Below are 72089 nucleotides of genomic sequence, written 5' to 3'. Positions count from 1 at the left end.
CTGCTGCACAGGAGGGCAAGAAAAAGAGTGGGAGAGCAATAGTGATAGGGGATTCAATTGTGAGGGGAATAGATAGGCGTTTCTGCGGCCGCAACCGAGACTCCAGGATGGTATGTTGCCTCCCTGGTGCAAGGGTCAAGGATGTCTCGGAGCGGGTGCAGGACATTCTGAAATGGGAGGGAGAACAGCCAGTTGTCGTGGTGCACATTGGTACCAACGACATAGGCAAAAAAAGGGATGAGGTCCTACGAAACGAATTTAAGGAGCTAGGAGCTAAATTAAAAAGTAGGACCTCAAAAGTAGTAATCTCGGGATTGCTACCAGTGCCACGTGATAGTCAGAGTAGGAATCGCAGGATAGCGCAGATGAATACGTGGCTTGAGCAGTGGTGCAGCAGGGAGGGATTCAAATTCCTGGGGCATTGGGACCGGTTCTGGGGGAGGTGGGACCAGTACAAACCGGACGGTCTGCACCTGGGCAGGACTGGAACCAATGTCCTAGGGGGAGTGTTTGCTAGTGCTGTTGGGGAGGATTTAAACTAATATGGCAGGGGGATGGGAACCAATGCAGGGAGACAGAGGGAAACAAAAAGGAGACAAAAGCAAAAGACAGAAAGGAGATGAGGAAAAGTGGAGGGCAGAGAAACCCAAGGCAAAAAACAAAAAGGGCCACTGTACAGCAAAATTCTAAAAGGACAAAGGGTGTTAATAAAACAAGCCTGAAGGCTTTGTGTCTTAATGCAAGGAGTATCCGCAATAAGGTGGATGAATTAATTGTGCAAATAGATGTTAACAAATATGATGTGATTGGGATTACGGAGACGTGGCTCCAGGATGATCAGGGCTGGGAACTCAACATTCAGGGGTATTCAACATTCAGGAAGGATAGAATAAAAGGAAAAGGAGGTGGGGTAGCATTGCTGGTTAAAGAGGAGATTAATGCAATAGTTAGGAAAGACATTAGCTTGGATGATGTGGAATCTATATGGGTAGAGCTGCAGAACACCAAAGGGCAAAAAACGTTAGTAGGAGTTGTGTACAGACCTCCAAACAGTAATAGGGATGTTGGGGAGGGCATTAAACAGGAAATTAGGGGTGCATGCAATAAAGGTGTAGCAGTTATAATGGGTGACTTTAATATGCACATAGATTGGGCTAGCCAAACTGGAAGCAATACGGTGGAGGAGGATTTCCTGGAGTGCATAAGGGATGGTTTTCTAGACCAATATGTTGAGGAACCAACTAGGGGGGAGGCCATCTTAGACTGGGTGTTGTGTAATGAGAGAGGATTAATTAGCAATCTCATTGTGCGAGGCCCCTTGGGGAAGAGTGACCATAATATGGTGGAATTCTGCATTAGGATGGAGAATGAAACAGTAATTTCAGAGACCATGGTCCAGAACTTAAAGAAGGGTAACTTTGAAGGTATGAGGCGTGAATTGGCTAGGATAGATTGGCGAATGATACTTAGGGGGTTGACTGTGGATGGGCAATGGCAGACATTTAGAGACCGCATGGATGAAGTACAACAATTGTACATTCCTGTCTGGCGTAAAAATAAAAAGGGAAAGGTGGCTCAACCGTGGCTATCTAGGGAAATCAGGGATAGTATTAAAGCCAAGGAAGTGGCATACAAATTGGCCAGAAATAGCAGCGAACCTGGGGACTGGGAGAAATTTAGAACTCAGCAGAGGAGGACAAAGGGTTTGATTAGGACAGGGAAAATGGAGTACGAGAAGAAGCTTGCAGGGAACATTAAGGCGGATTGCAAAAGTTTCTATAGGTATGTAAAGAGAAAAAGGTTGGTGAAGACAAACGTAGGTCCACTGCAGTCAGAATCAGGGGAAGTCATAACGGGGAACAAAGAAATGGCGGACCAATTGAACAAGTACTTTGGTTCGGTATTCACTAAGGAGGATACAAACAACCTTCCGGATACAAAAGGGGTCAGAGGGTCTAGTAAGGAGGGGGAACTGAGGGAAATCTTTATTAGTCGGGAAATTGTGTTGGGGAAATTGATGGGATTGAAGGCCGATAAATCCCCAGGGCCTGATGGATTGCATCCTAGAGTACTTAAGGAGGTGGCCTTGGAAATAGCGGATGCATTGACAGTCATTTTCCAACATTCCATTGACTCTGGATCAGTTCCTATGGAGTGGAGGGTAGCCAATGTAACCCCACTTTTTAAAAAAGGAGGGAGAGAGAAAACAGGGAATTATAGACCGGTCAGCCTGACCTCAGTAGTGGGTAAAATGATGGAATCAATTATTAAGGATGTCATAGCAGTGCATCTGGAAAATGGTGACATGATAGGTCCAAGTCAGCATGGATTTGTGAAAGGGAAATCATGCTTGACAAATCTTCTGGAATTTTTTGAGGATGTTTCCAGTAAAGTGGACAAAGGAGAACCAGTTGATGTGGTATATTTGGACTTTCAGAAGGCTTTCGACAAGGTCCCACACAAGAGATTAATGTGCAAAGTTAAAGCACATGGGATTGGGGGTAGTGTGCTGATGTGGATTGAGAACTGGTTGTCAGACAGGAAGCAAAGAGTAGGAGTAAACGGGTACTTTTCAGAATGGCAGGCAGTGACTAGTGGAGTGCCGCAAGGTTCTGTGCTGGGGCCCCAGCTGTTTACATTGTACATTAATGATTTAGACGAGGGGATTAAATGCAGTATCTCCAAATTTGCAGATGATACTAAGTTGGGTGGCAGTGTGAGCTGCGAGGAGGATGCTATTAGGCTGCAGAGTGACTTGGATAGGTTAGGTGAGTGGGCAAATGCATGGCAGATGAAGTATAATGTGGATAAATGTGAGGTTATCCACTTTGGTGGTAAAAACAGAGAGACAGACTATTATCTGAATGGTGACAGATTAGGAAAAGGGAAGGTGCAACGAGACCTGGGTGTCATGGTACATCAGTCATTGAAGGTTGGCATGCAGGTACAGCAGGCGGTTAAGAAAGCAAATGGCATGTTGGCCTTCATAGCGAGGGGATTTGAATACAGGGGCAGGGAGGTGTTGCTACAGTTGTACAGGGCCTTGGTGAGGCCACACCTGGAGTATTGTGTACAGTTTTGGTCTCCTAACTTGAGGAAGGACATTCTTGCTATTGAGGGAGTGCAGCGAAGGTTCACCAGACTGATTCCCGGGATGGCGGGACTGACCTATCAAGAAAGATTGGATCAACTGGGCTTGTATTCACTGGAGTTCAGAAGAATGAGAGGGGATCTCATAGAAACGTTTAAAATTCTGACGGGTTTAGACAGGTTAGATGCAGAAAGAATGTTCCCAATGTTGGGGAAGTCCAGAACCAGGGGTCACAGTCTGAGGATAAGGGGTAAGCCATTTAGGACCGAGATGAGGAGAAACTTCTTCACCCAGAGAGTGGTGAACCTGTGGAATTCTCTACCACAGAAAGTAGTTGAGGCCAATTCACTAAATATATTCAAAAGGGAGTTAGATGAAGTCCTTACTACTCGGGGGATCAAGGGGTATGGCGAGAAAGCAGGAAGGGGGTACTGAAGTTTCATGTTCAGCCATGAACTCATTGAATGGCGGTGCAGGCTAGAAGGGCCGAATGGCCTACTCCTGCACCTATTTTCTATGTTTCTATGTTTCTATGTTACTTCCTCACTCTCAATCTGTATTACAAATTCAACCATACTGTGATCACTCATTCCGAGAGGATCTTTTACTAGGAGAATGTTTATTATTCCTGTCTCATTACATAGGACCAGATCTAAGATAGCTTGCTCCCTTGTAGGTTCTGTAACATACTGTTCTAAGAAACAATCCCGTATGCATTCTATGAATTCCTCCTCAAGGCTACCCCGTGCGATTTGATTTGACGAATCGATATGTAGGTTAAATTCCCCCATGATTACTGCTGTTCCTTTTTCACATGCCTCCATTATTCCCTTGATTATTGTCCGCCCCACCGTGAAGTTATTATTTGGGGGCCTATAAACTACGCCCACCAGTGACTTTTTCCCCTTGCTATCTCTAATCGCCACCCACAATGATTCAACATTTTGTTCATTAGAGCCAATATCGTCTCTCACAACTGCCCTGATATCATCCTTTATTAACAGAGCTACCCCACCTCCTTTCCCTTCTTGTCTATCCTTCCGAATTGTCAGATACCCCTGTATGTTTAATTCCCAGTCTTGGTCATCCTGCAAACACGTTTCTGTAATGGCCACCAAATCATAGTCATTTGTAATGATTTGTGCCGTCAACTCATTTACTTTATTTCGAATGCTGCGTGCATTTAGGTAGAGTGTTTTAATACTATTTTTTAAACCATGATTTTTAGTTTTGACCCCTCCTGCAGCCCCTTTATATTCATACATATTGTCCCTTCCTATCACCTTGTGGCGTACACTTACCCCAATGCTACTCTGCTCCGTTGCCTCCAGCCTTTTGCTTTCTTTTTTGGGGTCCTGTTCATTTGAGCTCTCACCCACTCTAACTAGCTCAGAGCCCTCTCCTGGGTTCCGAATACTGCTCGCATTGAGGCACAGAGGTTTCAGGCTTGCCTTTTTATTACACTTTGGCCCTTTAGAAATTTGCTGTACTTTTTGTTTTTTGCCTTGGGTTTCTCTGCCCTCCACTTTTACTCATCTCCTTTCTGTCTTTTGCTTCTGTCTCCATTTTGTTTCCCTCTGTCTCCCTGCATTGGTTCCCATCCCCCTGCCATATTAGTTTAACTCCTCCTCAACAGCACAAGAAAACACTCCCCCTCGGACATTGGTTCTGGTCCTGCCTAGGTGCAGACCGTCCAGTTTGTACTGGTCCCACCTCCCCCAAAACTGGTTCCAATGCCCCAGGAATTTAATTCCCTCCTTGCTGCACCACTGCTCAAGCCACGTATTCATCTGATCTATCCTGCGATTCCTACTCTGACTTGCACATGGCACTGGTAGCAATCCCGAGATTACTATTTTTGAGGTCCTACTTTTTAATGTAGCTCCTTAAATTCGTCTCATAGGACCTCATCCCTTTTTTTTACCTATGTCGTTGGTACCAATGTGCACCACAACAACTGGCTGTTCACCCTCCCTTTTAAGAATGTCCTGCACCCACTCCGAGACATCCTTGACCCTGGTACTGCACTCACGGAGGCACCTGTGTCAATTTTCATTGGTATCTTGAATCCCGCAACATCTATGTGGATTTTGCTGCTTTCAGAATCGCTGTCCGTTAACCTCGTGCTACTGATGACATGTAACTCTAACATCTCCTCGTCATGTTGTTGTTCTTCCAAGCTAAGTAGTCTCTTTCGATTGCTACTCATAGCTTTGAACACTGGACTCATAGCTTTAAAAACTGGTTTACCCCTCAGTCGGCATGCCTTCACAAGATGCCCAGTCTTTCTGCAGAAGAAACACTCTGCTTTCCTGTATGGACAACTTTTAGCAATGTGTTGTCCTAAACACCTATAGCATGACTTCGACGCTCTGGTAGAATTTCCAGTTTCTGTGACTTTCGGCCATGGCCGTCTTTTACTTTGAACCTGCAGGTGATTTACTTTGGTTGACTGACGACCGTAATCATTATTTAATTCTCGGGAATATTGTTCATCGGCCTCGCTGTCTGACAAGCAATCTCAAAAGTTAACTCATCTGTCGTCAATAACTTCTTTTTGATCGCATCATTTTTCACCCCACAAACAAAACGACCCTGTAATGCTCGGTTTTGAAAGTTTCCAAAATTACAGTGCATCAATAGCTTTTTTAATGCTATGATGTAATCAGCGATACTTTCACCGCCTTTTGATTCCGAATCCCGAAACTATAGTTTTCAGCAATTTCTAACAGTTTGGGGTTATAATGCTGCTCCAGCTTCGTTAAAATCTCTTTAAGCATTGTGTCCTTTGGCTCGTCAGGCACAAGCAGATTTACTGCCGGACCTGCCACTGATAAGAAGATTGCTTTCTTATGTTCCAACACAGCCTGGAACTGCATTGTCTGGAACTTCGATTATGTTATTTGCAATGAAATACATTTCTAACCGATCCACATATGCTTTAAAACATTCCTGGTTGTGTTTATCTTCACCCAAATATCCGATTGCACCTGCCATTTTTAATCTCTAGCTGTTCACACCGTGTGCTGTATTTTTACCTCGGATTTTGTAGCTTTTTCCAAAGACAGAAACTTCCAAAGTCTTCTGTCGGCTGGCTGAATCCTTCACCAACAAAATTTAAGCTTTAAATATCCGAAAAATCTTATCCTCAGAGGCAAATGTGATATCTTCACAGAGCACAGCACACACAGCTTCGTAAAGTGGCAGGCTGCTCTCTCGGAACTCTCCGGAAAGCTGCCTGTTGTTTAATGATTAACTATGCAGCTGCAGTACACAATATGTCCACATCCACAGTGTGGTGCTACAAGCATTACAAGCTTACAGACATTAAAGTTACAGACAAACTTTAGCATTTCAGAAATAATACCTTGTTCTGGGTATTATGCTCAATACATTCAAATGTAGCCTGGGAGCCACATTGAAATTCCTGTGCTCTTTTTCTCTAAACCTTGATAATTACTGTGCTACATTACCATTTATTTAATTTATTACATCTTAGATCTTCTTTTCTAATGAGCATATAGGAGCATGGTGAGGAACACGATTAACCTTGTCCTTCCCAGGAGGAGGTGTTCCTTCCCTGAGTAACTTTGCTACACCAAACCAACTTACAAATCATCAGGAGGTACAAGCTAACTAAGCATGTCGTGCTGGACTTACATTTAATCAGAGCGTGTAGGGACCATTTTGGAGACAATAATACTAAAAGCCATGCTTTAGACTGTTCATGTCAAGGTCACAGCATTACTATCTTGTTTTCTGTTTCAAGATGTCAGCCTTGGCTCAGTGGTAGCTCTCTCACCTCAGAAACAGAAGGCTTATGTCCTACTCCAGATACTTGAGCATACTTGGTGAGGCCACACCTTGAATATTGTGTACCGTTTTAGTCTCCTAATCTGAGGAAGAACATTCGTGCTATTGAGGGAGTGCAGCGAAGGTTCACCAGATTGATTCCCGGGATGGCAGGACTGACATATGAAGAAAGACTGGATCGACTAGGCTTATATTCACTGGAATTTAGAAGGATGAGAGGGGATCTCCTGGAAACATATAAAATTCTGACGGGATTGGACAGGTTAGATGCAGGAAGAATTTTCCCGATGTTGGGGAAGTCTAGAACCAGGGGTCACAGTCTAAGGATAAGGGGTAAGCCATTTAGGACCGAGATAAGGAGAAACTTCTTCCCTCAGAGAATTGTGAACCTGTAGAATTCGCTACCAAAGAAAATTGTTGAGGCCAGTTCATTAGATATATTCAAAAGGGAGTTAGATGTGGCCCTTACGGCTAAAAGGATCAAGGGGTATGGAGAGAAAGCAGGAATGGGGTACTGAAGTTGCATGATCAGCCATGATCATATTGAATGGTGGTGCAGGCTCGAAAGACCGAATGGCCTGCTCCTGCACCTATTTTCTATGTTTCTATGTTTCAATAAGTTAGGCTGATACTTTGGTGCACTACTGCGGGAGTGCTGCACTGTCAGAGATGCCATCTTTTGGATGTGATGGTGAACTCTTGGGGTATAAAGCATCTCGTACCACTAAATGAAGCAGAGTAGGGTAGTTTTCCTGGTGTCATCGCCATTATTTATCCCTCAACCAACTTCACTAAAACAGATTGGCCCGGACTTTGTGTTTGCTGTTATTACCCCTTTGAAACTGATCGCAACTTCAGGATGTAGCGTATGCGCATCCGAACACGGAAATTCGGAAGTTGCGGACAGTGCCCCGACATTGGCTGCACTGTGTTCTGCTCCACCCCCACAGCCGGCAATCCATGTATTCTGTGAATTCAGGGACCCGGCGAAAACCTCTGCTCTTCTATGGTAATTATGGTAATTAAATACCCTATTAAAAGGTAAACTCTTTTGGATTAGGTGTAACTGGGGTTTTAACAGTGTATTAACTTTGAAACAAACATTATGGCCCTGAAAATTTTAATTTTGGGAAATGTCAAATGGATCCATTTTAATAAAAACAACATTTTTAAGAAACTTTGCAACATTTTTGTACTTTTTAAAATGTTTTCAGATTTGCCTTTTTCCCTTTTCTCCAATCTTTGTTTTGCTTTCAATAACATTTTTAAAAAGATAGAATCAAAAGAGCCTCTTGGTTCTTGAGAATTTTACACTGTGATTGGCTGCTTAGACTTGTGACTTGTTGAGGTCACAGCAGCTCACACTATGGGATTCCCACTAAACGACACTGATCTCAACTGCACGTCGGAAATGCCAAACTTCTCGCCACAGAAATCACGAGATCTTTGTGGGGGAGCTTACTTTGGAGCCAGAGGCAAATTGCTTCATTGCTGACTGCAAATTCCGAACCATTATTTGATCATTTATCCCATTGCTGTTGGTGGAACCTTGCTATGTGCAAGTTGGCTACTGCGATCCCCTACATTACAACAGTGACGACACTTGCTGTTTTTGCACAATGCTATTTTTCATATTTACTAAATGTTTTCACTTCCTTCTGCATTGTTGTTCAGCATTGGGTGTGATGGATTTCGGAGTCAGTTGAAATACCAGCTCCCTGCAGGAGGCAAGGCTTTGTTGGGCTTTGTTAAAGAAAGGCGCAGGATTGTGAGGCTCCTGAGGAGGGCTTGGAAATCTTCATCAGATAAGGCAGTTTTGCCTCGTCTGCCCGTTGCCCTAGCATGGTGCCTAGTAGGCACAGCTGGCACCTAAGTGGGCATGTGAGTGCCAATATGGACTGATGCAGTGATTGAGAGATGCCGTTAAGTCAATTGGGGGAAATTGCCAGTGAAACCACTCGTCAGCTGATTACCTCTCTGTCGAACAATGTTCTGCTATTGGGAGTCTGTAGAGTGTTTTTAAAGAGTTGAGCTGTTACTGCACCGGAGTTTCCAGGAGGGGGTCAACTGCTTACAGTTTCGACACTCAAGTTTCACCAGTGTTGCAGCAAGAATATTTAAATGAACTTACCCCAACATTACCAAGGGAATAATAATGGAAAATGCACCTGCCAGTATTTTCTGGACAAGACACTGGAAAGTGTGTTGTGTGGAAGAATGGCTGACCTAATGGGGCCCTAAACCACTTGCCTCAGTGCTGCTAGAAAAGCAGTGTAAAACAAGAATCGATTCAGTGTCAGCTGTGGCTCAGTGGGTAGCACTCTTGCCTCTGTGTCAGAAGGTTGTGGGTTCAAGTCCCACTCCAGGGACTTCAATTCAAAAAAAATCTAGACTGTCACTCCTAGTGCAGTGCTGAGAGAATGCTGCACTGTCGGAGTTGCCGTCTTTCATTGAGACGTTAAACTGAGGCCCTGTCTGCTCTCTCAAGGGAATGTAAAAGTTCCCTTGGCACTATTTCGAAGAAGAGCAGGGGAGTTATCACCAATATTTATCCCTCGATCAAAAAAAACAGATTATCTGGTCATTATCACATTCGCCCTCTCCAGGCCAGGTCTAAGACCACTCCAACCTATGTTGTCAAGCTACAGTAAGCGGAAGACACCTGTGTCTGTGCACACACAGAGGTTGAACTCCAGAACATAGTCAACCTATTTACCGAGGCGTATGAAAGTACGGGCCTTATGCTAAACATTAGTAAGACAAAGGTCCTACACCAGCCTGTCCTCGCCGCACAGCGCTGCCCCCCCCAAACATCAAGATCCACGGCTTGGCCCTGGACAACATGGACCACTTCCCCTATCTTAGGAGCCTCCTATCAACAAGGGCAGGCATTGATGATGAGATCCAACACCTGCGCCAGTGCAGCCTTCGGCCATCAGAGGAAAAGAGTGTTTGAAGATCAGTCCCTCAAACTGTCACCAAGCTCATAGTCTACAGGGCCATTGTAATACCCGCCCTCCTGTATGGCCCAGAGATGTGGACCATGTACAGTAGACACCTCAAATCGCTGGAGAAATACCACCAGTGATGTCTCCGCAAGATCCTGCAAATCCCCTGGGAGGACAGACGCACAAACATTAGCGCCAACGTCCCCAGCATTGAAGCACTGACCACACTTGATCAGCTCCGCTGAACAGGCCACATGGTTCGTATGCCAGACATGAGAATCCCAAAGCAAGCGCTCGACTCGGAACTCGTCCACGGCAAACGAGCCAAAGGTGGGCAGAGGAAACGTTATAAGGACATCCTCAAAGCCTCCCTGATAAAGTGTGACATCCCCACTGACATCTGGGAGTCCTTGGCCATAGACCGCCCTAAGTGGAGGAAGTGCATTCAGGAGGGCGCTGAGCTCCTCGAGTATCGTCGTCGAGAGCATGCAGAAATCAAGTGTAGGCAATGGAAGGAGTGTGCAACAACCAGGCTCACTGCCCGCCTTTTCCCTTAACAACTATCTGTCCCACCCGTGACAGAAACTGTGGTTCTCGTATTGGACTGTGCAGCCACCTAAGAGCTCATGCTAAGATTGGAAACATGTCTTCCTCGATACTGAGGGACTGCCTATGATGATGATGTTTGTGAGAGCTTGCTTATATGCAAATTGGCTGCTGCATTTCCCACATTACAACAGTAACTACACTTCAAACATACTTCATTAGCTGTAAAGCGTGTTGAGATGTCTGATGAAAGGCGCTATATAAATGCAAGTCTTTCTTTTTCAAATACCTATTTCAATTACTTTGGTAATTCCTCTTCACCATGATGATAGGTATGCACCATATCCAGTTATTGTTAGTTCCTGTTGGTGTTTATTTTTGGATTTAGCCAAAGCTGTATCTACATATATGGTAATTTGTGTGCGTATGGATGCTGGATTTCTATATGGTTAAAAGCTATCTATTATAATATCTAGCAGCTGATTTGACTTTATTCTTTATTGGGGTGATTCCATGATTCTGTGCTCCCAAGAAGCTGCACTCAGGGGGAGCACATTGCTGGGAATTGTAGGGGTGCAGCGTATCATTAAAGTGAATGATCAGACAATCCTGGGCTGCATACCTACACCGAGATACCTACTGAGAGTATCAGATCGTGGGATCAACCCGGATAAAGTTAAAACTCGTTTAATATAATGAAATCGAAACTCTAAACCACTCGGGAACACTTCCAATTCACTGGGGAAGAATTCCTCTGGTTGCAGTGTTATTGATATTTTAATTGTAATTGGGAGATTTCCTCTGCGATTTCCAAGACCGTAAAAACAATCCAAAAGGACAGGTTTACAATAGTAATCAGAACACATTTCCACACTATCTTACAATGTTTCTAACACAAGAGAAATCTTCTTCCATTAAATGCACCCGATATGAGCACACACCAATGAAAGTGGTAAGTCCGAACATGACATTGCTTCAAAGTGCAGCTTATTCTTACAGCATATATCACTGTGCTCCAGTTATATCCAATGGATAGTCTAAGCTTAAGTAAAGGCATATCTTTCAGATTGGATCATTCAACAGTGGACAGTAATGGGGTTTTTCCCTGAGAGCTTTGAATTTTTTGGTTGTCAGTATGATTGTGACACAATAATAATTGCCACTGTTCTCACCGCCTGGCACCCTTATGCTACTAAATCGAAGACTAACAGAAGAAACAAAATTCTCCAGCAAGATTGTTAGAGAAGGTACAATAGATTTTCCAATCGGGTGTAAGCTCGACCAGAAACGGGGCACAGTGGGAGGAGCAATTGCGCAACTTCTAATGAAGGGCCAGCCTCATTATCATCATATGGGTGAACTTCCAGCGTGGAAAGCGCCTGTATTATGAGCTTGCCCATTGAAATCAAATGCGTTTATAGGATTTAAAGGCCAACAGTGGCTTAAAAGAAACAGGCATGGTAATTGGCACATTTAGAAGTCAGAAAGCTTATTTGGAAAAAATATCTGCGAGGAGTTTGAGAGGACAGAGAGTGATCCATTTCTTGGATGAGGCCATTGTTATGTATGTAAACATTGTAACCGTGTAAGACTTGCTACCAGACTTACCAATTGTTGGAGGCCCAAGGGTCACCTGCACACCGCGTGGAAGGGAGTAAGGTTGTCTGTAATGCTGCTTAGGCACTCTGGAGTTGTATTAAAGAGACTAAGGTCACATCAGTTTTAGCTCACAGTACTCAGTCTTGTGGAGTTCTTTCATACTTAACAATTGGCGACGAGTAACATTACGAACTTTCACGTGGTCATGGCTGCCTTTGGTATTTTAGAGATTTGTAGAGAGTTATGATTAGGAAGCCTTCATTGAGCATCTCGACCAGTGCTTTGTGGCCAACGAGCTGGATGGGGACGATAAAGCGATCAAGCGCAGGGTGATTCTCCTCACCGTGTGTGGGTCCACAATATACGCTTCATCAAGAATCTGCTAGCACCGGAGAAACCAGCGGACAAGACATATGCAGAGTTGTGTACGCTGGTTCGGAACCATCTCAAGCCAAAGGAGAGCTTCTTAATGGCCAGGTGTCGCTTCTACATGCACCACCGTTCCGAGGGCCAGGACGTGGCGAGTTATGTCGCCGACCTGAGACGCCTTGCGGAAACTTGTGAATTTGCTGGATTTTTTGGGGAAATGCTGCGGGACATTTTTGTGCTTGGCATTGAGGTCATTCTTCACAAGCTGCAGCCGCCAAATCCCGAGACCTGAGTAAGGCCATCACGATAGCCCAGGCATTCATATCCATGAGTGATAATACCAGACAGATACCTTCCCAGCATCGAAGCTCACCGGCATTATTGTGCATAAAATAATGTCACTCGCAGGCAGAACTGCATATGGCAGGGTTTATACACCAGCAGCTGCAAGACCTAGGATGACTCAAAATCCGCCATCGGGCGTGAATGAAAATCCATTAGCACCATGTTGGAGCTGCGGGGGTAATCATCGAGCCCATCAATGTCGATTCAAGCACTACGTGTGCAAAGGCTGCGAAACAATGGTGCACCTCCAGCGAATGTGCAAGAGTGCTGCGATTCAACATGTGGCAGAGTCGGCAGAGGATGATCGATCCGGCGCAGATCACGCAGAACAAAGAAGAGAGGCAACTCAACCCGAGGAAAAAGTGTATGGGGTGCACATCTTCATCACCAAGAGCCCTCTTACTATGCTGAAAGTCAAATTGAATGGTATCCGGTATCAATGGAGTTGGACACAGGGGCAAGTCAGTCAATTATGAGCCACAAGTCTTTTGAGAAACTGTGGGGCAACAAGACACAAAGGCCCAAACTGAGCCCCATTCAGACAAAGCTGTGTACCTACACCAAAGAGCTCATACCAGTCATTGGCAGTGCGGCAGTTAAGGTATCGTACGATGGAGCTGTGCATGATTTATCACTGTGGATTGTACCAGGCGATGGATCAACACTATTCGGCAGAAGCTGGCTGGGAAAGGTTTGATAGAACTGGGAAGACATCAAAGCACTATGGATGATGCCTCGTGTGCCCAAGTGCTGAGCAAGTTTCCGTCGCTATTTGAACCAGGCATCGGCAACTTCACAGGCGCCAAGGTGCAGATTCATCTCGTCCCCGATGAAGGGCCCATTCATCACAAGGCTCAAGCGGTTCCATATATGATGAGGGAGAAAGTCGAGATCGAACTGGACAGACTTCAACGAGAGGGAATCATATCGCCAGTTGAGTTCAACGAGTGGGCCAGCCCGATTGTTCCGGTGTTGAAAAGCGATGGCATGGTCAAAATCTGCGGCGACTACAAGGTAACGGTCAACAGAGTCTCGTTACAGGACTAGTAGCCGCTACCCAAAGCGGATGACCTGTTCGCAATGTTAGCAGGGGGCAAGTCGTTCACCAAGTTGGACCTAACCTCTGCCTACATGACACAGGAGTTGGCTGAATCTTCGAAAAGATTGACGTGCATCAACACACACAAAGTACTGTTTATATACCACAGGTGCCCTTTTGGGATTCGCTCAGCTGCTGCCATCTTCCAGAAAACATAAAGAGTCCGCTGAAATCGGTTCCGCGCACTGTTGTGTTTGAAGACGACATCCTGATCACCGGTCGTGACACCACCGAACACCTGCACAACATGGAAGAGGTTCTAGACAGAGTGGAACTCAGGCTGAAACACTTCAAGTGTGTTTTCCTGGCGCCAGAGGTCGAATTTTTGGGGAGAAAGATTGCGGCAGATGGCATCAGACCCACGGACTCAAAGACAGAGGCCATCAAGAATGTACCCAGACCACAGAATGTGACGGAGCTGCGTTCATTTCTGGGACTCCTCAACTATATTGGTAACTTTCTACCCGGGTTAAGCACTTTGCTGGAAACATAGAAACATAGAAAATAGGTGCAGGAGTAGGCCATTTGGCCCTTCTAGCCTGCACCGCCATTCAATGAGTTCATGGCTGAACATTCAACTTCAGTACCCCATTCCTGCTTTCTCGCCATACCCCTTGATCCCCCTAGTAGTAAGGACCTCATCTAACTCCTTTTTGAATATATTTAGTGAATTGGCCTCAACAACTTTCTGTGGTAGAGAATTCCACAGGTTCACCACTCTCTGGGTGAAGAAGTTCCTCCGCATCTCGGTCCTAAATGGCTTACCCCTTATCCTTAGACTGTGACCTCTGGTTCTGGACTTCCCCAACATTGGGAACATTCTTCCTGCATCTAACCTGTCTAACCCCGTCAGAATTTTAAATGTTTCTATGAGGTCCCCTCTCATTCTTCTGAACTCCAGTGAATACAAGCCCAGTTGATCCAATCTTTCTTGATAGGTCAGTCCCGCCATCCCGGGAATCAGTCTGGTGAACCTTCGCTGCACTCCCTCAATAGCAAGAATGTCCTTCCTCAGGTTAGGAGACCAAAATTGTACACAATACTCCAGGTGTGGCCTCACCAATGACCTGTACAACTGTAGCAATACCTCCCTGCCCCTGTACTCAAATCCCTTTGCTATGAAGGCCAACATGCCATTTGCTTTCTTAACCGCCTGCTGCACCTGCATGCCAACCTTCAATGACTGATGTACCACGACACCCAGGTCTCTTTGCACCTCCCCTTTGCCTAATCTGTCACCATTCAGATAATAGTCTGTCTCTCTGTTTTTACCACCAAAGTGGATAACCTCACATTTATCCACATTATACTTCATCTGCCATGCATTTGCCCACTCACCTAACCTATCCAAGTCGCTCTGCAGCCTCACAGCATATCTCCTCGCAGCTCACAACTTAGTGTCATCCGCAAATTTGGAGATACTACATTTAATCCCCTCATCTAAATCATTAATGTACAATGTAAACAGCTGGGGCCCCAGCACAGAACCTTGCGGTACCCCACTAGTCACTGCCTGCCATTCTGAAAAGTACCCATTTACTCCTACTCTTTGCTTCCTGTCTGACAACCAGTTCTCAATCCATGTCAGCACACTACCCCCAATCCCATGTGCTCTAACTTTGCACATTAATCTCTTGTGTGGGACCTTGTCGAACGCCTTCTGAAAGTCCAAATATACCACATCAACTGGTTCTCCCTTGTCCACTCTACTGGAAACATCCTCAAAAAATTGCAGAAGATTTGTCAAGCATGATTTCCCTTTCACAAATCCATGCTGACTTGGACCTATCATGTCACCTCTTTCCAAATGCACTGCTATGACACCGTTGCACATGTTGCTACATAAGGGTGACAACTGGGTTTGGGGTAATTCTCAAGATTTTAGAAGGCCAGAAACCTACTTTGTTCCAATAAGTTACTTGTACTGTATGACCCGTATAAACGGTTAGTGCTAGCTTGTGATGCATCTTCGTACAGGGTCGGCTGTGTGTTACAGCAAACCAATATATCGGGCAAACTTCAACTGGTTGCATTCGCATCTAGAAGTCTGTCTAAGCCTGAAAGAGCCTACAGTATGGTTGAGAAAGAGGTATTAGCATTAGTATATAGGGTTAAGAAATAGCACCAATACCTATTTGGACTTCGGTTTGAGCTTTGAAACTGACCACAAACCGCTCATTTCGCTGTTTTCAGAAAGCAAAGGTATAAACACCAATGCTTCGTCCCAAATCCAAAGTTGGGCACTAACATTGTCTGCCTATGACTATGTTATCTGCCACAGACCAGGCACGGAGAACTGTGCCGATGCCCTCAGTCGGCTACCATTGCCCACTACCGGGGTGGAAATGGCGCAGCCCGCAGACTTGCTTCTGGTCATGGATGCTTTTGAGAGCAAGGGATCACCCGTCACTGCTCACCAGATCAGGACCTGGACCAGCCAGGATCCTGTGCTATCACTTGTAAAAAGTTGCGTCCTCGATGGGAACTGATCGGCCGTTTCCGGGGAAATGCAAGATGAAATTAAGCCGTTTCACCGACGCAAAGATGAAATGTCCATCCAGTCGGATTGTCTCTTATGGGTTCATTGCATGGTTTTGCCAAAAAAAGGCAGGGAAACATTTATATGCGACCTACACAATACCCACCCAGGCATAGTCATGATGAAGGCTATAGCCAGGTCACATGTTTGGTGGCCCAGCATTGACTCAGACTTAGAGTCATGCAACATGTGCTCACAACTGAGCAATGCACCAAGGGAGGCTCCATTGAGTCTGTGGTCATGGCCCTCCAAATCGTGGTCCAGGATCCACGTAGATTTTGCTGGCCCCTTTCTCAGAAAGATGTTTTTAGTTGTAGTGGACGCTTACTCCAAATGGATTGAAAGCGTAATCATGTCATCCAGCACATCCACTGCCACCATTGAAAGCCTCCGGGCTATGTTCGCCACCCATGGCTTGCCCGGCGTCCTTCGCAGTGACAATGGACCGATTTTCACCAACTCGGAATTCAATGAGTTTCCCACAATGGCATCAAGCATTTCAGGTCTGCCCCATTTAAGCCCGCATCCAACGGTCAAGTGTAAGGTGCAGTCCCAACTATCAAGCAGAGCTTGAAATGCATGACGGAAGGCTCCTTGCAGACCTGCTTATCTCGGGTTCTGCTCAGCTACAGGACATGATTGCACTCGCTCATTGGGGTTCCCCCTGCAGAATTGTTAATGAAGAGAGCACTCAAAACCAGGCTCTCCCTAGTCCACCCGGATCTAAATCATCATGTGGAAACCCGGCGTAACCGGAAAAACATGTACCACGTTCGCGCGGTTGTATCGCGTGACATTGATGTTAACGACCCTGTGTTTGTCCTGAATTAAGGTCATGATCCTAAATGGGTTGTTGGCACTGTCTTGGCCAAGGAGTGGAATAGAGTGCTTATAGTCAAACTATTGAATGGACAAAGGTGCAGAAAGCATTTGGATCAGACCAAACTACGGTTCACCGACAACCAGGAACAACCTGAAGAGGACATCACCATCATCAATCCACCAACACACACCCAACTAACAATCGACCTCGCTGTCAATCAAAAGGATGAACCCACCATTCCCAACAGTCCTGTCAGACCAGCCACGCCGCAGTGCAGCAATGGTCCGACCAACTCACCCATGCCAGAGTTTGAACTTAGACAATCAACCAGGGAGCGTAGGGCCCCGGATCGTCTCAACTTGTAAATAATTTTTTTCAAAGACTTTGGGCAGGGAGTGATGTTATGTATGTAAAAATTGTAACTGTGTAAGACTTGTCACCAGTCGGCGCAACTGTTGAAGATCCAAGGGTCACCTGCACACCTCGTGCAAGGGAGTATAAAAGGTTGTCTGCCATGCTGCTTAGGCACTCTGGAGTTATATTAAAGAGACTAAGGTCACATCAGTTTTAGCTCACAGTACTCAGTCTTGTGGAGTTCTTTCATACTTAACAGCCATAAAGGTTTTCCTGCAGGAAGTAAGGAAGTGAAAACTGATATGTCATCTCTATCATACAGCACCCTTGGAAACAGTATTAATATGTTCTATAACTTTACCAGTGTGTCAAATTTGGGGAACGTTATTTCACTACTCTAAGCATGTGGCACTTACAAATACTACCCCCTCTACTGCCTTTAAGTTCTTTTGTACCTTACCATAAATTGCCATTATGCAGCTGGGTACAATTTTCACATCCAGGCTTCCCCTAGAAGTATTCAGATCATCACATTCATTTAGCTTAAAAGAATCTTCCCATCTAATGTAGCTGAATGCTACAGCTCATTTAATCCATTAGCACTCTCTCTGTGATTGGTATGTCATTGAAGCACTTTATCATATCAGTTTTTCCACTGAAAGCTTTTTGTGGAGATTGTTCCTAAGGGCACTATTGTAAGCTGTCTTTGCTTTCTCTAGGTGTATCATAAGAAGCTGAGCCAAGCCCCACTCCAGCCAAGCGTACCAACATTGTCACTCACTCTATTGTGCCCCAGCACCTACTCAGATACATTTTCTTTCAGGGGGATTGGGACAGTAAGCTAGAGGGAAATGCACTGGGGAGACCCACGCCACGATTAAGCATGAGCAGATGTTGGTGCTTGAGGTAGAGTAGGAACCTACCATCCAGAAGGTCACCTTGTGTCCTGCCATGGTTGATAAAACTGTGGTTCTAGAATTCTAAAGGGTAGCATTTGGGTCAGTTACTGGGGACTGTGCCAAGCAGTAATCATGTAGATGGCAGCTCAGGTAGAGAAGATTTATGGCACTTTAGGTGAAGGCAAATTTGTGCAGGGTGTGGAGAAGATTTTGACAGGACTGTTAATGCAGTAGGCACATTTCCAAGTGAAGCAGAGATCCTTCTGTATGAGACCTTTTGTGAATGGCTCTCACATCCAGAAATAGCTTCTCTTCAGCAGCCTCTTCAGGCTGTTCCTGCTGCTATAGTTGGTCTACTTATTATGTCTGGGAACGTCACCCTTCCAGAGTCTCCATGATGATGCTTTGATGCAGGGCATAGCTATGTAGCAGGTGACTGACTTCCATTACTCTTGAAACTTTAGCCACGATGTATTGCAGTACACCCCCAGATCTATCCAGACACCTGAAGTGTTGCTTTAACGTTCCAATGATGTACTTAAAGATAAAATCTCTGCTCATTTGATGTCCTTTGAATACTGCAGTGGTGCCACGAGCCTTGGCTACTAAGGAAAATCTTGATTGCCCAGAGGGCATGTGAAGACCTTCTGGGTCAAATATCGGCAGGACTGTGGATTGCCTTAAATGAAGGCATTGTGAGAGTTGACTGGACAGCGAGGATTGACTTGCGTAATCCTGTGCCAATGTTTGAAAATTAGCTCATCATTCACGAATGGAATCCTTTCCTACTCATGCAAGTAGTTACGTTATCTCAGGGAGCACGCAGGATCACATGGGTATAATCAATGTTTCCCCCACCCCTTTGGGAATCTTGCTAATCCATAAATTGCAAAGCCCTCTCCTGTTACTGTCAGTAGCTTTTGGGGAAGGGGATGAAGTTGCTTGAACAAATAAACAAGGGCATTAGCCACTTGTCACGTATTTATGTACAGCTATTTTATCCCCAGTTATAGCCTGGAATAAATCCGAGGCATAAAACTTAAAGGCAGGTGTGACCTTGACAGCCACTGGATGTGCCGTTAAAGGACTGTGGTTGCAAACCAGCTTGGAACATCTGGCACTACTCCTTGCAAATGAAAACCTGTGCAGACACTCTTCTGACAAAAGGAAGTGAGTGCCTGTAAAAAGACTTGAATTTATATAGCGCCTTTCACAACATCAGAATGTTAAAGTGCATCACAGTCAATTAAGTACATTTGAAATGTAGTCACAGTTATATTGCAGGAAAATGGGGCAGTCAATTTGCACACAGCAAGATCCAACAAATAGCAATGATATAATGACCAGATAATCTGTTTTAATGATGTTGGTTAAGGGATACATATAGGCCAGGACACTGTCCTTCTTCGAAATAGTGTCATGGGATCTTTTACGTCCATTTTTCTAGGGTTTCCTCATATAGGGTGCATTTAATGGAAGTAGGTTAAAAGGACAAGGGTAATAAATGTCTGGGAATACCATACCCGCTAAGTTCTCCTCCAGTGACACACTATCTTGACTTAAACATATATCATCATTCCTTCATCGTCACTAGGTCAAAATCCTGACACTCCCTATCAGCCAACAATGTGGGAGCACCTTCACCGTGTGGAATGCAGCAGTTCAAGAAGACGGCCCACCACCACCTTCTCAGGGCAACTAGGGATGGGTACATCCCGAGAATGAATACAAGCAAAGGTACGTGAAGTGAGACTGTACCAGCGTGAATGTTAAGAAGTTTGGTGCTCAAGGCTATGAGATCATTTTGACTTCATTTACATGGCTCTACCCATGAACTGGTAGGTATTTCTGGTGCCTTTCAAACTTGGTATCAGGAAATTGGACAAAGCGCTAACTGAGCGGAGATCTTGTGACATAGATCTCCAATCGGTTTTATCCACTTTACTCCTGTTTATCGGGAAAATGTAGACTGTTGAATCAGAAGATAAAGTAATTGCCTTGATTCAGATCTGTAAAAAATAATAGATTTTATTTGAGATAAAAGTTGGGGAAGGGCAGTGAAATAATGCAGCCCTTCTGGTGCACTCCCTCTATGAGTCTAGAAAGACTGTAGCAGAAGATCCAGGAATGGAGTGGGACCTGGACATGCCTGTTCCTGGCTTACTCTTCCAATTTCCACTGGGCCTTCTTTCAGGCAAAGCCTCTGCCTGTCTAAAATAAGGATACCAGCATCTACTTATATTACTAAAACATAAGGATATATTCAAAAATATTATTGAATATATTAAATGGGGCCTTGAGATGTTGACAACATTACTTAAGGATCTTGTGGAACTTAGTTCTTATACAAGTGATCTGCCCTAGGCCATACAAATGCATCTCAGTTAAGAAAAACTGCAAATGTCAGCAATATACATGTCATCCGACATCAGAAAAGGGAACAGACAGGTTAATGTTTTAGATAGGGGCCCTTAGTCAGAAATGTTAACGTATTGGAGCTATTGGATGTCACCTACATTTTCTGCTTTTATTTCAGTCACTAATCTGCACATGTTTAATATGCAGCAGGCCGATGCAACTGACTCACTGTACTGCAGTGTAAGGGTCAACTGCTCTGGGGGATAAAAAAGCTATGCAAAAAACTTGCGAACAATTGCTTACATATAACATTATTTGAACTAAAGCCCTGATACAGTTTGATTCATATTTTTTCTGTGAGCTACACCCTTCTTCGTTGAGCGGCTATGTCGTCAGGTACCTATTTCAAGAGCTACTTCCCTTTAGATCTAACGTTTCACCTGCATCTGGCGGAAGGCTGTTTTTTTAAATCTGTTCCCAGGATGTGGGTGACCACTTGCTTATTCCTAGTTGTGTTGGCGGGCTTTCTCTCACTGAAATTGTTTTACATCTGACCGGCTTGCTGGATCCCTCCAGAGGGGCATTAAGAGGCCAGGCCAGGTAAGGGTAGCAGCTTTAGTGAGCTTTTATGACAACCCAGTAGATTTGATATGCATTCTTCTGGAGCCAGCCCACAAATTAAAGAAAGAAGAAAGAAAGAACTTATATTTATATAGCGCCTTTCACGACCTCTGCACGTCCCAAAGTGTTTTACAGCCAATGAAGTAATTTTGAAGTGTAGTCATTGTTGTAATGTAAAATTATTGAATTAAGTTTCTCAATTTGCCTTGGTGAGATTATGATTTTGTGGTTGCTAGTGCAATATCACAACCAGAATACTAGCATATCCTGCTTTATTCACTAATTACCTAGCTGAAGGATTCTTTACTCCAGCAGGCAATGCTCTCTCATTCCTTTATCTGTGTAGGTCTCAGGCATCGGCACCAGCAGAGGGCACTGTTGGCCAATAGTATTTTATCTAATGACGCTTTTGAGCTCTGCTCTGTCATCTCTCCTCCATTGTTGCATTTGGGTTTAATCATATGTTATCTTGCTTACTTGCTAACTGTCGTTCTCACTGGCACTCACTGTATCACAAGCTTCCAGCAATGATTTGAAACAACCCACAACATATACCGGGGAAGTCTCTAAACAAATATTTCTTGTAACACTGATTTTATTTTTAATATACGAAATAAAGAGCTCCTATAGCTCAGCATTTTATGACTATTTATGTCTTGTAGCATATATCCACTAAATGCTTTTGGCAATGTGACCTGAACTCAACCAGCAGGAAGCACTAGGGACCAACAAAGCATTATTCTCTTCTCGGATTATCCCTCCCTCTGTAGGACGATGTTGCAACTTCTGTATGTCTCTCCTTCATCACATCTCAGACCACGGACTCAGCTGAGCAAGACTTGAACCTGATTCTGTCCCTAACCATGGTCCTGCACACTGGAATCTACAACAATGAGAACAACTTGCATTTATGTAGTATTTCATCCAAGACTGGATGATGGACAAGCAGTCTGGCAACACAGAGGCAGTAGCGAGAAAGCTGGCGACGAGGTACCTAAGGACTCATTTTAAGAGTGGAAGCAAGTCTTCCTCGATTCCGAGGGACTGCCTATGATGATGAGAGCTGCGTGCCTGCCGATGATGTCACCAAGGGGCAGCATGTGGATGAGGAAGAGGAGAGGGGTCAAAGATAGATCCTTGGGGGACTGGAGGTAACCTTGCAGGGGCAAGACGAGAAGCAACTGCAGGAGATGTTTTTGTTACAATTGGATAGCTAAGAGTGAAAGCAAGCGAGGATGTGGTTGACTGACATCCAGCTTTTTAATGTTTTCCAATATTATGCTCTGTGCTTTTAATGGATCGAATTCTGTTCAGAATATTACAAATTGTTTTTTACAGTGCGTGTTTTTGACAAAAGCTACACATGGATATCAGTCAGCCATCCAGTCATCTCATTACAGCCCTCTGAATTCTGATTGTTCTCCACTACATTTTAAATACTTATTTTCCTATGAAACTAAATACTATTGGTTTTATTTTTGTACCACTAAAACAGACAGAAGTGTGGAGTGGATGATCCATATCGGCCTCCTCCTGAGGTCCCCACCTTAACAGAAGCCAGTCTTCAGCCATTTCGATTCACTCCACGTGATATCAATAAAAGGCTGAACACACTAGGTGCAACAAAAGCTATGGACCCTGACAACATCCCGGCTGTTCTGCTGAACACTTGTGCTCCAGAACTAGCTGCGCCTCTAGCTAAGCTTTTCCAGTACAGCTACAACACTGGCATCTACCCGTAAATGTGGAAAACTGCCCAGATATGTCCTGTCCGCAAAAAGCAGGACAAAACCAATCCAGCCAATTACCACCCCATCAGTCTACTCTCAATCATCAGCAAAGTAATGGAAGGTTTCATTAACAGTGCTATAAAGGTGGCACTGACACATCAATAATCTGCTCACCGATGCCCAGTTTGGGTTCCACCAGGACCACTCGGCCCCAGACCTCATTACAACCTTGGTCCAAACATGGACAAAAGAGCTGAATTTTAGGGGTGAGGTGAGAGGCAACATTTGACTGAGTTTGGCACCAAGGAGCCCTAGTAAAACTGAAGTCAATGGGAATCAGGGGAAATTCTCCATTGGCTGGAGTCATACCTAGCACAAAGGAAGATGGTTGTGGTGGTTGGAGGTCAATCATCCCAACCCCAGGACATCAATGCAGAAGTTCCTCAGGGTAGTATCCTAGGCCCAACCATCTTCAGCTGCTTCATCAATGACCTTCCCACTATCATAAGGTCAGAAGTGGGGATGTTCGCTGATAACTGCACAATGTTCCGTGCCATTCGCAACTCCTCAGATCATGGAGCAATCCATGCTCACATGCAGCAAGACCTGGATGACATTCAGGCTTGGGCTGGTAAGAGGCAATCAAAATTTGCACCTCACAAGTGCCAGGCAATGACTATCTCCAACAAGCGAGAGTCTAACCACTGCCTCTTGACATTCAATGGCATTACTATCGGCGAATCCCCCACCATAAACATTCTGGGAGTCACCATTGACCAGCAACTTAACTGGACCAGCCATATAAATACTGTGGCAACAAGAACAGGTCAGAAACTAGTTATTTTGCGGCGAGTGTCTCACCTCCTGACTCCCCAAAGCCTTTCCACCATTTACAAGGCACAAGTCAGAAATGTGATGGAATACTCTCCATTTGCTTGGATGAGCGCAGCTCCATCAACACTCAAGAAGCTCGATACCATCCAGGACAAAACAGCCCACGTGATTGGCACCCCAACCACCACCTTAAACATTCACTCGCTCCATCACCGACGTACCGTGGCTGCAGTGTGTATCATCTACAAGATGCACTGCAGCAACTAGTCAAGGCTTCTTCAGCAGCAACTCCCAATCCCACGACCTCTAGGACACCTAGAAAGATAAGGACAGCAGATGCATAGGACCACCTCCACATTGCCCTCCAAGTCACGCACCATCCTGACTTGGAAGTATATCTGTGATATATTCTTTACGACATCACAAACACACACGTACACAATATGGCTCTACAAGAACTTGTCAGGTGACCTTGTCACATGATCCTTTTATTATGTACAGCATGCATTGCATTACCACAGCAGTCCACTGGGTGGAGCAGTAGTTACTAGGTGGAGCTCTATATTACACTTCTCACTCCTTAATAAAATGTAATCATAACAAAATAAGCATCATACATAATATATATGGTTATACACAACAAAAGATATGGACCTGTTTTGCCATATTTACAAATCAAATTTAATCACTGGTTTTCTGTTTTGAAGAGGATACCTTCGCTCTTAACAGAACTTTCCAAACATGTTGTCAATTTTAGACTCATTCTAGGCTGAGCCTGAGGAGAGTTTTTCTCCAAGCGATGCCCTTGATCTACAGTTGAACTCTCTACAACTTCAGATTGTTTGTCTGCCTGACGCAGACTCAAAGACTTAAATTCTGACTTTCTCTCGGACTTGCTGCTGGTACTCTACTTGCAACAAGACTATCTGACTCATCAGAAATAATTCAATCATTCCAACTTTCAATTTCTTTCACATCCGTAGGTAAAATATAATATATGTGAACAAATGTCAGACTGTTTGTTTCCCTGACTCGGACTCAGACTTAAATTCTGATTTTCTCTTGGACTTGCTTCTAGCACATTTGAAGTAGGATATGCTGCTGATACTGTACTTGTAATAAGACTAAATGATGAGTCAGAAATAATTGAATCATTCCAACTTTCAACTCCTTCCACATCTGAAGGTAAAATATGATCAATGTGAACAAATCTAACCTGTCCATCATCATCATCATCATAGGCAGTCCCTCGGAATAGAGGAAGACTTGCTTCCACTCTTAGAATGAGTCCTTAGGTGGCTGAACAGTCCAATATGGAGCCACAGTCCCTGCCACAGGTGGGACAGACAGTCGTTGAGGGTAAGGGAAGGTGGGACAGGTTTGCCGCGCCTTCCTTCCGCTGCCTGCGCTTGTTTTCTGCATGCACTCGGCAATGAGACTCGAGGCGCTCAGCGCCCTCCTGGATGCACTTCCTCCACTCAGGGCAATCTTTGGCCACAGACTTCCAAGTGTCGGTGGGGATATTGCACTTTATCAGGGAGGCTTTGAGGGTGTCCTTGTAACGCTTCCTCTGTCCACCCTTGGCTCGTTTGCCACGAAGGAGTTCCGAGTAGAGCGTTTGCTTTGGGAGTCTCGTGTCTGGCATGCAGACAATGTGGCCTGCCCAGCGGAGCTGATCAAGTGTGGTCAGTGCTTCAATGCTGGGGTTGTTGGCCTGGTCGAGGACGCTAATGTTGGTGCGTCTGTCCTCCCAGGGGATTTGTAGGATCTTGCGAAGGCATCGTTGATTGTATTTCGCCAACGACTTGAGCCATGATCAAACATCTTGATCAAATATGTAGAGGACCACATGTCTTTACTCTTCTTCCTGGTAACCACTTTAACCATTTATGTTGATGGTTCTTCACTCTAACGTTCTGAATCAATTTCACAATTTGGCTTTAACAAGAACCTGGTTCGTGGCTGTCGTTTGAGAAACAACTCTGCTTGTGTTCTACCTGTAGTTGTATGAGGAGTATTATGATAAGTAATTAGAAAATTTGCTCGTTGTGATCCAATGACAACTGCAGTTTCTTTGGAGTTAGATCCAACATTTGCTGGATGAGGGCACGTTTTACAATTTGTACTATGCGTTTTGCTGCATCATTTGAAGCATGGTGGTACGGTGCAACTTTGGTATGTTTCACACCATTTCTACTCGTGAACTGTGCAACTTCTTCTGAACAAAATTGCGGCCCATTATCAGACACAATTTCTTCTGGGAGGCCAGATGAAGAAAACAATCTTCGCAAATTGTCTAGTGTTTTACTTGTTGTTATTTTCCACATAAGAAATACCTCTACCCACTTGCAGTGGCTATCAATCACAACAAACAATTGTTTACTATATAACTCAACAAAGTCTATTTGTAACCTTTGCCACACACTGGGAGGCCATTCCCATGGTTGTAATCGTCCTGATGGTGGTTTCTTGCTTACTGATTGACATATTTTACACTGACTAATGATGTACTCAATGGTGCAGAAATCCCAGCTTACCCAGATCCATACGGAGTGTGTACGGACCCGGGAAGGCATCGCAAAAGCCGTTTTTCAGCGCATAATGCGCATGCGCTGAAAACCGGCTTTTCCGATCTGTCAAGCTGGAGCTTGACAGATCCAATGCATATCGGGAGCGAGGACATTTGCTTGGCCAAGATTGCGGTATTTACTCATATCTTGCCCAGCAATGTCCTCGAAGTTCTTCCGTCTGATGAAAGCAGCCATATAGCCTACTTTTACAGGCGTAAGAGTTTAAAAACATACAAAATATAATAAAATAAAATTAAAGAAACACATATTATTTTTAAAATCCCTGCCCACTACATTACATTTATTTTTAACAATAATTAAAAACATTTTTAAAAACTCGGAAATGTTTTTTTCCTCTAAGATATTTATTAACTTTAATTTTAATTATGTGAGGTATGTTTTTTATTTTTTATTATATGCGTTTAGTGTGTTTGTTTTTTTCTCTCATTAATATCAATGAGAACTCATAGATACGGAGTTCTCATTGCTATTAATGAGAAAGCTGTGGAATACAGTACCTGATTGGCTGAGCAGTCACACGTGACTGCACCTTCTGCGTAGGAACCAGAAGGATGGGAGCGCGCTTCGCAGTGCGGGAAGAGAAGACCTCCCCACCGGAATCCAACGCTCCTCCTGGACCACCAGGTAAATGAGTAGAAATGTTTCAGGTCGGAGGCAATTGCCCGCGGGAAGCCTCCAACCACAATTTCAGCCACAGTATCTTTATCTAGACCTGGCTACCATAAGTAACTGCATGTACAGCTCTTGGTCAAGCACATTCCCAGGTGCTGGTCATGAAGATCTCCTAATAATTTGGACCTGAAATTATTTGGCATAACTGCTCTTGCACATTCCCATGAATGAAGAATGGATGAATAACTTTCTCTGATACCTGGTTTGGCCAGCCATTTGCTATGTAATGATACACCTTTGACAAAACTGGATCACGTTTGGTTGCTCCACAAATCTCTTCAGCTGTGACTAGCAGTTCTGCAAAATAGGCACTGACCGTGTTTCAATGTGAAAAATCCCTTTCCAATTCAGCTTCAGTGATCCCAACCAATTTCTACCTATTAGGGCAGGCATGTCGCCTGCCACTACTGAGAGAGACAAGCTCTGAAATTGATGCTTGTATTTCACCGGTATGGCAATACTTCCCACCACAGGGATTTGCTCTCCTGAGTAACCTCGCAGCTCCATCTTCGATTTCTCCAGTGGAAAATCACTCAACTTGTCGAGATATAGCGATTCCGGTACTACACTCATGGATGTACCAGTGTCGATTTCCATGGGTATTCTGGTTCCTGCAACATCTACTTAGGTGCCGATACTTACTGAATTGTTGTTAGCTACCCTTGTGCTCCTGATGAGGTGTATCTCCAGAACCTCCTCGTCCTGTTGCTTCTCTTCAATGCAATGTAGTCACTGGTTTACAGACTGGCGGAGGACCTTTGTCTTATGGATGTTTAGTGTAAGGCCCATGCTTTCATATGCCTCAGTGAAGACGTTGACTATGACTTGGAGTTCAGACTCTGAATGTGCGCAGATGCATGCATCGTCCGCCTACTGTATTTCGATGGCAGAGGTTGCGACGGTCTTGGATCTGGTCTGGAGGCGACGAAGGTTGAACAGGTTCCCACTGGTTCGGTAGTTTAGTTCCAGTTCAGCAGGGAGCTTGTTGAGTGTGAGGTGGAGCATTGCAGTGAGGAAGGTTGAGAAGAGCATTGGCGTGATGCCACAGCCCTGCTTGATTCCGGTCCAGACGTGGATTGGGTCTGTGATGGATCCATTGGTCAGGATCATGGCTTGCATGTGGTCGTGGAGCAGGCAGTACATTGGCCAGTTGCTGAGGCCTTGGGGCCGAACTGCCTTTTACTTTTATCTTGCAGGTGATTCACCTCGATTGTCTGATGACTGGAAATGGTGCGAAATTCTCTGGAGTATTGGTCAGCTATATCCATTGACATAGCTATCTGACAAGCTAAATCAAAGTCAAGTTAGCCGTTGTCAACTACTTTCTTCTGATTTCTTCATTTTTCAAACAAAAAAAATCGTCACAAAATACTCGGTCCTGAAAGTTTCTGAAAGGACAGTTAATAGATAGCTTTTTTAAAGCTACAAATTACTCACTGATACTCTTGTTATTTAACTGATCTCATGTTCCAAAATGATAACTTTCTGCAATTTCCAGGGGATCAGGACTATAGTTCTGTTCTAACCTGGTTAGATTCTCCATCAGTGGTGTGTCCTTTGGCTTGACAGAAACAGCACTACATTTCTAGCCACTTCACATATGCTCCAAAAGTCTTTTGGTCATGGCGGAACTCACCCAAGCACCATATTATTCTCACAAGCGCGGCCATCAGGACTCTTCAGTTAAGGTAAATGTGCTTATAATTTACCTTGGATTTTAACTGTGTGAAAAACAAAGAACCTTTCAAAGTCACTCTGTTGGTTGGCAGTAACATTCACCAACAAAAATTCTGCTAGGGAATCCAGAAATCCTATCCGTCGCCAATGTGATAAATTCTTTACGACATCATAAACACACACATGCACGATATGGCTCTACAGGAACTTGTCATGTGCCCTTGTCACATGATTCTTTTATTATATACAGCATTAGTTGCATTACCACAGTGGTCCACTAGGTGGTGCAGTAGTCCATTACGGGGGGAGTCTCTATATTACAATATCGCCATTCCTTCATCATCGCTGGGTCAAAATCCTGGAACTCTCTTCCCTAACAGCACTGTGGGAGAACCTTCACCACACGGACTGCAGCGGTTCAAGAAGGCGGCTCACCACCACCTTCTCAAGGGCAATTAGGTATGTCCAATAAATGCTTGCCTTGTCAGTGGTGCCCACATCCCAGGAACAAATTTTAAAAAATATATAAATTCAGAGAATCACCACACTTGAATAATTTTAACTCTACAGACTTGGGTTAGCCTGCTCGTTATCAACAACAACAAGGTTGCCAATGGATCGAGGGCTGAGATCCCGTCTACACATAGATAGTGCCGTTCTCTCCCTGTTTTCTTGTCATGAGTCAAGAACATAACAAAGCTAGTTTGTCTTTGTCTAAGCTAGTTTAGCCATCCAGTAGAATAATGAAAAAAAATACTTGCATTCATATAGCGCCTTTCACAACACAAAGCACTTTATAGCCATTGAAGTATGTTTTGAAGTGTAGTCACTGTTGTAATGTAGGAAATTCAGCAGCCAATTTGTGCACAGCAAACAACCACAAACAGTAATGTGATAATAACCTGATAATCTATTTTAGTGATGTTGATTGAGGGATACATACAAGACAATAGGGATAACTCCCCTACTCTTCTTTGAAATAGTGCCATAAGATCTTTTAAGACCTGAGAAAGCAGATGAGGCCTCAGTTTAACGTCTCATCTGAAAGGCAGCACCTCCGACAGTGCAGCACTCTCGCAGTACTGCACTGGAGTGTCCGGCTAGATTTTTGTGCACAAGTCTCTGGAATGGGACTTGAACCCACAACCTTCTGACTCAGAGGCGAGTGTGCTATCCACTTAAAAAAAAAGATTTATTCTTCATTAAAGACATTTACAACATCGTGATCATTCCATTGTATCATACAAATTCTTGCCGCCACTCTGCACTGCCATTCCTCCAACACATATTAACATCAAGACCTGAAGTTTCCCTTGCCTCCCGTAACATATATTAAATTATTGTACTTTAAAAAATGCTCATAACCAAACCTTCCGAACTCTTTCGAGGATATCCTCATCCTAAAAGGTTTCTTGCAAACACAACAGGGCAGTGCCTTTAAAACACTGCCATAACTGCTTCAGTTTCATTTCCCTCCTCAATCTGTTCACATTAATCGAGACCCATGTAATCATGGCTCCTAATAAAGGAAGTGTGCCTGATAATCCCCCCATCATTTAATCTCTGGCTCTTCGCTCGTCTCATGCTCCTTCCCAACTTTTCGGGCAGCTCTTGCTTTCTCCTGCAGCCTCAGGCTCCTTTTCGCCTCCTGTTTGAACCTTCCCTGCAGTTTCAGCCTCTTCTTTACATTAGTTTTGGGCCGAGGGGTTGCTCCTTCTCCCTCCTTCTGCCCCTAACTAACCTTTCCCTTTCCACATGATGACCCCCCCCCACCCGATTCCTCACTCTCGAGCTCATCTGTAATCTCCTGTCCCTACTCCCCATCGGCTGCATGGGGGGGGGGGCAAAGTTGCCCCTCTGAGAAATTGCCCATTTTCACCTCAAAATATACCTTGGGGATGAAATTCCCGGTCCGGATAAGGCCGGTTCCCGCCGTTTTTCCGCGGCCATGCGGCGGAAACGAGTGGCCACCGTGACGCAGTCCATTGGCCACCATGACCCAAATTCAGCTCGGGGATTTTTCGGCCTGCCCCCACTTCCATCTCGCTGCTGCCGACTGCCGCAAGCGCGTCATCACAGTGCGCACTACCGCTATCCCGCACCTCCATCGCAATCCGCCCCAAATTTGCCGCCAAAAATCTTTGCCTTTTCTGTCGGTGCACCTTGCTTTTTGTGTGTGTGCAGCACGGCAGCCCAGCGGCCCTTCAAGGCACTGCCGCCATGTTTTTTTTTTGCTGGCTGACTTCCCGCTCGGCCGGTCAATTATTGCCCCGGGTTCGGCCCGGCCTCCAACTGGCAGCCTGGCACCCCCTCTTGGGCCGCTGGCCTGACTGAAACCCTCCCTGCTGGCCCAGTGGCTGAGCCTATAACATCGGCGATTCTCTCCCCTGTAAATGAGGGGGGGGGGGGCGCAGACGTGGTGACGCAGATGCACAGTGACGTTACCACCACTCCGCTGCTGAGTGACAGTGGCGGGGACTCGATCCTGCCCCAACCTTCCGCCCCTCACCAACACTTACTGCCGCACTCCCGCCCCCATTATCGCCGACTTCCGGTTTGGTCGAAAAAACCGACAAAGACCTGAATATCGATCAGGAGTCGACCTCGTCCCAGGTAAGAGATTGTAGGTGCGCCAGGTTGCTGGCATGCCTGAATTTCGGCCCCCTTATATGGTAACATTTTAAATGGAGTACAGGAGCAAAGGGAGCTTGCTGTACTGATATACAGGTCATTACGATGACAGTGCAAGATAATAAATCCATAAAAAGGTCAATGGAATCCTTAGTTTTATATCTGGAGACATAGAATACAAAAGTAAGGAGCTAATATTGAACTTATGCATGCATTAATCAGACTATAGATGGAATATTCTACATAGCTTTGAGCATCCTATTATAATAAGGATATAAAAGCAATGGAAATAGTGCAGTGCAGATTCATTATGGTGTTCCCAGGGATGGGAAGTTACAGTTCTGAAGAGAGACTTGGGAAATTATACTTTTTCACTAAAACTGAGAGTTAAAGTTGTTCAAGATAATAAAGGGTTATGATAAGGTAAATTGTGATAGATAATTTTTATTAGTCAGCAAGACAGTAACAAGAGTGCATAAATGTAAGATAACCACAAGGAATTGAAGGGGAGGTTAGAATTATCTTTAACATTAAAGGTGATTAAAATGTGAAAGTCTCTGCTGCAAACCATTGTTGAAGCAAAATCCATAAATGTTCCTTTTAAAAAGGGAACTATAAGTGAAAACTTTCATGGGGAAAAACTCGGGTCATTTGCACGTCCTGGGGGCCGCTAACGGGCATAAACGACTTTTCGCCCAGCCGCGGCACCACTACAGACACCCCCGAAATTCCGCGGGAGAAATAATGGAGGCGTGTAAAAAAGGAACGGCAATAATCATGGCCGATTTTAACCTTCACATTGATTGGACAAAGCAAATTAGCCCGGGTAGGCTTGAGGAAGAGTTCATAGGGTGTATCCGGGATAGTTTTCTTGAACAGTACGTTGCGGAACCAACCAGGGAGCAGGCTATCTTAGATCTGGTACTGTGTAATGAGACAGGATTAATAAACGATCTCCTAGTAAAGGATCCTCTCGGAGTGAGTGATTATAACATGATTGAATTTCAAATTCAGTTGGAGAGTGAGAAAGTTGGATCTCAAATCAGTGTCCTCAGCTTAAATAAAGGACATTACAAAGCTATGAAGGCACAGTTGGCTAAAGTGAACTGGGAAAATAGATTAAAGTATGGTACGGTTGATGAGAAGTGGCAGACATTTAAGGAGATATTTCATAACTCCCAACAAAAATATATCCCAATGAGAAGGAAAGACTGTAAGAGAAGGATAACCATCAGTGGCTAACTAAGGAAATAAGGGATGGTATCAAATTGAAAACAAGGGCATACAATGTGGCCAAGACTAGTGGAAGACCAAAGGATAGGGAAACTTTTAAAAACCAGCAAAGAACGACTAAAAAAATAATAAAGAGAGGGAAGATAAATGATGAAAGTAAACTAGCACGAAATATAAAAACAGATAATAAGAGTTTGTATAGGTACATAAAAAGGAAAAGAATGGCTAAAGTAAATGTTGGTCCCTTAGAGGATAAGACTGGGGAATTAATAATGGGGAACAGGGAAATGGCAGAGACTTTGAATAAATGTTTTGTATTGGTCTTCATAGTAGAAGACACTAAAAACACCCCAATAGTGGATAATCAAGGGGCTATAGAGAGGGAAGAATCACTATCACTAATGAAGTAGTACTCGGTAAAATAATGGGACTAAAGTCGGACAAGTCCCCTGGACCTGATGGTTTACATCCTCGGGCCTTAAAAGAAGTGGCTGAAGAAATAGTGGATGCATTGGTTGTAATCTACCAAAATTCCCTGGATTCTGGGGAGGTCCCAGCAGATTGGAAAACCACAAATGTAATGCCCCTATTTAAAAAAGGAGGCAGACAGAAAGCAGGAAACAATAGATAAGTTAGCCTAACATCTGTCATTGGGATAATACTGGAGTCCATTATTAAAGAAGCAGTAACAGGGGATTTAACAGGAAAAGCATAATTCATTCAAGCAGAGTCAGCATGATTTTATGAAAGGGAAATCATATTTGACAAATTTGCTGGAGTTCTTTGAGGATGGAATGAGCAGGATGGATAAGGGGGAACCAGTGGATGTGTTATAATTGGATCTCCAGAAGGCATTCGATAAGGTACCACATAAGAGGTTACTGCACAAGATAAAATTTCACGGGGTTGGGGTAATATTTTAGCATGGATAGAGGATTGGCTAACTAACAGAAAAAAGAGTCGGGATAAATGCGTCATTTTCCGATTACCAAATAGTAACTAGTGGGGTGCCACAGGGATTGGTGCTGGGGCCTCAACTAGTTACAATCTATATTAATGACTTGGATGAAGGGACCAAGTCTAATGTAGCCAAGTTTGCTGATGATACAAAGATGGTTGGGAAAGCAAATTGTGAGGAGGACACAAAAAATCTGCAAAGAGATATAGACAGGTGAAGTGAGTGGGCAAAAAATTTGGCAGATGGAGTATAATGTGGCTAAATGTGAGGTTATCCACTTTGGCAAAAAAAAGTAGAAAAGAAAATTATAATTTAAATGCAGAAAAATTGCAAAGTGCTGCAGTACAGAGGGACCTGGGGGTCCTTGTGCATGAAACATGAAAAGTTAGCATTCAAGTACAGCAAATAATCAGGAAGGCCAATGGAATGCAGGCTTGAGGGGCCATATGGCCTACTCCTGTTCCTATTTCTTATGTTCTTATGTTCTTATGTAATTTCTTCTCTCAGAGGGTTGTAAATGTGTGGAATTCTCTGACCCAGAGAGCTGTGGAGGCTGGGTCATTGAATATATTTAAGACGGAGATAGACAGAGTTTTGAAAGATAAGGGAGTCGAGAGTTATGGGGAGCGGGCAGGGAAGTGGAGTTGAGGCCAAGATCAGATCAGCCATGATCTTATTAAATGGCGGAGCAGACTCGAGGGGCCAAATGGCCTACTCCTTCTTATGTTCTTGTGTTCTTATGAAGGCCAGGGAGTAATTGGCTCGTTAAGACAAAATCAAGAGAAGGTGAATTTCCCTGTGCAGACTCTGCTCCAAGCTCCCCACCACACCGCTGCCAATACCGCTGTGTTTCGGTTGTCTGGCCACTGCAACCATTGCCGCAGTAATGGCAACCACAAAGCAGTAGGTGCGCCCCGTTTCAGATGCACTTGAATTTCGGTCCCTGTATCTCCTTAACCAATGAGATTAAAGGATTGAGAAAAAAACAGAGGAAGGAGTGAGCAGGAGGCTGAATCAGAGTGGGTAAATTCAATGTCAAATTCTGTACAGAAAGATAAATAGAGAGAAAAATTGGATTAAAAGAGAGGGAGAGCGAGAAAAAGAGACAGAAAGGAGCAGTAAGAAAAATCAATTAAAATTTTACATTTTTAAAATTGTTCAAAACAATTCACAACCTGCAGGAATGAGACTCTGCACTTAGAATTGTTTACTTTCTGGGCAAGAGCGGTTGATTGGCTGACATTAACAATGATCACGTAATTAAAAGGATACTTGCGCTGATTATTACTAGACTTAACTTTCTATGGTGAGTTTGATGTGCAATTAATGTGTAAATGCAGCAACTTCCCGAAAATCACAGGCTTATTAAGATCGAGTTGCGAAGCTTACGGCAGAATGGTGCAAATTGGGCCAGCGTCTTGTGGTGATTCAAAACTCACGGGTATCTCTTCCTCGTTACAAATTGCTGGCCAATTTGCATATTAATAATGGTGTGTGTCATTCAGACACCAATATTTATTCGCAAAATCTGGCTGATTTATTTTTTAGATATATAAATTAATATCTTTTTGGTTAATATTACATTAATACATTATTGATGATTGCGAACTAATGGTTGTGTTTTTATATCACAAAAACTGAAAATAAAAATAAAAACGTGCATTTATATAGCACCTTTCATGACCACCAGATGTCTCAAAGCACTTTACAGCCAATGAAGTAATTTTGGAGTGTAGTCACTGTTGTAATATGGGAAATGCAGCAGCCAATTTGCACACAGCAAGTTCCCACAATCAGTAATGTGATAATGACCAGATAAACTGTTTTTGCTATTTTGATTGAGGGTTAAATATTGGCCAGAACTCCGGGGTTAACTCCCCTGCTCTTCTTCGAAATAGTGCCATGGAAGCTTTTACATCCACCTGACAGAGCAGACAGGGCTTTGGTTTAACGTCTCATCTGAAAGACGGTACCTCCAAAAGTGCAGTGCTCCCTTAACACTGCACTGGAATATCAGCCTAGATTCACGTGCTGAAGTTCCTGGAGTGGGACTTGAACCCACAATCTTCTGACAGAGGCACGTGTGTTATCCACTGAGCCACAGCTGACACAACAAAAAAACAATGCCCCCCTAAATTCCTCAGGATGTAGTTCCAGTGGTAATACTGGGATCACGTTTGATGGTGCTTTCCAGTGCTGAAGTTTGCAGCATTAATGCCCAAATGATTAATACCTTATTAATTATGATTAATGACATGACCACAGAATCTTGGCAATTTGCATTACCTTGGGAGAGGGCCTTACCCGGGTCTCCCCTTCCAACCCTCGCCACAAATGCCTCAGGCCCCTGAGCAATGTCCAGGCTGCTTGTTCTAGGTGGAGGCCAGTATGCTTCCACTCATTTGATGCACCAGCCACCACTGAAATGCTGGGTGCCCTTCTAGGCTTCGGGGTGGGAACTCTTGGTTTTGGCACTCTCTGCCCCGAGCTCTGCCCAGGCCAGCAAAAGGCTCTCCCTCCTGCCTCCTCCGCCCCTCCCCCTGAAAGCAGCCAGGCAACTGGGTCTCCATCATTTTCCTGGGGGCTCAACCAATTCCCACCAGAGTTACGGTCGATCGCCATTGGAAGCTTGGAGTCAATCAGGGAGGTAGGAATTTACCAAAACTGGCAGTATAAAGGTTAACAATTTGGTTCATGCCTGCCTTTTTTTTTTACTCCAAGTAAAATAAATTCAGCCCAATGAGTCTCTCCTCACAACTTATAGTCCGAAGCCTCAGATTCAGCATTGTGATTCACCCTTCTTCGAAACTTCAGAATTATTTTAAAGATACATCGCCCAGAACTGCACAGAATATTCAAACTATGACCTCAACAGAAATCGAGATGCATACACTTGTACTTGCATACTCATATCTGATTAGCTTGTTGACAATAGGTTTATATTGGCTTGAAGCAGACAGTGAATGATCAATAATTGTATGCAAATCCTTTTCCCTTGCTTTGGACAGAAACTCAGCTGTCTTAAAGTCTCAAGTGCTGGGCCAAATCTGTATTTTGAGAGGATTTTACATCAGTGTTCTTACCTTATCTCTGATATGCAATCCCTCGCCATGAACACTGAAATTACCTTAGACATTAAAGGCTATGGCTTCGAAGAGCCAGTGATTTTTTGAGGAGGTAGCTCAAAAGCAAAACCTAGAAATGTGAAGAGTTTGTGCTGGCCATTAAGGCCCATTTCAGAAAATAAATGGCGGCTGCCTCACTTTTGCCCGCCTCTGGCGCAGGAAATTGTGGCCGCCATTTTGGCAAGGGTCATAGCGAGCTGGCCCCAGAAATGGTAATGAGCAGAGTGTGACATCAGTCGGTATGTAATGACAACTTGATACTACGGAGCAAAAATTCAGCGTCCCCAAAGGGACGGCTACCGCGGGGTTTAGGCGGCCAAATGATTTTTCCCTCCCCGAGTAATATTCAGCTCGGGGGCAGAGGGGGGGCAGGTGATTTGAGCGGTGCGCACTTCCGCTGCAAATGGCAGGGTGAAGCCGCTGCAAAGGAAGGTTTTCAGTGGTGAGCTCGGCAGCGTGTGGGCCGCTGAAAAGCGACCAGGACAGCGCAATTCACCGATGAAAAGGTCGGATTTTTCCCGGCAGTGCCCCCCGCGAGGTTTTCCAGTCGCCACACGAACACAACACTGCTGGAGTTTTGCCGGGATTGGGTCCATTTTGTAGGGAAATAGTTTTATTCATTTTAGTGTTTTCATTTCAGATTCAAGCATCCGCAGTATTTAACTTTTGATATAGTTTTATCAATTGTTTTGGCTCCATAAACCCGCTAAGTGCTGCTCAGAGGTTTGCACATACCCCTGTACTTTTGCACAACTTTCAGTTCTGACTCTTTAGTGGAGTCCTGTGGGCTGCAGAGACCTGCTTGGCAGGGTTCACCCTGAGGATGGGAGGAGTGTTGGGAGGGGGCAACACTTGGTACACCTGGTCAGAAGCAGGGTGGCATGCAGGAGAAGGCATCACCATCAGACATCGTGTAGAGAGGCAGCGGGTAAGGAAGGCAGCAGTCATGATTCGTTCATTCTGCACCAGACCAGTGTGCCCGCTGTCTTCACCGGCCCGAATCAGGATTGTGGTTGGCTGCTTGGGGACAAGGGATAGCCCCTGTCCACTTGGCTGCTCACTCCTCTACAGAACCCCAGGACAGTGCCAAAGCATGCATACATTGTCGCTCATTATGCCACCAGGTGTATCATCGAGCAATGCACAGGCATCCTTAAGCAGAGGTTCCGCTGCCTGGACCGATCTGGTGGCACCTTGCAGTACTCTCCTCAACTGGTCTCCATAATCATCGTGGTCTGCTGCATGCTGCACAACCTGGCCATCATGAGGGGACAGCCGCTGGAGGTCGCGCCAGCCGTACCACCTGAGGAGGAGGAGGAGATGGCACAGGAGGAGGATCCCCGTTGTCCCAGAGCTAGGAGGCATCGACCCATCGCCATCCGGGAAGGGCCGGGTGCAGACTGGCCAGCAGGTGCATCCTCACATATATGGAAGTGCCTAACACCTCCCTTGCAATCTCCCTCCATGGATTATGTACTGACGGTCTGCCAGGTCTCCCCAAGTCAGGAAACGGTGGTATTCTTCCGTCCTCCAGACCGTCCATCAGTGTCTCCAGCTCCATATCAGTGAACCTGTTGGCTCTCCTTGCACCTCCTGCACCATTCATCCTTCCAAACTCCTTCCCCCCCCCGTCAGGGCCTTGCTGCAAACCTTGGCCTTTCAAAAGGCCAGGGAGCAGCTTGCTCATTAGAAACCCTTACCTGCATGCTGAATTTCTCAGTGGTGATAACGCTCAAATTGAGACAGCCACACCGCTGAAAAATCCACTTTGGAAGGGTTCATTGACATTGGAACCCATTTGTTCACTTTTGGAGCTGAATCTCCACCACGAAAGTTTTTTGGCACTAATGGCCCCAAGCAGGTGGGGGGAGCACCAGCTTTCCAGTGGCGCTGAATTTCGGGCCCCATGTCTGCAAACTTTGACCTTTTCACTGTTTACCGCTGGGTCCTAAGCATGCTCAGAAAAGTGTGTGTGAAGCAGCTCTGCAGAGACGCTGTCAGTGCATCTTAAAGGGACACACAAATCTTTCAGGTAAGTCTGGATATAAGCTATTGGACTTTTAAAAATATTTTATTGACATGGTGGCTTTCTGCAATACATGTTAAAAGTTACTAAAGTGTGCAGAGAGTGCAGGGAGTGCTGCTGGGTGCTTGCAAGGATTTGGATGGTAAAGGAAGGCCTCTGAGAAGACAGAAAAAGCTGCGAATAGTCAGCAGGTCAGGCAGCATCCATGGAGAGATAAACAGAATTCATGCCTCAAATCGAGTTGCTGCCTCACCTGCTGAGTATTTCCAGTATTTTATGCTTTTATTTTAGATTTACATCATCCATTCACAGAGAGAAGAGGAAGACACAGAAGAGGAAGAGGCAGAGGAGAAGTCGCAGATGGAAGGATGCAACCCAGGCAGCTACTTTCTGGCTGGGCTATCTGGGGTGGAATCATCTGCCTGTGGTACCCTAATTCCCCTTTCAACGTTTGTCCCACACCTTACCTTCCCTCTGTTACTGACCATCACAGCGTCCTCTTGGGCCACGATGTTGAAATAGAAGCCATCACAAAGCAAACTTTTCAATCCAACTTTATAAATCTATCCATCCAATATGACAGCAAGAAATCAACTAATTATCTTGTGCATTCCCTTAGACTGTCTTGCATGTGCCGCGTGATGTTACGCAGAGCTACCCCAATGGCTGCAGCATGGCTGGTGTCAGGCAACTGACTTTCAGTTGGGGACAAGGCAGATGGCCTTGCAGGATGACCTTTCGGAGCTGGCGGCTGGGAGTGTGAAATCAAGTGACGCTGGTTATTCTTCATCTTCATCTTCACCTTCTTCTTCTTCCATTGGTTGAGCAGGCTGGATTTCTTGGGTGTCTGGAATGAGGAAGCCACAAGGGTAAGGTTGTGGTGAGGTGAGGGTGGGAAAGCAAGAGGAGCATTCTTACATCATGTGCACCTTGTAACTCAGAAGATATTGTGGGATGTGGGGAGAGTAGGATGTGAGAGGGAGGATAACATTATGAGGATACCAGCATCTTGTATTCTTTCAGCCCCGCTGTTGGCCAAGGGCTCAGCCATGGCCCTGCCAAAAACGGCCAGCCCCGCCTCCTCCAAGGGGGTGAGGTGAAGCTAGGAATGGGAGGTGTGCCTCATGTATGGTACGGATTGTTGGCTGTTGAGTGATGGGGCGGGTCATGCAATGAGCAGTGTGTGAGTTGCTAGTGGTGCAGTTGGTAGGAGACGGCTTATGAAGATGCACTCACTGACCTTGACCATTGGTCTGAGGTCATGACGCTTCTTTGGACACTGGAGTCAGGTGGTGGGGGTGACCTTTCTGGCAGTGATGGCCTCGGTGATCTGATCCCACTTCATAGAATCGTAGAATCATATCATAGAAATTAAAGCATGAAAAGAGGCCATTTTGGCCCATTGTGTCCACACCGGCCTAATCCTACTTTCCAGCTCTAGGTCCATAGTCTTGTAGGTTATGGCACTTCAAGTGTACATCCAAGTACTTTTTAAATGTGGTGAGGGTATCTGCCTCTAGCACCCTTTCAGGCAGTGAGTTCCAGACCCCCACCATCCTCTAGGTGAATAAAATTTCCCTTAAATCCCCTCTAAACCTCTGACTTTCAATCTATGCCCCCTGTTTATTGATCCCTCTGCTAAGGGAAATAGGTCCTTCCTATCCACTCCATCTCGGCCTCTCATTATTTTATACACCTCAATAAGGTCTCCCCACAGCCTCCTCTGTTCCAAAGAAAAAAAAACCCAGCCTATCCAATCTTTCCTCATAGCTAAAATTCTCCAGTCCAGGCAACATCCTCTTAAATATCCTCGTATCCTCTCTAGTGCAATCACATCTTTCCTGTAATGCGGTGACCAGAACTGCACGCAGTACTCTAGCTGTGGCCTAACTAGTGTTTTATGCATTTCAAGCATAACCTCCCTGCTCTTGCATTCTATGCCCCGGCTAACGAAGGCAAATATTCCATATGCTTTCTTAACCACCTTATCTACTGGGACTGCTAGCTTCAAGGATCTGTGGACATGCTTTCCAAGGTCCTTTTGTTCCTCTATACTTCTCAGTGTCCTACCATTTAATGTGCATTCCCTTACCTTGTTAGTCCTCCCCAAATGCATTACCTCACACTTCTCCAGATTGAATTCCATTTGCCACTGTTCTGTCCAATTGACCAATTCTTTGATATCTCCCTGCAGTGTACAGCTTTCTTCTTCATTATCAACCACACAGCCAATTTTTGTATCATCTGCAAACTTCTAATTCATACCTCCTACATTCAAGTCTAAATCATTGATATATACCACAAAAAACAAGGGACCTAGTACGGAGCCCTGTGGAACCCCACTGGAAACAGCCTTCCAGTCACAAAAACATCCATCGACCATGACACTTTGCTTCCTGCCTAGAAGCCAATTTTGGATCCAACTTGCCACTTTGCCTTGGATCCCATGGGGTTTTACTTTCATGACCAGTCTGCCATGTGGAACCTTATCAAAAGCCTTGCTAAAATCCCTATACTCGACATGAAATGCACAACCCTGATCGACCCTCCTTGTTACCTCCTCCAAAAATGTAATCAAGTTAGACACGACCTTCCCTAAATAAGTCCCCACTGACTAAACTTGATTAATCCATATCTTTCGAAATGAAAATTTATCTTGTACCTCAGAATTTTTTCAAATAATTTTCCCACCATTGAGGTTAGGCTGACTGGCCTGTAATTACTCGGTCTATCCTATTCTCCCTTTTTAAACAAAGGTACAATGTTAGCAGTCCTCTGACATCACACCTGTAGCCAGAGAGGATTGGAAAATGATGGTCAGAGCCTCTAACGCACTGTGCCTCAGTCAGGTGGAGGTATGAGCGCTGTCCCCTGTAAACTTGTTGGGGGCAAGGCCTCTTCCCCATAAGTCTGCGACCTCTTTGATTACGCTGATAATGCTGTTGAATAAGCCCTTTTCTGGCTAGCATAAGCAGTCACCAAATATGGCACAGATAGAATAGGCCCCAATCTTGAAATGCCCTTAAATGCCCTTCAAAACAAATTAAAAACACACTAATCTCTAAACGCAGCCTTCCCTCCAAAACCTTTTACTCAGCTCCATTTTCTAGGATGGCGCCGTTATCACCGATTTCGAACCGACTCGACCAGTAAGACAAACTTTTTCAGTTCGGTATTTATCACTGTCCTTAAAAATGTCGTTATTGGCCAAAATCACAAAAACGGTGATATCGTTACTTTTGACGCCCAGTGACATCATAAAAACGGTTCTGAAAAAAGGCGGTCGTTATTTTTTAACGATGGTGTTAAACCACTGGCCAAATTTGAAAAATATCCTTGCATTTTTTTTAATGCCAAAGAAAAACATTTTAACATGAAAAAATGGCATTAAAGCGTGCGTTAGGCTGGGGAATTTCTAGCTCTGTATATTGTAACACTGTTTGTGAATTCATAAAGCACTTTGTACTTTTTGTTTACTTTATATTTCTCAGTGCTAATCCTGTACTGACAAGGAATCCCCACTTTTATTGAAGCCTTAGTAATTGCTGATTTGAGTAGTGACAGTGTACGTGACTCACTCCACTAAATTCTGTATATGTTTAAAAATATTCTAACCTGAAAACTTTGGTATTGAATAGCTGATATCATAGCAATGCGTTTAACAGGGTTCAGAATGTACTTATTTTTCCTATGCCAAGTTGCAGAGGGATAATTTTGTTCTTGCATTACTGATATGCATTTTTATTCAGTCTTGGAGTTGTGCAATATTTCAAATTACCAAATGTATCTGTTTTTATTGATGCTACTGAATGCAATGTGATATATGTATATGGAAAAACTACAGCAAATGATGACTGCTTTGAAGGAGGAACAATGAATTTAGACTTGTTCAGCTCTCAGCACGTAAATAAATAATACAGATTTGCATAATGACATTTGTCTTTGCCAGGTTCAGGACGAGCATTTGTAACAGTGCGTTCGTTTATGTATATTTTTTTCTTCCTTATTAGAATGTTGTCTTTATTTTTAACCCTTCACCTACTGAATGCCCTTAATGGCTTTTAAACAATACATTTTCTACCCTGTACCTTCAAAATAATTTACTATAGTTTCTGATTTTAAGGTTAGGAAAAGAATACAAAGGGAACTCAAACCAGGCAACGTTTCTAAATTGAGTGCATTTTTCAGTCAACTTAACATCTTGTTATGTTTTATTTTCTCGTTTGGCATTGAAAAAGTACAATAAGTATCATTGTGAAGTTCTTTGTACAGTTTTGCGTTAATCGTATTTCAGAACGAATCTGCCCATAATTACCAATGTCGTGTTCTTTAGGGTGTTGTTCACCTGGATGAGATCAAGCATAAAATTCCAGAATGTCTGTTTTCAGGAACAGTAGACATTGACATGGTACACGTCAGATATTAAATGCGAGAGGCGCGCAGCGTTTAATATCGGCGGGTTCGTGGCCCAGGAGCGCCGCAGCATTTAACAGCAGCGGAGTCAGGGCCCAGGGGAGGTGCAACAAAGCTTGGTCTCCAATCATCTTGGTCAATACTCGCCACTGGACCAAGACCTATCTGTGAAGCCTGTGTGGTGGCTGGTGTGCAACGGCCACCACACGTTAAAAAAATCCACGCACAGGCATCTTCCACCCTTTAAGATGCAACTCATTGTAACACCTGTGAGCCCATCTTTTTTTGGTGTGAAGCACGTCATCCTCGTCATGAGGGACTGGCTGTATTATACTACATGTCAGAGATGAGGTTTAGCATTTAAAAGGTTATTGTTACGGTTCACGTACCACGGAAAGTTTTACAGCTCCATCTGTCCAAAAGCATGTTCATTGTTGTGTTAAGTATGGCTTTCGTAACGATGCACAGTAAGCAGCAAAGTACAATAGCAAGACCGACAGTGCTGCATGCAAAATCCTTGGCTCATTTGGTAATAAAGGCAGATGGTAAGGCATCGATGCTTAATTCTGCTTGGTTCTTAAATAGCAAGCTTAAAATCAATTCTTCTATAGTGTCTTTAAAAAAAAAAGTAGAATCATATTTATTCTGTCTCCAGTTGTAAACCACTAAATAAATGAAATGGCCATGTTAGTCACATGAACATTTGCAATTGTGAATCTTGCTCTCTTTTATGCGTGTCAATATATGACATGCTGTGTTTAAGCTTCACATATGAAAGACCAAATTATTTCATTAATTCATTAAATGGATTTCAAATAGTTCTGTTGAATCAGTAATCACTAAGTTTACAGCTTAGATAAATCAGAGCTTAGGGCTAGAAATTGCATAGCGCCCCATTTGGGGCAATAACAATTATGGGAGCGCTAAAATATCACTGGTCACGACACAATTGAATCCGACGCAAACTTCCGCTTCAGTGCTTCAGGAGGGAAGTGAAACGCTAAATCAAGCCAGCCTCAGTATCGGCCAATGCTGGGATTATTTCAAGGTAAGGCTGGGAATGGTGGCCGACGGTGCCTGTGATCCGCGGAGATCAATCGTGGGATGGGAAAAATTCAAATAACAGCACACTGGGGAGATAATAACATTCTGGCCTAACCGACCACCACTGCCTTTAATTGGTGCTCCCCAAGCCGGCCGGCCGAGGTGACAGCATCGGTTAGGGGTGTGCTAGCAGTTTTCCTCCTTCATCTTACTGTTGTGTGTTACTGGAGTATTTTCACAGGCTGCCCATGCTTCGGCAGGATTTTTCCCAGTGCCCGAGTGTGCGGGTTTGGTCGTGGGTTATCAGTAATAATCGCAGAAATTTCCAGCACCTCAGGAACCCGACATCATCCCGCCGACTTCCTTATTTAACTCTGGCGCGTTTCCCAGTGTGCTGTCGGCCCGCTCCAGAGAGGTGGGCGACCTCGTTGAAGTACGCAAATGCTTGTTGAGAGGACCTTAAGAAGGTATTTGTGTAGTTAACAGCAGTTTTTGGCTTTAACTTCGGGAGCATGGGATTCATGCACCTCACCAACCTTGCCTGTGAAGGGGAGGCAGAAACTCAGTGGTCATTGTACGAGTCCATTAAGCGACACCTGGGAAAAACACATAAATACTCCCACATAACACCTGCTTCCATGCCTAAGGGAAAGGCTCTTGCTGACACCACTTTGTGCAGAGATTTACCTGTCAGGAGTTTTCAGGTCATTTCTGCAACCTTAGAATGCTCTCTCACACATTGCTAGTCACTATCAGAACATTGCGGGATTGGGCCCCTGACCTCCACTTTACCACCTATTTATTCGATCAGCAAGGGTACTGCTATCTCACCTTGGACCTTCGAATCGGACCAAGATGAGACCCAGCACCAACAACGCCAGCTACACATAGAGACGATATTGGCCCTGAATTTGCGGTCGGAGGCTTCCCGTGAGGAAATGACTCCGATCCGCAAATAAAATACCCACGTACGTGGCCGTCCAGGCGATACGGCGATTTACCGTCCTGGGGTTCTCCAGATACGCGCGAGTAAAGATCCACGTGTCTCAGAGGTGCTGGCAGTTTGCAAGTGCCCGTGAGATCACGTGGGCCAACCCAATGAATGACAGAAGGAAATCCCCATTCATACTTATGGGCATTACGTATGTAAGGAAACCCCATAAATACGAATGTGAATACCCCCCAAAATTACATCTACACTTGAAATAAACAGACCCACATATTTAAAATTCATTAATATGGCATTTCATTAAATATTTAAATCAATTACCTTATTTCACAAGTTTTTAAATGTATAAATTATTGATAATTTAATTTTTCTGGTTTTTTTGAACTCTTACGCTGGTAAAAGCCAGTCCTTACCAGGCATAAGAATTTCACAAGCATTCAGTGGGCAGAAGTTGGGCAAATAGCCTAACTCTCTGCTAACGAATGCCTTTTCCTGGGGATGCAAATGATTTGTCAAGAGAATTCTTGACAGATCGCAAGTTCTGGGTCTTAGCGCATGCGCAGCACATGCCTAAACACGGAAATTGCGCAGTCCCTATGAGCACCTCATCCACGTCCATAACGACCGCAAATTGCAGCCTAATGTCACCTCGGTTTAATGCAATAAACTATCCTAGAAATGTTTTTTTTTTATCATGTTAAGATGCACTGCAATCAAATCTTATCCCTATACCATCCACGCACGATCAGGCCAGCATTAAATTCTTAGTTTCTATTATCTTTTACATATCTAAGGTTGACTTTGTCATATCATGTTGTTAACGTTTTTTATTTTGTCATGGGCCAATTTAGGGAAATTTATCCCAAATAATGGCGAGAGCCAGGAGAAAGAATGGACAAGCAAGTACAATGTTCGGAAGGATTTTCTTTTAAGAGGAAAGAGGTATATAATTGATAGATTCATTTATATTGGGTGGTGGGGGGGAAGTAATAGTATGTTTAAAATAGGAGAAAAATAAAATGAGGAAGGGTAATCATAGCAGGGTTTCATTTTTTTAAATTGTTTTTAAGTATTTATTTTTGTAGTTGAGTGCTAATATTACAGTAATAAAACCACTCCTGACATTGTAATAGCTTTATTACAATAACAATGGGCTGGAAATTGTGGACTCACCGGGCGAGGCCTCGCAAAAGCCGGTTCTTGGGGCGCGATGCGCATACGCAGAGATCCGGCTTTTCCGATCTGTCACATATTCTTCAGATAGATTCTAAGCATCCCCGCAGGAAGAACATCTGCACAGCAGAGATTGGGCTATTTGCTCAACTCTTACCCAGCGAATGTCCTTCAAACTTCTAGTCCTGGTAAAAGCAGGCGCGTGGCTTACTTTTACCAGCGGAACACTTTTAAAACAAAGAAAAATTACATTTAATCACTCATATTTATATTAAAAACCCTGTCCATTAAGGTAAGTTTATTTTTAACGCTATTAAAACACTTTTTTTTTTAATTCCAAAAATTATATTTTTTTCTAAAACATTTAATTACATTTAATTTCAATTAATTTTAAATATGTAAGGTATTTTGTTTAATTTATTATGTTGTGTTTCTTTTTTTAGGGGGTTATTCTCATTGATAGTAATGGGAGTTCCCAATTTTAGCAATGAGAATACTACCTAGTGATTGGTGGTCCAGCCCCCATGTGATTCCAACATACATGGAAGACAGATCTCTGTGCGCTGCGCAGCGAATGAACACCTCCGACTTGAATCCTACGTTCCTCCGGGACCAACAGGTAGATGCGTAGAATTTTTCAGGTCGGATGTTTGTATGAAGGAAGCCTCCGACCGCAATTTTCGGCCCAAGGTTTGTTTCAGTGTCATGGTGTTTGGGCTGATAACATTAAAAAACCGACCACCCCCTCAGAGACTGCGCCCCAAGTTTAAAGGGAATAAGGGGAACTACTATTAATTGACGATAGTCCTATGGCATTGCTTCATAGGCTCTTTGGGTTTTTGAGTGTGGTTATAATGTTTAACATGGTACTATTCCAAATGGGGGAATGGAGAACAGAGTTGGAAAGTGGTGCACTGTGGGGCACAATGGCACAAACCACAGTGGAAGGCTGGGGAGTGAAGGAATGTGGAAGAGAGGGAAAGGAGCAGAGCATTGTAGGCCAGGGAGTGTCGTGAATTGGGCTTGGGGATGGAGCACAATGGGTAGATGAGGGACCAAGGATTGGAGCATAGCAGGGGGCAGCAGCAGGAAGTGGAGCACATGAATTGAAGCAATATGGAGAATGACAGAGAGTGGAGCAATGCTGGGATGGGAGCAGGATAGTCGGCATCACTGTGGACTGGGGTACACAACTTTAAAATGGGAACGACTAAATCTACAGGAAAAATACAGATTTACCTAAGTAATGGCCCAGAAATTCTGATCAAGGTCTTCCCGTGGGCAAACTACTTAAAAAAGGAAAAAAAATGCGCATTTACCTGAAGGTGCTGCGCCCGTTCGAACTTCCGATCCTGAGGCTTTCACTCACTGTGCATCGGAGCGCATGCACATTGGGATGTCCGTATGCTGGAGCTGGAGTCACATGGCCTGTAAGTTGGATTTCCCATTATTTTAATGAGAAACCCCCCCAAACACACAAAACACTAAAAAAAATAGAAAAATACACTACATACTTAAGATTCATTTAAATTAAAGTTCTTATAAAAAATAATATTTTCCCGTCTTTTTAAAAAGTTTTTTTAATTATGCCTTAAAATAAACTTACCGTGTTGGGGAGGGTTTTTAACGATAAAATATGTTTTCGTATGTGTTTATTTAATTTAATTTTAATGTTTATGTATGTTTTTAAACACGCGCCATGCAAGATTTTTCAAGTGCAAGATTTTTGAGGACATTTGCTGGGCAAGATATGCGTAAACATTGCAAATCTTGCCCTGCAAGTGTCCTCGCTCCTGATATGCGTGAGATCTGTCAAGCCAGAAACTTGACAGATCGGAAAAGCCGGTTTTCAGCGCATGCGCATTGCACGCTGAAAACCGGCTTTTCCTATGCCTTCCCGGGTTCGTAGAAATTTCGTATGGACCCGTGACATCGGAATTTCAGGCTCATTAGCTTTTGGGATATGGTAAACCATGGTAGCAGCTGTCTGAGTATTTTCCCCCTCGATAAAACTTATAATCAAAAAACTGTTTCTTGGAGAAAGATTTGGCTTGTCCAGTCAAAAAAGGGGAATATATCTTGAAAGCACCAGAATTATTTAATGATTTACAGCAATACTGTCCATTTACTGAACATGCCATGAACTGTTTGAAATGCTGGCCTTCATTGTCCAGTATTGTATTAGACTCAGTTAATGGTGCCAGGCTTAAGCTCATTTCTGGGAGATGCTTGAGAACAGTGTGTTACGCACAGAATGACATAAGGACCTTTTGGAAGCTCATGGCCTGGTTGAGGCTGTTTATTCAGGCAAGGCCCAGGTACATGGCCCAGTTGAGGAATTTATCTGAACTGAAGTTCCAAACACAAGAAATGAGGGTTAGCCTTTGTGGGAAAAAGTTTTCAAGAACTTTTTGTAACATGCACATGTTGACTTCATGGGTAAGTGTAAATTTTTTCAGAATTATTTATGCAAAAATGTTGTAAATGTTATTTTACAATATATTTTGCTGGTTAGAAAACAAGATGGCACCTGAAATCAGTTTGATAAAATCAATGAAATGATATGATTGATTGGTTGTCGGACAACCGCAGCTACCAGATTGAGCAATTGAATTCTCATTCTTTATTGGTTACTTTTCTGATTGGTGGCCTTTTATGTGTCCTCATTTGAGCCAATCAGCATAGTTTTCAGACAAGGATGAGTTAAGTCAATGGGGGATGAACATTATTTTGCTATGGACAACTTTAATGTGCCAGCCTACACATTTAATAATTGTGACATATACATTGCAGGCGAACTTTCCATATGTGTACTTGCTAGCCTTGCCCACTGGTCATGAATATTGGAAATCATTGATATGCTGCATAGGATTTCCCATCCTGATTATGTGTGGCTGTTGAATGCATATCATCCCTTTTAATATGTGACAGTTGTATATGCAAGACACAGATATTTAGCATGGATTTTAAACCAGGTTTACAGTTGTTGTCTATCTCTAATATTGAGTCAATTGTTGAACTATTATTGTATGCATGTGATAATGACGCATAAAATAGGATTTAAAAAAGAAGTAAATGGTGCATACACTGAGTAATAGTGGAATGTACAATTTATTTCATAAGTGATAAAGTCTTGCTTATTTAGTTTGATGTAGAAATAGATTTATTGCTAGAAACACTGGTGTCAAATTAATTAATCTACTGCCACTTCACCAGTAGAAAAATCATTGCGGTGGAAATAATATGAAATATTTAGTTCAATGGTTCCAAACAAAAACAACAAAAAAGGAATAAGTAACCAAATTCTACATGAGCTAATGAATGGAAAGATACACTTGGGTGTGAAATTGCCCCTTTTTATAACCCCGTTAGCATCTGCGAGGGGTGCTTACAGGGTGTAAGACACTTTATGCCCGGCAAAGAAGGGGGTGCTACCGCCTCCCGGGAAATTGCCCGGGAGTGTGCGGAAGCGTTGCCGGCGATGATGTCAATTTCCCTCTTGGCCTGCGGGGGAAATTGCGTGCGGATGTCAATGCCAGATTCGCGGGTCGTGAAGCTGGCCGACATCCGCTCTCAGGGCGCACCTTAAAGGGGAGAGCGCCAGCACCCCGGGCCGCCATCTTTTTTTGTTGGCTGACATCCGAGTCCGCTCAAAGATGGCGGCCCTAGTGAAGTCCAGGCCGTCATCGTGCCACCCGGCGGAGGCTATCAGAGGCCGTGCAGAGTGTGCAGTGGACCTCCCCTGTAATCGAAGAGGAGGGGCATTGAAGCGCATCAGTGCTACAAAGATCACTCCCCGCTCCAGTAGCGCCCCGGTTACTGCCCCCAAAGGAAGTGGAGCACACGAGATTGGGGTGGTAAGGGCAATTCCATAGTGGGGGCGAGACTTCTGTGCCGGGTGCTAAAAGTCCCAGCCCCAAAAGATTACTGCCCCCAATCGGGGCGCAGGGCAATTTTGCTTTATTTTGCTAGCTCTAACTGTGGTACCACAGCTATAAATGCCTAAATATGCAAAGCGGTTAGTCACTGATATAAGCCGAGCTGAGAATTTTATATCATGCTGGAATATGATTTTTTTTTAATGCAATAGAATTTATCAAACCATCGATGAAGATTTCCCCTCTGCTCGAGGTATAGCAGTTATAAGCCTGCTCTTTAAAGAGATGTTGATTTTTTTCCTGTATTCTAATAATCTAATCTAATAATATTTTTCCACTTGTTTAATAAAGGAAATGGCTGAGACTTGGGAGGATGGATCGCTAAATTGGTAGCTTGAAGCAAGATGTGAACCAGTCATGGAATAACTTTGCTAAAACTGTGTGCATGGTGTCATCCATGGCTCAGTGTTCGCACTCTCTACTGAGTCAGAAGGTCATGGGTTCAAGTCTCACTCTAGAAACTTGAGCACATAAACCTGGCTGACACATCAGTGCAGTACTGAGGGAATGCTGCACTGTCAGAGGTGCCATTTTTGGGATGAGACATTTAAAGTGAGGTCCAGTCTGCCTTCTTGGATGGATGTAAAAAATTCCATGGCACTATTTTGAAGAAGAGTAAGGGGATTTCTCCCTGGTGTCCTGGACAATATTTATTCCTCAACCAACATTACCAAAAAACAGATTATCTAGTCATTATCTCATTGCTGTTTGTGGGATCTCAATGTGTGTAACTGGCTGGCGTGTTGCCTCCTTTACAACAGTGACTACACTCAAATGTACTTCATTACCTGCAAAGCGCTTTGGGTGCAAAGCACCATGGGGTGTCTTTATGACATCACTAACAAGCACACACTACACAAGATGGCTCCTTAACAGAAACTGTCATCATGTGACTTTGCCACATGGCCTTTTATTGTTATGACATCAGTAGTTCCATTACATCAGTCGTCCACTAGGTGGAGCTCTACAACATGGTGGAAATTATGTTGGAGGCTTCTTACGGCCGTAACGGCAGCGAGACGGTGAATTTTGTGCCGGAAAATTGTTTGCTACGGCAGGCAAAACATTTCATTGCTGTGTCCTGAGAGTGGAGTGGAGCGCTAAGGGAGGCATTCCACATTTCTCTTAGTGCGCTTGGCCCGATGAGCAAATAGCTCCAGAGCTGGGCTTGTAACCGCCCTAAGAAAGTCTTCCCTGGGAAAAAAAAATCAGGACAAAAAACATTCCTGATAAATTACTCCTCCCAAATACAGGTGAATTGCAAAAATAAATCAGAGAAATATTAATTTAACTTACCGCTTCCAAACATTCCTTCCCGTAGCACCCCGGGACCGCTCTGCACGCCAGCTTTCAAAAGCGCTGTCACCACAGGGCACTACGGGTCATGTTACAACCTGATATCGAAACACTGTCAAAACCGGGGACGTGCACACCGGCTCGACGCTCCCGGCCAATACTGGTCAGCATCGCCGGCTCCGGCACACTGACTGTGCCGAATGGTGTGAATGCCGGCACTCATGGCTCCAATTCCTTTTGCGCCCTTGTTCCGATCCTTTTCAGGGGCGCGAAGTGATGGAATTTCTACCCCCAAATGAATAAAAGTATTTTTCTCTTAATGATGATACCTCTGCTATAACCTTGAACCTTTTCAGTGATACCGAAAACACCATGTAAACACGTTTCCGTTAAAATACTTCAAATTGCGGCACTGATCTTTTTAATGTTATATATGGTTGTTATTTTCATCACGTTAAAAGAAGGAACAGGTTTTTAATGGCTTTGACTTGTGAATTCAGAGACCACTGGAACATCACCGAGTCAGCCAGCCAATGATTATACATTTGCAGTCACCAATAAGGGGCCTAAGGCACAATCCAGAAGAGCCATTGCACATCACAAAGGTAATACATAAAAGCAAGTGATCTTTCGAGCGCTCCATGATTTTAATCAGGTTGAATTCTTGTAAAACACTTCCAATGCCACAGGCAACTTAATTGGACAATCATATCTGTTAGGTTAACTCAGTTTATTAAGAAAGAATGTTTTGCACAATGTTTTCCTAGTAAAACAAATATTGTAACTGCTTCATTTTCCTAAACAGAGCATTATGAATTTTATAGTTGGAGCTGCATATAATAGTGTAGAATTTCCTGGAAAAGCGCAACCAGCAATTAACACCATAAGTTACGCCATAATTTTCCGTTGTGAATTCCAAAATGTCTTGAAAATGAAATATGAAGCAGGGGAGCATAATAGTAAATCAGGGGCCCCAGAAGTGGCACAGCCAATGGCAGGCCCCAAAAACCTTCACAAGTCACTATGAAAACTTTTTTGATGTTATTTCTCAGATTCAAGGTCAATTAAGCTATTTTTTAAGCACAATTTTCACTGACGTTGCTTGCTGACCATGAGTTCAATTACAGTTTTGTACCAAATAACAGTTCGATTGACTGTTACATTAATGCGACTGTAATTCTTGTTTTAATAAAATTGTTAAAAGAATGTAACATTGCAAAAGTTTAAAGCAACATTTTAAAGTTTCTCTAGCTTGTAAACCAAAAATCTTTTAAATCAACGAGTCAGATTTTCCTCTTTTGTGCTTAGGGCTAAATACTAGCCTGAGTGGAACATAATAATTTACTTGAATAGAAAATCAGCTGGGCTTTGTTACAGACGTGCAATCTGACTGCTTATGATTTCCCTTTATCAGCTCTGCCAAAGCAATTACTTGTCACCCATGACTGTTGATAGCACGCTCGCCTCTGGGTCAGAAAGTTGTGGGTTCAAGCCCTACTCCAGAGACCTGAACACATAATCCAGTGCAGTATCTGAGAGAGGTGTCATCATTTGGATGAGACATCAAACCGAGGCCCCGTCTGCTCACTCAGTTGTATGCACTAGGTCTCTTGAAAAAGAGAAGGTCAGTTCGCCATGGTGTCCTGGCCAATATTTAAGCCTCAACCAACATCACCAAAAACAGATAATCTGGTCATTTATTTCATTTCTGTTTGTGAGACCTCGTTGTAGGAAAATTGAATGCCGCATTTCCTACATTACAACAGTAATTACACTTCAAAAGTACTTAATTGGTTGTAAAACGCTTTGGGATGTCTTGAATTTGTAATAGGTGCTTTCTTTCTTTCTTCTTTACTTGCGCCCAAGCTCAAAAGAGGAAAGTTTGCACTAAACAGTATCAAAACTGTCAATTACATTTCCAAACAGTGCTGTGTTTGAAACATTTCAGCAATGCAGTGCTCAAATTCGTATTGGATAGTAACATACTTTGCCAAGAGCACAGCTTTGTTTATACTGTTCTGATAATTGTTAGCTTCCCATCCCCCAATGACGTGACATTTTAATATAAACCTCTTCTCTATTTTGCCCATGCCCACTCCAAACACTTCCATCTGAGAACATAAGAACATAAGAATTAGGGGCAGGTGTAGGCCATTCGGCCCCTCGAGCCTGCTCCGCCATTCAATAAGATCATGGCTGATTTTCTACCTCAACTCCACCTTCTTGCACTATCCCCATATCCCTTGATACCCTTAATATTCGAAAATCTATCGATGGCTGTCTTGAATATACTCAATGACTGAGCATCCGCAGTCATCTGGGGCAGAGAATTCCAAAGATTCGCCACCCTCTGAGTGAAGAAATTTCTCCTCATCTCAGTCCTAAATGGCGGACTCCTTATTCTGAGACTGTGACCTCTGGTTCTAGACTCACAAGCCAGGGAAAACATCCTCCCTGCATTACCCTATCAAGGCCTGTAAGAATGTTGTATGTTTCTATGAGATCACCTCTCATTCTTCAAAACTCTAGAGAAGATAAAGAACAAACTGTTCACTTACTGTGCAAAGGACTTTGGGTCACTAAGGGAGGCATGAAGGTGACGATTAAAAGGAAGTTGAAGACAAAAAGTCCAACTTGATTTGAAAAATAGCAAGGGTGGGCAGAGAATGTTCACAAAACAATTGTATAGTTACCATCAGTGCTCCAGATTTTCCTGGTAACGTGCACCATTGTAATAGCACACCAATGCTCCAGGGACCCTTGAGTGGCACAAAAGAGGAAATTATGAAGTAAGTGACTTGGTCTGTTAATTATGCCACCCCAAATGCTCCTGGGAGATTTGCACCACACTGCTGTTACTTTCGCCGAAATCAGCTAGAAGGTAATTATCATAGCCCAGCCTCCATTAAAACCAATGACGATTTCGATTTACCTGCATTTAAGCCAGTTTCCTCACCACTACCACTAAGAATGCCAAAATAAAGAGGTGCTGGTGGCCAGACATTGATGTGATTAGTTCACTAAAAAGAAAAGGTTTGTACCATTTATTCAGTGGAAAAGCCAACTGCATGTGATGTTCAATTCAGAAAATGTGGGAACTCGGACTGTCCATGTTAGAAAGGAGTGTATCAATCACCGATGAATGTTCGCTGTGTGTGGTTAACTAGCTGGTTGAAAGCTGCGTATATTACCCTACGGTAAATCATTTGGATTATAAAACATGGCTTTAGAAGTTCCAGTTTAAATGTTTGCTCTTTGCTGAATTGAATGTGTTTGCAGGTTCTGTAAGGGTAGTAGCAAACAAATGAAATGAATCCTTTCAATATATCCCAATTACATTTTAATGAGAAGCAACATCATCTGATTTAATATAAGGGTAGATAAAGTCAGTAAAGTACAGGGGTTCTTGCACAGGCGCATATTACGGATGTGCATAGGAAATTCTAATCGATCTGAGGCCGTTAGCGCCTCCGGGGGGCGTTAATGGGGCACAATGGTATTTTTGCCCGGGGTAGGGACACCCGCATCAGGGGTGGAACTTCCGGGCCAGTTGATAAAAGCTCTGGCCCCAGAAGGTTGCCGTCCCCAATCGGGGCGAGGGGCAATTTTGGCCCCTCTATGTCTGCAAATGGTCATTGGCTTTGCCACTTCTGATTCACCGCCACGCTCGCCGTGGGATATTCTAATTAGAAAATCAACAACATTTGGGTTAAGTTTAGAATGCCAGGACAGGTGTACTCGACGGCAAACTTTATATCACTGATCTCACAATGGGAGGAAAACCTGGGTCAGTCATTACGACTGCTGCTCTGCTATTCTTCTTCAGTGGCTGCAGTGCCTCTGCCAAGCCGTTATACATTTCATAAAGTGCAAAAGACATACACGATTACAATTGTGATCTCAGTCACACTGGTAAACTCTCAAACTGTGGGACTAACCACATTCAAGAAAATTCTTACAACTCAATGTCAGTAGGATTGAGTTGTAAGAACTTTCCTGAATTCAATCAATGTGTCCTCGAATGCAACATACACGTTCTCTACAAGTTAACTCTACATGACCTCTTCTAGCTGGGAAAGCAGGGCAGTTTAGCTGATGGATGTTTCCATGACATGGGGATTAATGATAACAGACAAGATTGTAGCCCTGTCGTAGAAAGAAATTACTTTTAAAACTTTTATATTTTAATAACATGAAATTCGTCAGATGTTAACATACATCTCATGGTAATCACTTGGAAATCTACATCACAATAGTTGTCTCACATTCCGTTTCCTCAACATATTTGTCACATGTAATAACAGGTGGAGGGGCAAGAGAACCATCCTTTTCATTCTGGGAGAGGCGCTTTTCTTGTAATATCTATGCTCTTGCCGATGTAAGACTAGAAAGCAAATAATCAGAACAATTACTGAGGTTTATACATGATAGAGGTTATTTGACTAGAGGTCATTACTCTGACAATATCAGTTCGCAGGTTATTTAGAGGAGTTGTCTCTGGTTTCAGAGAAAGTCTAACAATGGTGAGACGATCAAACTGAAGGCACCACTTGTATGAACTGAGTGTAGATACCGAGATCCTATGTCAACTGGCCAGCAACCGGCCTCAGGAAACATATTGATATCCTGTCAGGGAACATGTGGCAAGTGCAAAAAATAACTCACTTACTGAGTTGCATGTGTACCATAAAAAAAAATTAAAAAGTGATGGAGCATAATTTGCTGTCAAAATAACGGCACGGCTAGTGTTGATCGCCATTATTTAGGTGCAGATACTACAGCAACTTTAGATGAGGGGCAGATGGGAGGTTAAGTGTAGAAATCCATAAGTTGCTGTTCAGGCGCTGCCCCACTGCCTTTAGCTTCACGAAAACGGACGCTCATTGTCTGACTCACTATTGACATGCATTGAATAATAATAATAACTTTTATTTATATAGCGCCTTTAACATAATAAAACACCCCAAGGTGCTTCACAGCAGTGTAACAAGATAAAACAGATACATTTGACACCAAGCCACAAAAGAAGAAATTAAGGCAGATGACCAAAAGCTTGGTTAAAGAGATAGGTTCTAAGGAGTTTTAAGAATGGCGATAAGGTGATGTATTTGAATGGCAGACACGAACTAATCTCACCACCGAAAATCCATTTCAATCTAAGTACCATTTTTAACAATGTGATAAGAGTTAATTACTGCCAGCTAATCTCTCTGGCACTGAAAATTAACTATTACAAGTGTGGAGTCTCATTCTTTCAGGTTTTAATTATTGTTGGAGATTTTAAAAATGCTAAATTTAAAATTAACCTTTTTTTATTACTTTTCCTTTCTGTCTCTTTTCTCTCTAACTCTTAATGCAATCTTCCTCTCCCTATCTTTATTTTTCTTTTTGTAGCTGATTTCACATTGAATTCACCCACTCTAATTTACCCTTCCTTCTCAGTCCTTATGCTGTTAATTTCATAATCCTTCAATCAGATCGGTTAAGGAGATACGCAGTTGCTTGCCAAGTTCATTCAGGTCCCAGAGGCCCAGTTTCCCTCACTGTGACGTTATCGGCTCACACTTTCAGCAACTTTTGGCGCAAACTATCAATGTACCTTAGTGAGCAAGGGCAGGTCTAACTAACGATGGACTCCATTCATTGCCCTCTTGCAGCAACTTACGGCTTATTATGTTTGCTACACCATGTGCTCATAACAATAAACTTTTTGGTTTAAACAACTATCCTCTGCAATTTATTTGGACCTGAGGGAGTGTGATGTTGAACATAAAGTCAAAATATGTAGCTGAAAATGATCAGAGTCCCAGATCCATGAGAAGAATAAAGAAAATGGGCTGGATTTTTGGTTGTCTATAGCCTCAGTTAGCGGCCAGATGGGGCATTAATGCGAGCGATAGAGCTTAGCGACCGGGGGCACAGCTTTTAGCACCCCGACGGAAAATTCATTTAGGTTCACCAGGGGCGCAAACCATTAGTGCCTGGCTGCTGACCATCACTCCGATCATAACATATTCCTGGTGCAACCCGCACGTTTACGTCCCGGTTGCTAAATTCGGTGCATTCGCCTCTTGGGTGCCCGCCAATAACAACATCTGGAAGAACAGTCAGTAAAGGCTTGTAGAGTCGTTAACTGGTGGCTGCTTAAAAGGATGAGGAAGTGCTTCCCTCGGAGGTCACAGTCAGTGCAACGTTTAGACAGAGCACTGTGCGTGAGCCTCTGAATTTGCGGCGGCAGACAGAAATAACAATGCAGCTTGCGAAAAAAGTCATTTCTAAAACTTTAGTGGGAGCATTACTATGAAGTATCTTAAAGAATCGGCTTTTCCCAAGATCTGATTCGGAGTTCGGCGCATGCGCAATGGGCCCGCAAAATGTACTGTCCAAACTTTTGTTATCGCACCCCCCCCCCCCCAGCTCTGGTGTGCAATGGTTGATTTAACGCCCCTTGCAGCTCTTCAACTAATTCTGACGAATTTCTGGACGGCAGATGTAAACTTTTTCAAGGTGCTAAAAGTACCGCTCCGCCTGGATTAACACCACAACAGAGGCACGACTGAATTTTTCCTCCAATGTATTTTCTGCCTCTGGGATATATAATAACCAACAAAGGGGTTTGCAACCAAAAGCCCAAAGGAGAAGAGATGTAACTCTCCCTTCGATGTGGCATGGTAGTCAAGTGTTAAGCAGCTTTACAGAACTCATATCATCATTAAGTTTGATATTTTAACTGCAAAGCTATAAGGCTGGGCAACATCTTGAATGGAATTGAGGCTCCAGGATTTTAAACCATGACATATAAGAGAGGTCTAAGCAAGCAGTAAGAAGCCCCATCAATGTAAATCACAACAATGATTCAAGTATTGTTCGATGAAGAAAAAGCCCAATATAAATCATTGTTCAGTCACTGACTACTTTGCTTCCTATTGACATTCTGCTCCCTTTCTTCTTCGCAAGACCTCAGTTCTTTCTGCAGCTATTGCTATTACCCTTGTTTCCTGGAGTACACGAGGAAAAATGTGCTATTACAAGTGTCTTTGGATTTTGAATGCTCTAGGTCAAAGGTTAAAGATAAGTTATCTTGAAATATAGTTTTGATTGAGCAGTGCAGATTGCAAAAATTGAAAGTTATTGTGTAGTAAGGAAAATCACAGAGCAGAATACCAGCTTGACATATGTGAACATCACATCTATGGAATATTAAATCCTAATTTCTTTTATTTTCTATATGTGCTGTTTGTGATTATTTTGTTTCAGTCCCGTTATCTCCCTCATTTGCCGGGGAAGGCTTGCACAGGCTGACATTAAAGGGACTACTGGAGGCCGCTGAAAAACACATTCAAAACCGCGATCACTTATGTTTTATGCATAGTTGAAAGGGACAGGAGTGCTCCTCCTGGCTCCACAATAGAAGTTCTGCCTGCTACAGGTCCATGCTCACCCCCTCTCAGGAGCACTACCCCTTCCACCCCTCCAACACTCCCCCCACCAATCAGGAACTACCTGAGGGCCACTGCTGGTGTCGCATCCAATCAAACTGCTGCAAATGGAAAGGCGAGTTGCTTCCCTGATGCCTGATTGGTGCAGGCAGGTCACTGGTTCCATAGCGATGAGGCCTGGTGCTGAATTTTCAGGGGCCTCCAGCAGACGCTCCGGTGACTTGCTGCCCGCTTCAGGTCCAATGTCTACCACGCAAAATTTTATTACGAGGATATAAAAGTTTTGTATCCAGGTTATGCAATGGAAGGTGTTTTTGATGGATTTATCATTTAAAAAAAAAAAAATAACCCCAGCATTATCTGCCAGATCTCTGCCAAAGGGAACACAAAACGTTTCTGCTCAAGGAACAGTTACTCCAGAAAAATAAAACTCTGGTTTAATGCAAAACAAATTCCGCTAAGCAGAGAGACAGAGAGCAGAGAAAAATAGCATGGATAGCAAGTACATACCTAAATTCTCCACATTTGCTTTGTGTATACGCATAAAACAGTTCACAATATTACATTGGCAGGAGATCCAACATTGCCACTATTGATGTTTTAATTATAGATAGAACATCAGTGGTTTAAAAGTCAAGAAACTTTCCAAACTAGCTTGAACACTTTAGCACTGGTGACAATGCATTAATGGCAGGAGACCAGACCAGAGTGTACATCCAAGCACAACCTGTGGAGGCACTCCACACAAGGCCAATAAAGGAGAGAAGGACGCATTGCACAAGGTTTTCCTTGCATCTTTCCCACCACGATTCCAGATCATGCAGGAGGGAGAACCTGACCCTATATATCAGCGATTACATATTGCTGGATTTCTGCCTCCAGTTACAGGCACAGCACCCTGCCATGGGGCACATTGGGTCTCAGCAAATGACCTCAACCCACAAATAGAGGTCCAGCCCAGGTCACGTAAGGCAGGAGTGGGTGGTTGTAAAAATTTGGGACCAATATCTTGCCATTTCAGTTCTGTTTGAAGGGGATTCCTATTGTCAGCAAGCTAACATATGTGACTTTTCTGATCGTATTGTTGGACATGAGGAAGGAATCACAGAGAGAAGTGTCTGCTGTGTCCTCAGAATTTCACTCACTCAAAGCACTGACACTTAAATATCAATTCCAAGAGACTTTGGTCATGAATTTTAGGAGGGAGCACCAGGTGACTTACAGAGCGATAGTAAAGAGCAACAAGCGGAGGTGGACATGGAGGAGCAGAATCTGGCTGCCAGCAGAGCCAGCTCGAGTGTTCCTTGAGTGGTTGATCCCAGGGATTGACACCTCATGGGGCCCACCTGCAGATGGAGCCTCAAACCCGAGCATAAGTATTTCATGCAAACCTTTGTGTCTGTACCAAATAAACTACAGAGCCTGGGGGCAACTATGGAGGAATGTCTGTCAAAACAAACTATAGAGCACCATGCAATGTAAGGGTCACATTGAGCAGAGGAACGGAGCACTGCTGCAGTTTCTCTAATGAATACGCTAACTGTGGTTGTAGATGCCTTAGGCTCCAATATACAGAAGTCTCTCTAGTTTGGTTTCAACATTCTGGATGATCAGATTGAGAGAGCCGTAAAGTAGAAATTGAAATCTTTGAAGGTGGCAGGACAGGTGAACCCAGTAGTTAATAAAGCGCATGGTGTTTCTGGGCTTTATAAATAGAGGCATAGTACAAAAGCCAGGAAGTTATTCTAACCTATGTAAAACACTAGTTCGGCCCCAGCTGGAGTATTGTGTTCAATTTGGGCACCGCACTTTAGACAGGACATGAAGGTTTTGGAGAGGGTAGAGAAGAGATTTAGTAGAATTGTTCCAGGGATGAGGAATTACAGTTGCGTGGATAGACTGGAAGAAGCAGGGGTTGTTCGCCTTAGAGCAGAGAAGGACATGAGGAGATTTGATAGAGTTGTTAAAATCATGTCGGGTTTAGATAGAGTAAATAACTGTTTCCAGTGGTTGAAGGGTCTATAACCAGAGGGCACACATTTAAGGTAATTGGCAAAAGAACCAGAGGCAACATGAGGAAAGATCTTTTTATGCAGTGAGTGGTTAGGATTGCATTGCCTGAGAAGGTGGTGGTGCAGATTCAGCAGTAGCCTTCAAAAGGGAATTGAATGAATGTTTGAAGTGGGGGAAATTGTACGGATATGGGGAAAGATCAGGGGGGTAGGACTAACTGGATTGTTCTTCGAAAGAGATGGTGCAGATCCGATGGGGCTGAGTGGCCTCCTTCTGTGCTGTAATATTCTATGACTCTATGATCTCATTGCTAGCCAATGGTTTCCTCATACACAGATCACCGGGAAAAGCTGAAGCCCAGCTGCAAAGGACAGGCAGGATTTGGATAGATGTTGAAGTTACTTGTCAGGGCGACACTGCCCCAACCCACTCTGCTCCCCTCGCAAAAGAATTGCAGGTGCTGGATAATGTGCAGGACATGCAGTTCATGCAGCTTTTGAGGTGGAAACAGAAGCTGCAGAGCCTGTTACCGACCCAGCAGAAGAACAGCTCCATCAGGAGAGACAGGCATTGATACCTGGTCTTCAGCCACCGCACACTCCTCCCTCTGTGGAGTCACTATGACCAGGTTAAGTAGCGCCATACACTTTCAGAAGGGGAAGCACTTGGAGTTAGGCTGTATTAGAGAGAGTATCAAAAACAACAACTTATATTTATATAGTGCCTTTAACATAGTAAAATTTCCCAAGGCGCTTCGCAGGAGTGTTACAAAAAATTGACCCCGAGCCACATAAGATGAAATGATGGCAGGTTTTAAAGAGTATCTTAAAGGAATAAAGAGAGATAGAGAGGCAGAGAGGTTTAGGGAGGGAGTTCCAGAGCTTGGGGCCTAGGCAGCTGAAGGCATAGTTGAGCGATTATAATCAGTGATGCTCAAGAGGGCAGAATTTGAGGAGCGCCGACATCTCGTGGGGCTGTGAAGCTGGAGGAGATTACAGAGATACGGAGGGGCGAGGCCACGGAGGGATTTGAAAACAAGGATGAAAATTTTGAAATCGAGGCGTTGCTTAACCGGGAGTCAATGTAGGTCAGCGTGCACAGGGGTGATGGTTGAACGGGACTCGGTGTGAGTTGGGACATGAGCAGCTGAGTTTTTGGATGACCTCAAGTTTACGTAAGGTAGAATGTGGGAGGCTAGCCAAGAGTGCGTCAAGGATTTATTATATCTCAGCTGTGCCTTGAAAGTCACGTAATAGGAGCAATGCATTGGGATGTTTTTCTATGCTCGTGCTTTATAAATGCAAACTCTTGTTATTATTTTCAAATGGATTGGTATCCATGATAGTTGATGTATATCAGAGTGCAATGATTGGGGTAATATATTGGACCACTTTGTAGTGCGAATGTGCACTGTTTGTGGTATATGTGGAATAGGTATAAATCAGTGTCTCATTAATTAGCCCTTGCCTTAAGCCTCTTCCTGTTTTGCAACTGTGGTTCAGCAGGTAAATCTTCTGGCTCTATTTCAGTGCGCTGCTGTGCTAGTGGTTGCAGCTGGACTAACTCTTCCATCTACTTCATGCTAATGCTCTTTTAATGACAAAGTTGTGCAATAAGTAACAGACCACAGAGATCTTTGAGACTCTTACATCCCTCCTGATCTGTCCAAACATATGAACCTTTGGAATGAATTTGAACATGGTGGAGCGTGTGGGTTTAGATGCGGGTCATGGGGGGGGGGGGTTAAAAACCGGCTAAATTGACAGTGCATCGGGACTGTCGGTGGCTCTAACCCGCCGACTTCCTCATTTTACTCGAGTGAGTTAGGCTGGGTCCGCGCAACACCCTTCTGGAGAGGCGGATTGACAACGAACATATATTAATCATTTAATTAGAATGATATTTCAACTCACTTTTGAGCTTGGCGTCGGGTCCATGGATTTCCCAGGCTTCCTGAAACTCAACAGCCAAAGCAAGGCAAGAACACAGCAACAATTGAGGTCAATCAATCCCAGGGAAATATGGCACTGCATATTAAGTACTCACAGCTGCTTTCTTACCTGCTAGTGGGAAAGGGTTTGTTCACAGTACATTTCAGTAACTCTCCACTGGCTGGAGTCATACCTAGCACAAAGGAAGATGGCTAATGTTGTTGGATATCAATCATCACAGCCCGAGGACATCACTGCAGGAGTTCCTCAGGGCAGTGTCCAAGGCCCAACCACCTTCAACTGCTTCATCAATAAACTTCCCTCCATCATAAGTTCAGAAGTGGGGATGTTTGCTGACGACTGCAGTGTTCAGTGCCATTCGCAACTCCTCAGATAATGGAGCAGTCCATGCCCGCATGCAGCAAGACCTGGATGGCATTCAGGCTTGGGCAGATAAGTGGCAAGTAACATTCGTGTCACACAAGTGTCAGGCAATGACAATCTCGAACAGCGAGAGTCGAACTACCGCCCCTTGTCATTGCTAAATTCCCCACCGTCAACATCCTGGGTGGTCACCATTGATCAGAAACTGAACTGGACCAGCCACATAAACACTGTGGCAACAAGAGCAGGGCAACGCTGGGTAATCTGAGGCGAGTGTCTCACCTCCTGACTCCAAAAAGCCTTTTCACTGCCTACAAGGAAACAAGTCAGGAGTGTGATGGAATATTCTCCACTTGCCTGGATGAGTGCAGCTCCAACAACACTCAAGAAGCTCGACACCATCCAGGACAAAGCAGCCCCATTCTGCCGGCCGACGCTCCGACCCTCGAGCCTGGTTTGGAGATGTTCGGTAGTGGCGTGGCACTTTGAAAAAAATCCAAAATTAAAGAATTGCATTAGACTTCTATTTTTTGCGTTTTAAGTTTGAAAAAATTAAGCTTCAGGATAAATATTTAATTTGTTCTCGACTCCCTCCAAAACTTCAGCTAAAAACAATGGCGTCTTTCTGAGCCAATTTTTTAATGTGCGCTGGTTTTTCTTAAATGCACGGAATGTTTTTTTGGGAGTGGTCACATACGCCATCCTCGGAAAAATGTAAGTTGGCTAAACTTGCATAAATGTGAAAAACTGGCGCAGACATCAGGTTACGCCTGCAATGACTCAAAAAAAAGACTAACCTAAAAAAATCGTAACTAGCTGAGTTACACTGGCACACAATCCTTGGGGAAACTTGGATATTTTAATTTCGGCCAAAAAAAGCGGCGCGCGCCAAAAAAGCGCCGCAAATCACTGGGGAAAATTGAGCCAGGGCCTTTTAAAAATCAGAACACTAACAGCAAGAAAGTCAGTAAGAGTTTTGAAAACATGAGGCTGCACAAGCAGTCAGGCAGCAAAAGGCTCCGAAGTGAGTAGGTTCTGCCTTTTTACTGTAGGATAGGATTTATAGGGATTATTCTGCTTAAGATCCATCAAAGTTTGAGTAGCATCATGTGTCCTTTATTTTATCTTATTTTTCAAATATAAGTCACCCTCTGTGACTCTCCAGATTAATTAAGTGAACAGAAGAGACACTGGAACCAATTTTGACTTTCAGAGATGACGTAAAACTGGCAATATTGGATCGTACACTCTGCTAAGTAATCCTTTCCATTGAAATCAATTAAGTGAAAGATTGCTATTTGACACGAAACGAATGCCACTCACTTGATTCAACTGTGGAAAGTTACATTTGAAAGGCATTCTAAGTTTGAGGTTGTGCATTTATATTGAGTGCTTTGCTGAATGAGAGTATATGGTATGAATCATTCTGTTCATATTTAATCATTAGTGCAATAATGCAATTTAGGAAAGAAAATTAATCTTTCACAGGTCAAAAGCTTGGCAATTAGTGCAATAGATGAAGCTAGAAAATATTCAATACTAAAATGAAATATTTCTTCCAAACTAGTATCAAAGATGTTAATACTTATATTGCTGATATACAACTGCTGGGTGAGTAAACAATCAAAATTTAAGGGCAAATTGCATTCAGAGCAATTGGAGTTTTCGCGATCTTTTGCGTTAGTTTAAAACACATCGCTCTGATAGCTGGCCCTGCTTACAAAACTGACCACAGCCCCCAGATTGAATGAATCACACTGTAAGTTTTTGCCTTCAGGGAGGCTCAAAAACGTAAGCTTTTTTTTTTAGGTGGAAGCATGATTTAAAAGCAAAGGCACCTTAAACATCATTTTCTCATCTCAACAAAATCTTCACACGTTAAAGAGAAATAATTAGAGTTTTACTTTTCAAGCAGGCCTCAGCTGCCATGTATTTTCAATCAGGATCGGTTACACAGTGGTCCTCTTACTGGACCTAGTAATCCGGAGCCTGTGAGTTCAAATCCCACCATGGCAGCTGTGGCGTTTCAAAGTTCAAATTAAATAAACCTGGAATAAACAGCTACTGTAATGGTGACCATGAAACCACTGAATATGAACCCATCTGCAAGGAAGGAAATCTGCTGTCCTTAACCGGTCTGGCCTATATGTGACCCCAGACCCACAGCAAGGTGGTTGACTCTTAACTGGCCTCTGAAATAGCTTAGGAAACCTTCCAGTTGTTCAATCTTTCACAAGTCTAAAGCTTGGCAATTAGTGCCATCAATGCAGTCGGAAAATATTCAATGCTAAAATGAAATATTTCCTGCAAACTAGTATCAAAGATGTTAATACTTATATTGCTGGGTATACAACTGCTGAGTAAGTAAACAATCGAAATTTAAGCGTAAATTACATGCAATGCAACTCGAGTTTTCGCAATCTTTTGCGTTAGTTTAAAGCACATCGCTCTGGTAGCAATAAATGTTTGCCTTGCCAGCGACGCCCACATTCCGTGAACTAATTAAAAAAAAATTTTGCAATGCAATAGTTAAAGGGATTTCAGGTGTTGGTGATCACTTTGGTTGTACAGATCCTTGCGCAGAGGAGTGGGCTGGATGGCGCCAGACGAGTTGGCATGGCGCCTATCCTGGGCCGACGTCCGGCGTGTGGCCAATGCCATCAAGTCGCTAAAAACAGCGCTGGGCCCTGACTCTGTTAGGTGTGTCGAGGAGGCCCAAGCACGTGGGGAGATCCCGTCAGAACTGGCCCCCGTCCAGATGGGATTCCTCATTGGTGCCAAGCCCCGAAGCCTACCTCGGGAGCAGGTGCCTCACAACTTGAGCCTCCTCGAGGAAATCCCCTCCCTGTCTTTCAGTTCTGCGCGGAGGGGATTCTTGTACGGGCTGCTCTTGCACACCCTCCACGTTGCCATCCTCGTCTGCCGTCCGGACACACCATTGCGCACCATCTTGCTGTACGGAGGAGCCAGAGGTCCCTGATGGAGTGCTCTCTATGCAGGAGTCCTCCCACTATTTATTGGGGACTTGGCCTGGAGGGTGTTGCATGGAGCAGTTCCGTGCAATAAATTTTTTAGTCGGTTCACGGGCTCCCAGGCTGCCTGTAATTTCTGCGATCTAGAGGAGGCCGTGTTCCCTGTTTTTATTGAATGTGCGAGGTTGCAGCCCCTCTTCCAATATTTGAAGGGGATGTTCCTCAAATTCTGGCTGCACTTCAGTCCCACACTCCTGGTCTTTGGGCACCCTGTGCGTAGGGGAGCGGGCAGGTCGGAAGGCCTCCTCGTAGGACTGCTCCTGGGCACGGCCAAGGGGGCCACCAGCCGGTCCAGGCAGCGGGAGGTCGAGGGGGTTGTTCAGCCCAACTGCCTGCCTCTCTTCTGTGATTACATCCGAGCCAGGGTGTCCCTGGAGATGGAGCACGCGGTGTCCACCGGTACGCTCGCGGCCTTCCGCGAGAGGTGGGCGCCGGAGGGACTGGAATTCATCATCACCCCCGGCAACCAAATTTTAATTTGAACCATGTCCAAAGTTTAATTTGTTTAAGTTTGTTGGTTTTAGTGCCCCCCACGCCCCCTGCTTTTAGCCAGGGGGCAATTGTATAATTTGTGTTTCTAGTGTCCTCCAAAAAAAAACAAGGGGGCACTTGAAAAGTTTGTGGTGTGTGCCCTCCCCCTTTAATCAGGGGGGCACTTGATTACTGATACGACTAAAATAGTTGTACAAATCCTTGCCTCGTCATATGGCCACAGGTAAATTGGTCTTAATTTTAATCTGCACTTCAGCCAATCTATCAGTTTGATCAAGCTTATCACCTGTGGATCATAAATCGCAGAGATTGCATTGGACTCTGAGCAGTTTCTTTACCAGTTGAGATTATACAGATTGTGTGGAAAATATCTCGTAGTTTCTTGAAACCTGTACATTTCTCCCGTTTTCATCGTATCGCCTTTCAGTATCCTTTCTGAGCTTGTCTTGACCATGCGCCCTTGACCCCATTACCACTAACTCCTTGAGCCTGCTTTTCCATTGAATTAGATACTGACTGTTCTGCACCTCAAATCCATATACCTGACTTTGATCCATACTCCTTGATTGCCTGACTTAACAAAAATCATCAGCCTCAATCTTGTAAATATTACCCAGTATCCAAAGCCTTTTGGTGCAAAGGGTTCCAGATTTCCACCACTCTTTGTGTGAAAAACTGCTTCCTGATTTCATTCAGATTTGGCCTAGCTTAAATTTTAAGATTGCGCTCCCTTGTTCTGGATTTCCCCGCCAGAGGAAATTGTTTCTCCGTATCTACCTCAGTGAATCCCTTTATCGTTTTAAAGACCTTGGGCTGGATTTTCGCGTCGTTTGCGCTCCGGGTTTCCGCGGAGAGAAATGGGGCGGTGAGGGCTTTTGCGTCCGCTCGCGATCCTCCGGTCGGATTTTGTGGCGGCGCCTAGGGGCAACGCCGGGAAGAGCCGCGCTGGGTGTGTAACGGCTCTCGGTGCGACACCGGCAGTAGTTTCGACTCACACCCGACCCGTGTGCCCCAGAGAGCGCCCCGCAATGACCGCCAGGGAAAACAGAGCGGTCCAGCCCTGCCGGTGTCGGTGAGGTCGATAAACTGCAAAAAAGATAAATTCCAGTGTTTATTCTTTTATTTTTTTGTAGAGATTTGAGTTGTGGTGGTGGGGGCAGTGTTTTTTTTGTGATTATTTTTTAATAGTTATTTTTCCAAGGCCTCTCTCAGAGCGCTCCCGGCCCCGCACTTCAGTTGGCGAGGTTCCTATTTTTGCACCGCGAATGTCATACAACGCCTCCTTTGGCACTGTGCCCCTGGCGCTGGGCCCAGATGGCAAAAATGTCTCCACACAGCGCAAACGCTACCAGGGCGATAACTTTCCCGCCCCGCCTCCGTTTTCACCCCGAAAACGGCAAGGCCGAAAATCCAAACCACTTGACTCAGTTACTCCTCAACAATCTAAATTCATGGGAATGCAAATTATTTAAACTGCTAACCACCCAACTTCCCATCATGGCCCCCATGCTAGCTGATGTTGTAAATGGCTCCCTCTTCTCAGTTACTGTTCCTCTTCCTTTCAAAAACCACCGCCATCATAGCTCTCCTCAAAAAACCTACCCTTCAACTCCTCTGTCCTTGCAAACTACTGCCCCATTTCCAACCTGTGTTTTCTCTCCAAAGTTCTGAAATGTGTTGTTGACTCCTAAATTTATGCTCATCAACCCTGCAACTCCATGTTTGAATCTCTCCACTAGATGTCTGTCCCTGGCATAACACTGAAATGGTCCAAACTAAAATCACAAATGGCATCCTCTGTGACTGTGACCATGACGCATTAGCCTTCTTCAACCTATTTACAGGCTTTGACATGGTCGATCGCAACATCTATCCCCAAAGCTGTATTCAACCCCGAGCTGAGTTTCTGACTCCATGTGGTCCCACTGAAATCGCCTACTTCCACCTTCGTAACATCGTCTGCCTCCTTCCTAAACTTAGCCTACCTCCCATGGAACTTCATTGATGTCCTTGTGACCTCCAGAGTTGACTATACCAATGCTCTCCTGGCTGGCCTCTCATCTCCCCTCACCCTCTGTGAACTTTGGTCCATTCAAAAATTGGCTGCCTGTATCCTATGCCACACCAGATTCTGCTCGCACATCACTCCTGCCCTTGCTGACCTACATTGGCAGCTGGTCTCCTAATGCCTCCAATTTAAAATTCTTCGCCTTGTGTTCAAATGCCTTCATGGTGTTACATTTTCCTATCTCTTCAGCCTTCCCTTGCATAACAACCCCACTCTGCTCCTTTGACTGGCCTTTTGCACAACCCCCTTTCTTCACCCCATCACCATGGTCCGACTCTCTGGACTACCCTCCATAAACTCCTCTGCCATTCCATATCAGTCTGCTCCTGCAAGGCCCTCCTTAAAATCCACCTCTTTGACCAAGCTTTTGGTCAATCCTTCAAATACCTCCTTCTTTCTCCATTTCTGTCTCATGGCTCTGTGCAGATCCTTGGGATGTTTTTCTACATTAAAGGCACTATATAAATCCAGATTGTTGTTCTCTGTTCTTCTTTTGCTCTCCTCCTATATATATTAGTCCCCATCTGACAGTGTGGAGAGATAGCTTCATTCTAGGCTTTCTTCGCTGACACAGCCAAGTAGGCTTTAAGAGTGAAAGAGACTCCAGGACTCAAGAACCAAAACTAATGGAAAATCCCAGTGTACATAGCTTGATTTCTATCCAACAGGTTATTCTTGGAACAAGTGAATGAAAATTGGAACGTTAATTAGTAAATATCGCAGTAATGACGGGATTACACTGTATCCTCTTTTGCTTGAGCAAGAACTCCATTTCTTCCTGTATAGTTCCCACAGAACTTGCTTAATTAGCTAATTGTACATTAGGGAGATGCCCAAAAGGAACAGACATGGACATATTGGCAGTTACTGTATTTGCTTCTGCCCTCATTAAAAATGAACAGACATTAATGTGGCATATGGAAGATAATGGCCCGGAATTTGCTGGAGCAGGGCATCTTGTGGCATGTCTCATTAGTTAGACTTTTACCATGCACCTCAAATCGTTTTTGCTCTGCAAATTGCTGCAATTGTGAGGGTAATGGGACATCTGGGACCTTGGTGAACAACAGGATTAACAGTATCTCCTTAACCAATGAGATTTAAGGATCAAGAAAGCAAGAGAGGAACGACAGCGAAGAAAATAAGGTGAATTAGAATCAAATCAGGTACAGAAAGAGAAATAAAGAGGGGGAAAGGAAGATAGATTAAGAGGGAGAGAAAAAAAGAGAAAAGTAAGATAAATAGAAAAACTTTCCCCTGATTGGGCTTGTTAATCCCACCCTGTGAGGTTTCCGGCGAATTGAAGGAAGCGGGTCGGAACACGTTATTTAATCATACATCACCAGTCGGTTTCCTTAAAGGGATCATGTCCACATTCATTTTGACATTTGTGCTGTCAGTGTTCTGTAGCATTGAGGTGCTGCAAACACTGACAAACACTGCACAGAGAAAAGTCCTCTTCCCTACCAATGGGAACAACACAGCCTGGTTTCACATTGCACAGAAGGGCATAAGCAGGGGTGTCATCAGGAGGACCTGGCTGCAGTGGCACAAACCTTTCAATGATCTTAATAGAACATGAAATGTTACTGCAAAGCTATACTCAATCTCCTCCAGCTGTGCCACTTATCACATCCCCATCACTCTGCCTTCCCTACCCTACCACTGCACATCCTTATTCACACCAACTTACCTTGCACCTCCACCCATCCCTCTCTCTCAATCTACATTATCACATCCCCATCTCACTAGCCACCCCTCACACTCACCCTCATCCTAGTCCAATCATACCATCATAACACACAAGGGAAGGCACTTCGGTCTTTAGCCAATGTCCATGTGAAGTTCCTGTTAATAAGAACATAAGAACATAAGAAATAGGAACAGGAGTAGGCCATACGGCCCCTCGAGCCTGCTCTGCCATCTAATACGATCATGGCTGATCTGATCATGGACTCAGGTCCACTTCCCCGCCTGCTCCCCATAACCCCTTTTCCCCTTATCGGTTAAGAAACTATTTATCTCTGTCTTAAATTTATTCAATGTCCCAGCTTCCACAGCTCTCTGAGGCAGCGAATTCCACAGATTTACAACCCTCTGAGAAAAGAAATTCCTTCTCATCTCTGTTTTAAATGGGTGGCCTCTTATTCTAAGATTATGCCCCCTCGTTCTAGTCTCCCCCATCAGTGGAAACATCCTCTCTGCATCCACCTTGTCAAGCTCCCTCATAATCTTATACGTTTCAATAAAATCACCTCTCATTCTTCTGAATTCTAATGAGTAGAGGCCCAACCTACTAAACCTTTCCTCATAGGTCAACCCCCTCATCCCCGGAATCAACCTTGTGAACCTTCTCTGTACTGCCTCCAAAGCAAGTATATCCTTTCATAAATATGGAAACCAAAACTGCATGCAGTATTCCAGGTGTGGCCTCACCAATACCCTGTGCAACTGTAGCAAGACTTCCCTGCTTTTATACTCCATCCCCTTTTGCAATGAAGACCAAGATTCCATTGGCCTTCCTGATCACTTGCTGTACCTGCATACTAATCTTTTGTGTTTCATGCACAAGTACCCCCAGGCCCCGCTGTACTGCAGCACTTTGAAATCTTTCTCCATTTAAATAATAACTTGCTCTTTGATTTTTTTTCTGCCAAAGTGCATGACCTCACAATTTCCAACATTATACTCCATCTGCCAAATTGTTGCCCACTCACTTAGCCTGTCTATGACCTTTTGCAGATTTTTTGTGTCCTCCTCACACATTGCTTTCCCTCCCATCTTTGTATCGTCAGCAAACTTGGCTACGTTACACTCGGTTCCTTCCTCCAAGTCATTAATATCGATTATAAATAGTTGGGGTCCCAGCACTGATCCCTGCGGCACCCCACTAGTTACTGATTGCCAACCCGTGAATGAACCATTTATCCTGACTCTCCGTTTTCTGTTAGTTAGCTAATCCTCAATCCATGCTAATATATTACCCCCAATCCCGTGAACTTTTGTCTTGTGCAGTAACCTTTTATGTGGCACCTT

The sequence above is a fragment of the Pristiophorus japonicus genome, chromosome 10, assembly GCF_044704955.1.
Source record: "Pristiophorus japonicus isolate sPriJap1 chromosome 10, sPriJap1.hap1, whole genome shotgun sequence".
Classification (NCBI taxonomy): Eukaryota; Metazoa; Chordata; class Chondrichthyes; family Pristiophoridae; genus Pristiophorus; species Pristiophorus japonicus.
This window is presented reverse-complemented; position numbering follows the sequence as displayed.